General features: G+C 36.8%; 1 protein-coding gene across 1 annotated transcript; it reads left to right on the forward strand.

The window, feature by feature from the left end:
- Positions 1-12,684: 12,684 nt before the first annotated feature.
- On the forward strand, positions 12,685-49,703 carry LOC120414782 (lachesin). Its single transcript, XM_039576094.2, has 9 exons — positions 12,685-12,992; positions 16,637-16,755; positions 32,969-33,154; positions 33,259-33,463; positions 35,751-35,882; positions 36,263-36,382; positions 37,497-37,667; positions 41,713-41,931; positions 48,783-49,703. Exons 1-9 carry the CDS (start codon positions 12,923-12,925, stop codon positions 49,136-49,138), a joined length of 1,578 nt encoding a protein of 525 aa, XP_039432028.1. The 5' UTR covers positions 12,685-12,922; the 3' UTR covers positions 49,139-49,703.
- The last annotated feature ends 22,386 nt before the right edge of the window (positions 49,704-72,089 follow it).

Genomic DNA, 72,089 nt, shown 5'->3' on the forward strand with positions numbered 1-72,089 from the left:
CTTTCGTAGCAAAAAGTCACGAGCAGACAGTACAAATACCCAAACTGTTTAAAGCAGAAATTTGACCTGCATAATTTTTGAAGCGTCGTCAACCCAACCACGTTTCGTCTACAATCGCGCTCGACGTCAAGGTGACTAATGTACTCCCATTTACCACCCGTAACCGCACTAGCTCAGCCAACTAAACGTCAACAACAACAAGTGGATTCCTTCCACCCAGGTCGTGACTTTGCTCAACTCTTCAACTCTTTAAACATCACACCTCCCAAACCGCTCAGACAGGAAGAAAAACTTGTGGCACCTCCGCTAAAACCCCCTTAACCTGGTTGCCAGTTGCTGGTGACGAGCGTGTTAATTTATTAAAATTTTAATCCGTCACCCTTAGTCGGGTCCCGGGTCTTGAAGCCATAGTTCCTGCTCACTCTTCTCTTGAGGCTGATGGATGGGCACTAGCGTGGTTCACGTTTCTTTGAAAAAGACAAAAGTTGTTATTTTGTCTTGCATCAACCGGAATTTCGTTCTTTTATGTCCCCAGAAGCACTCCTGAAAATTTGAGCCCATTTGGTAAGGTCTAGGAGCTCCAGTTTTAATTTGAAATTTATATGGGATTTTGATTTATTTTCCATGGGAAACTATCTTTTTTTACATTGTATTAGGATTTTTTTTTATAAATCGATGAAATGACTTGATTCTTATAGTAGGAGATAGGTTTTGAACTGGGGAACAACTTTGTAGAACATACCAACATGCTAGGAAGTGACCCTTTAAAGATACAGATACTTTTAGATGTTGGCTGGCCCCTTCAAAAGCCACCATCTAAAAGTATCTGTATCTTTTAAGGGTCACTTCCTAGCATGTTGGTATGTTCTACAAAGTTGTTCCCCAGTTCAAAACCTATCTCCTACTATAAGAATCAAGTCATTTCATCGATTTATAAAAAAAAAATCCTAATACAATGTAAAAAAAGATAGTTTCCCATGGAAAATAAATCAAAATCCCATATAAATTTCAAATTAAAACTGGAGCTCCTAGACCTTACCAAATGGGCTCAAATTTTCAGGAGTGCTTCTGGGGACATAAAAGAACGAAATTCCGGTTGATGCAAGACAAAATAACAACTTTTGTCTTTTTCATAGAATCGTGAACCACGCTAATGGGCACGTGTACGGGATCTGAAGCTGAAAGTAGTTGATACTAGCGCTGGTTGGTGAAAGTGACGAACGACGACGACGAGTTGGTTGGCTGGCTGGCTGCTTGGTGAGATAAAGTATTTTAAGGGGTTTTTCAAGAGTTCTTGTGCCAAGTAGGGTAGGGCTGCTGGTGTTCCAACAAGTCCTGGAGTGACGTAGATATGCCAAGTGGTAGCTTTTCGAGAGGACTGGAGGAGAGAAAGTCGAGTACATATTGTTTTAGAGCGCTCAAGCCCAAGCTGCTTAGCTTTGCTAGTAGGAGTGTGACGCTGCGACGACGAGGGAGCGAAATTAAACGAATTTGCTAATTTATTTTTGTAACGAGACTTGCTTGAGAGGTGGTTGAGGGGGAAACGGTTGTTTAATTTTAGCAGTGTAACAAGTGGTTACACTTGGGCTGTTGCTTTTGACGTGCCTTAAGGAGTTTTGTTGATGTTGAATCCTCGAGGGGAATATCTGGGAAGAAGTTTACTTTTGGTGACAGTAACAAGTTCACTTCGCTATTGAAGCATTCTATCTTTATTTTTCATATTGGCTTTCAAAATACTCAACATAATTTTAGTTCCGGTATATTAAAAGTTTATTAGGCCGTTGCAAATATTTTTTGAAGTTTATGTCCCTCGACTCTGGTCGGGGTCGAGGGGGGGGGGGGGGGGGAAATAAAAAAATATAAAAATTGAAATTACAAGCCATGGTCTCAACATTTGAATGAAAAAGGTGTTTTAAAATGCATTTTACACCTGCCCAGTTGTTTTGCAATCATTAGTGTTCAAAATATGAAAGTATTGAAGAGATTTTTTTTTCGCCGAAAAAAAAACTTTTTGCGGTGCTGTACATTGGATTTTCACAAAAATTGAAAATATTTTTGATCGATCCCAGACATGCTAAATATGATTTTGAATGCAGGAAAATGCATTTCTAATTGTTTTCAGTTGGTTAGAGTTCTATTTCCTTGAAATTTTGAAGTTTTTTGAAAAAATATTTTTTCTGCCCCCTGATTTTTCGGACCGGGGGGGGGGGGACATAAACTTTGAAAAATATTTGCAACGGCCTTACTTCAGTAAAGTAATAAGCAATTTTCCTAAAAATAACATTTCTGTTAATGAATGTATTTTTTGCATTTTTTTATCATTCGTTAGATACTTTCTCTTTGAACAAAGAAAACATTTTACCACATCAGCACATCTGTGCAAGTCTCAACTAAATTTTATCAGCTGTCCAAACAAATATAAACAATCAGTATTTTGAGAATGGATTTTGTGATTGATTTGATATATTCGGCATAGTTTCAGGATAACTCAAGGCTTCTCGGAAAAAATAAATAAATTAAACTCTAAAAAAATACACATTCATAGTGCAAATGCACCATACTCATGAATAAATTCCTTCGTGGTTCTTACATTCGTGAACTTAATTCACGATTACGAGAATTGATTTTTTTCTGTGTATAGCTTAAAGTTTAAAGTTGACTTCAGTACAATAAATTTCTTTTAAATTGTTAATGCTTTGGTTCTTGATAAAATTCAGTTCAAAAGTGTCAATGAATTTAAGGCAAAATTCTAACTAATAATTAACTTTACCTAAAATTAAAAAAAAAAATCAAAAGCTTATAAAAATAGTAAACTAAATAACAAAAATTCTCATAATAAGAATTCAACGCAACTATTTTTTGAAAATCCATTCCAACGCAACTATTTTTTGAAACACAATTGAATTTTTTTTCAAGACAGTCTATGGACCGTGTGTGGCCAATCCCTCTACAGTCCAGACTCGAATATCCAAAGCCTCGATTAGCCAAAATTTAGATTATCCAAAGTTGGATTATCCAAAGGATTGTATGGAAATTCGAATAATCAAATAATGAACAAAAAAAAAGTTTTTTTTCTTACGGTTAACATCACATTTGAGCTCGACAACCCCATTTTAAACAAATTTGAATAGTTGAGTGCCTATTGAATTACAAAAAGCATTTTTCAATACTTTATCATCGCCATTTTGGCTGCCACCTTGGATTAAAAAAAATTAAATCACTTCCCGAAATTTAGGGGTCATACTTGAGCTCGACAGTCAAAAATAAGACAACGAAAACAATTTTTTTTCGTGATTCGATTATCCGAAGTGATTTTTTCCAAAGCCTTCGGATAATCGAGTTTGGACTGTACATGTTTTAAAAATAATAAGCTTGAGAAAACCCGTAGCAGTTGAAAAATAATTCAAGAATAAATGCCACCCCGGTTTACGGAATTGATGATTGTAAAACAAGTGTAAAGGTGATCTATGCAATTTTCAACAGTTTGTTTCAATAAAATGTAAAAAAGGGCTTGTAATTTAAAATTTGATTTTTTTATTATTTGTTTGGAAAAAAATATAAAAATTGAAATAACAACCCACAATTTCAACATTTCAATAAAAAAAAGTCCAGGAAAATGTATTATATGTACTGCTGTATAATCTTATGTATAATGCATTTTCCATGACTCCATGGCTCGGTTTGAAATCATTAGTTTAAAGAAAACTAGTTCTATCAAAAATATTTTTCCTGCGGAAAAAAACTTATTGCAGTACTGTGCAATGAAAAATAACATAAAAAAATGTTTTAAATTAATTCAAACATGTTAAAAATTATTATAAACTCAGGGGATTGCAGTTTAAATTGTTGCCAGCAGAATGCACTTAAAGTTTCATTGGAATTTTGAGGTTATCCGATTTGTTGCCTCTGATTTTCGGGTCGTTTTCGAAGCAAGGGGGCGGGGAGACATTGAAAAAAATTGCAACAGCCTAACGACAAAGCAGAGTTTTTGCAACTATTTTTGTATTTTTTGCGATAAGAAATTAGTTTTTTCGCAATTAGATCGGGCGTTCCTTAGAAACCCAAATTGACACCAAATAGGAGCCAAACTTGCCCATAACTTGAAAAAGTAGCCTTGATTTAACAAATTTATTGAAAAAGGTTATTTTGTCATAATTCAATTTAAAGAAAATTAGAATTGAGAAAATTTTAATGCATTATAAAAAAATGTTCACTTTTCATCTTAAAAATGTTACAGTCATTGATATTTTTAGTGAGATCATACATTTCTAGGCGGACCTATATTTTCATACATCACATTTCCTCAATCACTTCCTAACTCTTGTTAACTGATTGGCTTTCGAAAGGCTTCACTTAAAATCTGATGAGCAAATTGCTTCCCAAAAAGCGAGAAGAGCATCCTGCTGGTGTTCTCCAACGGAAACCGGTACTTAGTGTAATTTACTTCCTGGCCCAGGGGCAACTGAATCCTTTTCTCTTCTCCAAAACCTCCACCTGCACCACCAGCCTTGCCAGCCCGGGTATCCGGTTGCCCTAAGTCGACCTCCTCTGTGGTAAATGTTTTCTTAAGATTTGCTCACACAACACTTTCAGGTCCTCACTCTCTTTGTGCCACACAAACACAAATAAAATGCACACACACACAGAGAGAAGCAGCACCAGCAGCAATAAAATTTCTATTTGTAATTTAATTTGTACTCTCGGGGCGAGGAAATAAAACACAAGTTCGGGGTAATGTTTTCCGGTTTGCTGTTTTTAATGGGTCTTCCCCTCGGGGTTGCTGCTCCTCCCCCCGTGGCCCCACAGTGACCAGAGCGCACTCCCGGGTGGAGATTTCCTCTGAGCTTTCAGAGTATGGTCCAGTTCTCTACCGGGAGGAAGCTGCTGCTGCTGCAGGCTCCAACGCCGGACTTGGATTTCAAAGTGTTTGCTCACTAATTAATTACTGTTGTTGGGTTCCGGTGGATGGTCGTCGGTCGGTCCAAAATGGAACCACAAGAACGGAACTTGACTTGAGGTTGCTGTTGTTTGGCGAGCGTCAAGTAAAGTCAAGTTTTTGGTGTTTGTGCAGGAGTCTTGACCTACAAACATGGCACACAAGACGTCTGGTTCTGATGTTCACCTTTGTTCTTAGTGCTGGTGCTTTGGTCTGCAACTTATTGGCAAACGGTTGACTGATTTTCTTTGCAGCAGATGGTGATTTAGAACTAACAATTAAAACGACATTGCTGGTAAAATTGGTATTCTGCACAGAAAAAAATAATGTAAATTTGGAAGCTGTAATTTTGGAAGGTTGAATATTACCTCTTTTATGATGTAATTTTACCTCAATTTAGACTGAAAAAGTGACATTACACCAGAAAAGTGGTAAAATTACACATTTCCAGAGGTAAAATTACACCTTTTTTCTGACATAAAAGATGTACCCCTTCCCAGATGTAATATAACCATGATTTTTTTTTCTGTGTGGCGCATGGAATCAAAGTAAACTGTACCGTAAACCCTGGTGACATTGATAGCCGGGGTTACATTGATAGATTGAAGACAGCATAAAAAATACGAATTAATTACAATCAGAATGGTATGGAACCATATAGAGCTTGGTAGAAAAAAATGTAAAGTTCCTCAAGATGTTCAACAAATTTTGAGAAGCTTCAAAAGTTAATAAGCTATAGTTATGAAAACATTGATAAATACAATTATTGAATTATTTTGATACTTTTACACAAAAAACAGCTGAAATAAGTTTCAGGGTTAATTTTTTTAAGCGTTATTGAAACAGAAATCAAAAATCTCTTCAAATTTTTAGGTATTTTAAGTAATTGTAATTGTATTTATAATTGTAATTTGTTGTTGTTGCATTATTGGATACGATAACTTGTAGTGTGTACTTTTTGTCAAGTCAAGGAAGGTACTGTAGGATTTTACAATAGAGCCAAAATGAAGAAAACAAATTTTCTAAAATTAAAAAGTTTAAAACTTAAAGTTGAAGTTTCAGTCCCGAGCAGATGAATATAAATGGAAAAGTTAAAGTTCTGTTATAATAAATATTATAATTTTAATTAATAATAACAGAGATTCGTTCATAAAATAACTCATTATTTTATCAAAAACTATTTCAAGAAAAAGATGAAACCCAATAACTCAATTTGGCTTTGTTGAAATTGAATTTTTTTTCAAAGTTTTTTTTTTTCAAAGCATTTTAAAACACTTGTTTAATCCAAATGTCCAAATATTTTTTTGCCCCTCCCTTGACTTTGGTCAGAGCCGAGAAACATAAACTTCAAAAAATATTTGCAACGGCCTAACTGATTTTGATTGTTTTTCTCATTGTAGGCTTGTTATACAATTTTAGTATTATTGCTTGGTTCCAATTAAATATTACAAATGTTCAAATGCTGAATAAAATAAAAAACATTGGCTGACGGCATACACATTTTATTCAACCTTTGAAAAAATGTATACTGTAACAGAGACCAGGCAAAATATCCAAGTGAGCAAATAACCTACATTTTTAAAAGTTTTAGCAATACAAAACAACGATAAAATATTTCATTATGTACAACATTTTCGATAAAACTATTAATAATTGATAATAATTTTAAAAATCAACTATCGAACCTTTCATTTTTTTTAAATGTTTTGGTACTAAGAGCACATTTCGTGGCCAAAATAATGTCCTTGAAGTAATTGGTCAAAATTTATAAATTAATCACAATAAAAAAATAAAAAAAATATTATGCAATATTGGTCAAAAATATCCCGTGGTCGAAGTTAAATTTAAAAAAAACTTATGACTGCAGAGTAAATGTACAACGCATTCTTAAACCATCGTTCAGTAACTAGTATCATTTTAATGAAAAAACAGTGTTGTGAAATGCATTATTGTTTTAAGACAATTAGTTTTCAGAAAAAATAGTTTTGACTTTTGTTTCGGAATTTCACGATGTTTCAAAATGCAACAAATAATATAATATAAACAAAGATTCATGCAAATCGAAGAGAGGCAGGGTAACTGCTGTGTAAGTTGGCGGAGAATTACCCAAAAATCAAACATTTAGATAAATCAAAAATGATACAATTGTGTAACTTTTTAATTTAAACAATGGGTAATTCTCCGCCAACTCACACAGCAGTTGCCCCGACCCCTCTTCGATTTGCGTGAAACTTTGTCCTAAGGGGTAACTTTTGTCCCTGATCACGAATCTGAGGTCCGTTTTTTGATATCTCGTGACGGAGAGGCGGTACGACCCCTTTCATTTTTGAACATGCGAAAAAAGAGGTGTTTTTCAATAATTTGCAGCCTGAAACGGTGATGAGATAGAAATTTGGTGTCAAAGGGACTTTTATGTAAAATTAGACGCCCGATTTGATGGCGTACTCAAAATTCCGAAAAAACGTATTTTTCATCGAAAAAAACACCAAAAAAGTTTAAAAAATGCTCCCATTTTCCGTTACTCAACTGTAAAATTTTTTGGAACATGTCATTTTATGGAAAATTTAATGTACTTTTCGAATCTACATTGACCCAGAAGGGTCATTTTTTCATTTAGAACAAAATTTTTCATTTTAAAAATTCGTGTTTTTTCTAACTTTGCAGGGTTATTTTTTAGAGTGTAACAATGTTCTACAAAGTTGTAGAGCAGACAATTACAAAAATTTTGATATATAGACATAAGGGGTTTGCTTATAAACATCACGAGTTATCGCGATTTTACGAAAAAAAGTTTTGAAAAAGTTGGTCGTCATCGATCATGGCCGTTCATGGTCACCCGCGACAGACACGGACGACGAAACAAAGAGAAACGCAAAAAGTAACTTTTTCAAAACTTTTTTTCGTAAAATCGCGATAACTCGTGATGTTTATAAGCAAACCCCTTATGTCTATATATCAAAATTTTTGTAATTGTCTGCTCTACAACTTTGTAGAACATTGTTACACTCTAAAAAATAACCCTGCAAAGTTAAAAAAAACACGAAATTTTAAAATGAAAAATTTTGTTCTAAATGAAAAAATGACCCTTCTGGGTCAATGTAGATTAGAAAAGTACATTAAATTTCCCATAAAATGACATGTTCCAAAAAATTTTACAGTCGAGTAACGGAAAATGGGAGAATTTTTAAAACTTTTTTAGTGTTTTTTTTCGATGAAAAATACGTTTTTTCGGAATTCTGAGTACGCCATCAAATCGGGCGTCTAATTTTACATAAAAGTCCCTTTGACACCAAATTTCTATCTCATCACCGTTTCAGGCTGCAAATTATTGAAAAACACCTCTTTTTTCGCATGTTCAAAAATGGAAGGGGTCGTACCGCCCCTCCGTCACGAGATATCAAAAAACGGACCTCGGATTCGTGATCAGGGACAAAAGTTACCCCTTAGGACAAAGTTTCACGCAAATTGAAGAGGGGTCGGGGCAACTTTTCCCGATTTCGTGTGAGTTGGTAGAGAATTACCCCAATGAAAGAAGGCATTAATATTGATGTTTTTATTATCTTTTCGACAAATTTTAATTTTCAACACCGAATTTTCAAGCTAAAGAAAAAAATGTTCCTTTCTCTCTGTAATCTTCCTCAAACCACAACCGCTTAATCACTCCCAACCCGAAGGTGTCAAATCACAATCACGAAACTTTCACCTCTCAGATCATCTCTCCGACATTCATCCATCCAGCAGAACACCTCAGGGAAAGAATCCTTTCTCCAGACTACAAAGGCGGCTTCATTTCACCGCACGGCGGCCGTATCATCTGAAAAGAGGAAAATCCTTTTTCCCAGACATCTCAATGGCACACTGTTGTTGTAACCCCATCACACACTCACGCGGAGAAAGTAGCTCGAGTTCAGCCCCACCTTATGGTTCTGAGCTGCGGCAGAGGAGGAATGTTTTTCTTTGGGAAGGAGGTTCAACTTCTCGCTTTAACGACCAATCAATTTTGCGGTCGTGATTCTACCCATAGACCGCGGTGGGCTTAAAAAATCGGATTTGAATTCTGAAATTTAAAAAAATTTGATCTCTTTTTATGTTGTTGTTTAACTATCTAAGAGACACAAAAAAGAAACTAAAAAAAATCTAGTGCCATAGCCGGCCAAGAATTTGTTATGCCTTTCTTACTAAAGAAAGGTATAGGTTTTACTTTATGGCTGGACGTCATTTTTACTTCGTAAATATTACGATTCAGCATGAATTTTCATCGGAAAAATCGTCAAAAAATCACACTGCATCGATTTTCGACGCTTCGTCACCAAGTCGACAAGTTGTCAAGTTGAGCTTCGAATACTGGCGCGAGAATGCTGGCGCATATATTTTGTGGCTCGACTTATACTCGTTTTGTAGTAGCTTGTCTACCGATGTTTTCTACAACATGTAAGATATCGTAGCTTTTCGGTTTCTTTTGCCCTGTCCGTTTTTGCATAACTGTCCAATGTTTATGCAAAAACTTTTGTGACATAGGACATTCATCCGGCTACAATCAATTTGTTTACCGTGTGCTCCTTAAATCGCCTAAAAGTAGACTTAATTTTTTTCGCGATTTAAGTTTATTTAACAGGGTTTATTGGATTCCAATAGGAGCTTTCTAAGCTTTTCATCGTTTATATCGTTTTCAAAGTTTTCAATGCCGCGGTTTGCGTTGTCACTGACGCATGGGAAGCTTGCTATGCTCGCGTTTGTCAGTAACTCTTGTTTGATTAAGAATATGTACGATTTCAAATATTCTTTTGGTGAAAATTGCGTTTTTTATTTCTTTTGGAAAGCATATCATTTATAATACTTTGCTTTCATCATTAGACTTTCTTTTGTACTGACGTTATAAATAAACAAAGTCGTTGTAATGAATTTAAAGAAGAAGCTCTACTATTGTTATATTCTTTACTAAGAAAGGCTCTATCTCACCCCAGGTGGGATTAAATCGGGTTTTTTTTTTTCAAATATCAACTGTTGCAAACCCACCTAACCCACGTTTTTCCACCTCACTTCCTGAAAGTACCCTTCGACGCTTGTAATCACATCACGTTTTTCGTTTTATTATTTCCTCTCGGCTTTCTGCACCGGTTTTTCTTTCTCTCCTTCACCTTCCAGAATTGGCTTCGTCTTTGTTGCTTTTACTCTCAATTTTCTCTCCATTAAAAAGGCATTTCGATTTCAGAAAACAGCTCTATTGGCTCCTCTCACTACCAACCCACCTCCCACTCAATGACTACAGAGCAGAGCTTTCTTTGTGCTTTCTTTCTTGTGTTGAAGAGAAAAAAAGGACAAAAACAACTTGCTGCAGGCAGGTTTTGGTTTCGTTTACAGCTTTCGTTTGGACAGGCTGCCACAGAAGTCTGGCGATCGGTTTTGGGAATGGTTGTGTTATTGAATTCTTACAGTGTCCTCGGGGCGGATGTCCAAGTGAATATAGAGTTGGGATCAATTTTGGAATCGGTGGCTTTGGTTGGTTGGTTATTTTTGTTGATTCTTTCTTCTCAATAATAAAATATTTAAAAATGAACTTACAGTATGTAAAAAAAGTATTTACACCCCTTGGGCACTATGCACATTTTGTGATGAAACATGTAAAAAATTTAAAGTTTGACAGGAACCTAGCACTAAGTTTTATTCAGAAACTCATGCCAAACATTTTGCTACAAAAAGGTCATGAAAAGATGATTTCTATAAAAAGTTATATAACAAACACTATTACGAAAATAAAAAAGGTGCAAAAAAAGTTTGTACACCTTTCGAAAAATTAACATAAATAATGTTATTTGTTGACAAATCACCATAAATCCAGTCTTCCAACTCCAAATAGGCATCCTTGACTGATTGAAAAAATAATTTGGATTGAATATAAAGTTTACTAACTACATAGAAAGTTTACTAACTACAACTAAATGTCAATATATTACCATAGAATTGCTAAATAAACATTTTGGAGTGGGTATTACACCATTTTGGGGGTATTAGTATCGATAGAATAGATTTTTTGTTGGAATTTCGTACCAACCCGGAATTACGTCGTCGGAAAATCCGCCGGCATCTGAACCGGTCCACAATTCACAAGTCAACCTATGTGGCATCAGAAAGGGCATAAAATTTCCGATCTTTTGATTTCCATACATCCAGGTTTTCTATAAAACCCACGTTTTTAAATACCTAAGCAAAAACGTTGTTATGGTTTCGTTTGAGCAACCTGCCAAAAATGTATGGAATTTCGTAATTTTTGTTCTCGTGGATCAAACTTACTTTTTGCCCAGGTATTTAAAAACGTAGGTTTTAAAGAAAACCTAGATGTTTGGGTATCAAAAGATCGTAAATTTTATGCCCTTTTCGATTCCATATAGGTTGCTTTGTGAAACGTGGACCGGTTCGGATGCCGGCGGATTTTCCTACGACGTAATTCCGGGTTGGTACGAAATTCCAACGAAAAATCTATTCTATCGATACAAAGGCCCCCAAAACGGTGTAATACCCACTCCAAAATGTTTATTTAGCAATTCTATGGTAATATATTGACACTAAGTTGAATTAAAAGTTTTCAAAATTTAGCTTAGATAAGTTTTATATACAATTTCCAGAGTTTATATACAATTTCCAGAGTTATATAAACTTTTATACTAAGTAGTTAGTAAACTTTATATTCAATCCAAATTATTTTTTTAATCAGTCAAGGATGCCTATTTGGAGTTGGAAGACTGGATTTATGGTGATTTGTCAACAAATAACATTATTTATGTTAATTTTTCGAAAGGTGTACAAACTTTTTTTGCACCTTTTTTGATTTCTGTAATAGTATTTGTAATATAACTTTTTATAGAAATCATCTTTTCATGAGCTTTTTGTAGCAAAATGTTTGGCATGAGTTTCTGAACAAAACGTAGTGCTAGGTTCCTGCCAAACTTTGAATTTTTTACATGTTTCATCACAAAATGTGCATAGTGCCCAAGGGGTGTAAATACTTTTTTTACATACTGTAGAAGTTCTAGAGCAAGTATTTGCTCAATGGAATAATCATCATTGCCAAGATAAAACAAAATATAGTCCAAATTTTGTTATCTGAAGCATCGACTATCCAAATTTCAATTATTCATAGCAATTATGATAAATTAAATCACGGACATTATACAAAAAAAAAAAACAAAAAAAAACAAAAAACAAAAGACAAATCTAAATTTTCCGAAGCTAACATATAAATCTAACAACAAATTTCAGTCAAACTTCCACCCGGCTTTCAGCACCGCAAATTTATTCCAAACTTCTCAACCCTGTAACGCCCTGAGCTCATATCCCGGTGATTTTATCTCGCATGCTAAACTTTTTCATTCACAATTTTCCAGCACTTTCCGCCTCGTTATTAACCGCATCCGTATATCCATTTTCTCCCTTCTTTTCTTTTTCAGGAAAACCGAAACCCACTAAACAGTGCACACAATTAGAGAGACGCATCCCATCTCGAAGGAAAAAGCGCATTTTCCCTGCCCGAATGCATCCCATCCTTGACGGTGGTGGTGGCCAGCACTAGTGACTACAACAATCGTCATTATTATCATCGCAGCAGATGAAACTTCCCGGAAAGGGAAGCTGCAGCTGCTTTGTGGGTGTTGTCGGTTACGGTGGGGGTGGTGAAAAAAACCCTATTACTTGGTTTCCGGAATATCAGCATCTATAGAGGAGTGTTAGACACAAACACACACACACACACTTTTCCGATGCAAAAATGAACAAACTGTGGGCGGAAAATGGAAAAGTGCACCCAGTGAGGCAGAGAGTGAATAACAAAAAAATAGCATAAAAAAGTGGTTAAAAAGTGCATCTTTGCCCCCTCCTTCCTCAGGCTTAGTAGTGGCCGCCGGGAGCATAAATATCCAAAAAGTGGCACAGAAAAGGATTCAACAGAAGTAGTAGCAGCAGCGGCAGACGACGACCAAGTCGGGCATAGAAATGGGACACATTAATTTTGTGAAGCTGAAGCTTTTGTTGAATATATTGTTTGTAGCCATACTGGTGAACGGTAAGTTTTTTACTACTATTTTTTGGGTTGTTTGTTTGCTAACTCACTGCGAAGGGAGGATTCCATGCAAAGTTTCACAAAAAAATACGAAACATATTGCTGTGTTAAAAACTAGAAAAATGCCAAAATTTTTGACAAATAAATTAGACGAAAAAATCGCATGCAATGTATTATCTGAAATTTGAAACAAATTAGTTTATTTCGTTTTTTGATTTTCAGAAACACCTCTCACAAATTTTGAATAACATTAATGATTTGAATGATAAAGAAAATACATGGTGATGTTCTTAAAGTATTTACAAACATATTCTAAAAATTTTGGCGAACTAGTTAAATTAAATTCATGATTTACTAATCTCGCAATGTGATGTAAGCGCTTATATAATATTTCATTTCATTTTATTTCTTTTTTTCATCTAGTACCTTTCCCTGTTCTTGAGGGGAACACCCGTGAAGAGTATCGGGGCCGGCATTTTCAAAGCGGATTCAGTGACAGTTTATTAATCAACTTAATGTTAGGTTAATGTTAACATTCCATAGGTTGTCTTCTTAAGGTGTCTTGATAAGGTCCAGTTTGTGACGATACACTACCTTCCCTTTCCTAAGCAATCGAATCCAGAAGGGAAAAGATCACCAGTTGTGTTGGTCCTAACCGGGATTTGAACCCCGATCTACCGCTTACGAGGCGGAAGCGTTACCACTGGGCTCGGTCAGGTTTTTACAAATTTACAAATAAGCAATTTTGCAGCATTGGATTCTTAATAACAATAAATAACATTCAAAAACTCAATCAATCTTATTTAAAAACAAATTGCACCGTTGAAGGTTTCCGTTTTCAAACTAATAGAATTTTTGGGATTTTTTTAATTTTCAAACAGTTTTCATCGAAATATTTATCAATAGCTTGGAAAATTATTTACAATTCCATTCTCCACATTTTGGATCTGGAAAATGCTTTTCAAATAATAAAAATTAGGAATTGAATATTATTCCTAAAAAACAAGCTGCATAATTTTACACCTCAATACTGAAATTAAAAAAAGACTAAGCCATGGAAGTTGTTTAATAGGTATTATGTTAGAGTAGTTTGACAAGTTTTTTTTAGTATCGCGGGCCACACGAGAAAAATAAAAAAATATTATTTTTAACATCTAAATAGTTTGAAAAATTGAATTTTGAAAAACTTACTTTTTGTGAATCTTTATCATTTGATTTTCAATTTTAATTAAATGTTGTTCAATTTAAAAATATTCACAAAAAAATCTTGTATGATTCTTGAAATCACCTTTTACATTTCAAAAACCGTCTCTGCTAGTACAATTTCCTGTGAATCAGTGAAATTTTCATTGAATTCGATATTTTTACCATTTTGAATTTAACTTCTCCAAATTTTAAGAATTTTCAAAGGTAATTTTGCAAACATATTAGGATTGAACTTTCTGTTCTGCTTAAAACGTTTTGCTACTCTTTTCAATATTTACACCCAAAATTCAGAGTCGAGATAATCGTTCTCTCAAAATTTATTGAGGGCTCAGTGCCAAAATCGATAAAATAATGGTACCAACTCACACCATCATAACAAATGAGTTCATTCGTTAGTTGAATCAATAAATCTCCAACAAGCGTCATACATCGACTTCTGACTTCTCCTTGGTCACCAAGCTGTGGTGGCCGAGGCAGTTAAGTCATTGGATTGGTTTGTCAAAGGTCTCTGGTTCGATTCCCGTTGTCGACATTTTTGGTTTTTTGTTTGACGGATGAACTTTTTTTGCAAATGAACCTCGAGAGAATAGTTCTATCGCCCATCTCGAGCTGTGTTCTCTGCGTCCGTGAATGGTACCACTATTCTCTCGACTCGAGACCATCATTCTCTCGGACTAGCGCTGCTAGTTTTGGGTGTAAATATTTGTGTTATTTCAAGTAATTATGTTTGTAATATAACTTTATTTAAAAAAAACATTGTATTATTTTGTTTCCTAAATCATTAAGACCTGGCTGAGAGAAAAACCTTTTTTTAAATTTCATGAATATTGATCATGAAAATTAAATATATTTTATTTTTTAAACGATAAAATTTAAATATTTACGATATCTAAACTCAATATTTCGACAAACAAACGCTGAAAGTTTCATCAAAATCGGAGCACCTCGATACGACCTCTAGAACAAACCGAGTAATATTTACAAAAACTGCCTGTTAATCAAACTTGAGCAATTTCAAGTAATGAAAACACTGCAAAAAGAAAACTACTTTCAGGAAAATAATAAAAACCCTATAATTAATTATTGTAACTTCTTAGAATGATTTATATTTTAAATATTGATAAAAAATTATGTTTGGATCGGCCAATTTAATTAAATAATCTCGATTTTGAGAGGTTATATTTTATGATAAATATGATTTAATTCGATTTCTTCGTTTTTAGAATTTCGAGTATTTTTTTTCAAACGTTCTAAAAGCTATGGGGTTTCCTTTGTTTGTAAGACCTTTTCAAGAAACACTCCAGATTTGAATAAACTAAAATTGGAAATAGCACATTTAATTACCTGCCTAAAACGGTCTCCAAAATGATTGTTATGTGTAATAAATCAAAAACCGTATGAAACAAAAAAAAGAAGAAGTAGGTATTTACTTTGTTAAACAATGTTTGCGTATGGAACATTTATGGGTCATTCTCCACCAACTCACACGAAATCGGAAAAGTTACCCCAACCCCTCGTCGATTTCCGTGAAACTTTGCTTTTAAGGAAATTTTGGCTCCTGATCACGAATCCGAGTTCCATTTTTTTATATCTCGTAACGGTGGAGTGGTACGACCCATTTTATTTTTCAGGATTTTTAGCTCAAAATCTCTTTGTGTAAAATTTGACGCCCAATTTAAAGGAGTGTTAAAAATGTCGAAAACACGTATTTTTCATCAAAAAAGTTAAAAAAAATTGCATTTAAAACGCTGCCATTTCCCATTACTAATGTGTCAAAAATAGTGAGACATATTATTTTATGGGAAATTTAATGTACTTTTTGAATCTGTTCGAGCTACAAATAACTGAAAAAACATGGACCTCAGATTCGTGATTAGGGACCAAAATTACCCCTTAAAGCAAAATTTCACGGAATTCGAAGAGGGGGCAACCGGTGTGAGTTGGCGAAGAATGACCCTTATGTGAATTTGAAAGTTATCGTCTAGACTGTGATTTTCTTGAAGGTCAAATATGTGAGATTGTAAGTATTAGCATAGCAGAGAGAAATATTTTGTTTGCAATTTTGCCTGGAATCCTCAATCCTTTGTCGATCCTTGGGGTTTTCCTATTCAAATTAAACAAGAATAAGCGCGCGCGAGCAGCAAACTGAGGAAATTTTGGCCCGTCGCCGTGAATGATAAATTGTCATAATTGTTTCGCTCCAGTTTAATTTGTTGGATTTAATTATGCACGAGCTTTGTGTGCTCCAACAAATGCGCCCCTGCCAAAAAAAAACCCTCTGTGAGCGCTGAATGAAATAGTGAAAACCCCGTGGAAAATTACTCTCGAAGCGTTTTTCGAATGGAGTGATTATCGTCGTTTTGTTGCTTTTCGAGGAAAGAACCCCATTTTCATGGACGTTTATACCTTTTCTTTTTGGTTTCATTTTGGAATTACCACAGGCCATGGATCACAACAGGAAGCACAGCCGGAGTTTCTGGCACCCCTGGACAATCTCACGGTGACCCAGGGCCGGGACGTGTCCTTTACCTGCGTCGTCAACAACCTGGGCCAGTATCGGGTAAGTCGTTTTTTAAAGAAATAATTGATTGATATTTAAACACAAAAAATGACATGATACCTTAGATTAGACATTTTCCCTACCAAAATTGATCATAAATAGCTTCTCGTTATACTTTAATTAACGTGTTAGAACCGTGATATAAATTAAACTAAATTGCGTGCTGATTGCTAACTCACGCTACTCTGCCCAGTTGATGCATTGCGACTAATTTTCTGCAAACGCGAAAATTTATCGAAAGCCTCGATGTTCGAGCCCTTCAAAAACAAATCGTCACAGGACTGCCAGCGGCACACGAATTTGGAAAACTTTTGGCCACAATTGCTTTTTGTCCTAGTCACGTCAGATAGATTTTTCATCGGCCCCTTTCAACAAAAAAAAAAAAAGGAGAAGTGGGGTCAACTGCGTGACTGGCGATGATTTTAAAGGGGGAGGGGCAAATCGAAGGCTCGAAATTGATTTTGCTTCAAGTTTATTAAAAGCGTTTTCGATTTTTCATCACTTTCGGTGGCGGTTCGGCGTGTCCCACTAAACAGGGAACTTTGGCAGTTTAGCATATCTACCACTTGACGGATGGTTCAGTGCAAGAGAGAGAGAAGCATCAGCAAAGGGACTGCCACTTTGGATGGCCTGCCAGCAGTCAGTCACAGTCAGGCAATTTCCTTGATATGACTGTAGGGTGGGGTAGCTTTAAAATAAAGTTTAACCAGAGGCGACTCGTGCCCAAATGAAGTACCTGTTCAATGTTAAAAAATGTTTTTAAAGCTTTTTTTTACGCTTTATTATTTTTATACTATTATAATTTTCTGATTATGCAAATAATTAATTAAAATATTTTTTAATTAATTAAAGTATTTTTAAGACTTAATCATTAGCGTGGGGAATGTGGAAAAATAGAGCAATCGCTCTGCCATCCTTATCGAAATTCAAGGGAAGTTAGTGAATATTATACTGAATTTTAAAACTATTCATCAGGATGTTAGAAAAAAATACCACATCCGTAACAAAAGAAAACTGTTTGTTGGGCTTTTTTAAGCCCAACTAATATTGAGCTAACTTGGTTACTATTTAAAAATTAAATTGACATTTTACTCTATACTTTTTAGAACCAGGTCGTATCGCTTTTGATCCTTTGAAAAATGTTTAGAGAATTGAATTGAAGGGCTTTTGTTGTTAAAAACAAAACTATATTGACATGAATCCGAGATAATTAAAATATTTGTTTTTAGCATCAGTGAATAAAAGTTTTCAGAACAAATTCATGCTACAATATATGGATAATAAGGGTCTAGCTCATTTCCCCGAATGACATTTCCCCGAATGCCATTTCCCCGAAAATCATTTCCCCTAATTGGTCACATCCCCGAATACCACTTCCCCTAATCAGCCACATCCCCGAATGCCATTTCCCCGAATATCATTTCCCCTAATCGGCTATATCCCCGAATGCCATTTCCCCTAATCGGCCATTTCCCCGAATGCCATTTCCCCGAAGTGACACTTACGCCAATTGCCGTTTATTTAAATTTAAAATTACCCGAATTTGCATATCCCCTAATCATCATTTTCGCTAAACCTTTTTCCATGACTAACAGTTATTTTCTTTCTCAATTTTCCGAACAAACAGCTTTTTCGGGTATGCTGTTGATTAAATGTTGTAAATTGGGTAGTAAAGCCCTTTGTCAATTTTTATGAACAACGGTAAGAAACACGATTAAAAACCATTTCTGATAACTTTTTTTTCTTCATTTTTATGCAAAAAAAAAGTTATTGACAAGACAACATTTTTTCGATGGATCAACTATGGCCCCCCTGGATCGAGCTGTCAAGTAGGAGCTTTTCTGCCAAGAAGGGCCGTGAAGTGAATTTTTAGAAATTGAATTAAAAATCCATTTTAAATCCTTTGCGATCGTTCAAAGGGTCATTGTACTTAGTAAAGCTTATTTTTCTTGTGAACAAAAATATCACAAATTTAAGCTTAATTTTAGGACCCAATTACTAAATTTTTTGTTGTTCAATTAACATTTGTGTTCAACCGCATGATTAGATGTTGTTTTTGAGAAATTTGCAAGGATCTTTTTTTCGATTTTTGTTCAAAAATGCAAAAAATCGAACAAATAGTTACATAAGGCTGGTACAAATTTTTGTTGATTATACTTTTCGCCAAATCCCAAACCAGCAATGTGAATAAAATGATCAGTGTGAACTGGGTTCTACTGATACGGGGTACTACGAAAATCGCACGGTATGTTTTTGAATCATAAAAAATAACAAAACTTCTATTGCATTATTATTATCATGTCTATAAGAAAAAGGTATTTGTTTTGAGAATGTATCAAAAAAAAGTCTGTAACAATATTCATTGTATTTGAATGAATAGTACCAAACCTTCCAACACCACTTCCCCCCTAAAATGCAACGTCTGTTCTGAGTGAAGCCAAAAAGAAAGTTGATCATTCAAGGCCAATACGAACCTTTCAAGAAATATTATATGTAGTTTGATGTGATAAAAAGTGCCATCATTTTTTTTTTCTTATAGAGTCGACTCTCTGGCTGTCGATCTTCTAGATATCAATAATTCTCCATCTATCGATGAATTCTTCAGTCCCTGTTTGCTTTAAAAATCTCTTCCGGTTGTCAATAATTTCAGTTTTCATGGCTTGCACAGACATTTTGCTTGGCGAAACGAAGCTTTAAAGGGTGTTTGAAATTTGTGTGTTTTTGTTTGATGGACGTTGCCATGATTCTCTCCCATAGCTGGGTATCAAGAAAAAAATATTTTCAATCGAGTCTTCATTTTGCATCGTTCTGTAATCTGATGATTCTCTTCCTCGACGGTCCCTTGGATATTGACAAGCAGAGAGTCGACTGTAAAATGCGATTTCCCCGAACGCGGTCAAGCCGAAATGCCCGGTGCCCAGGAGCGCGCGCGCTCCGGGGCACCGGGCATTTCGGCTTGACCGCGTTCGGGGAAATGGCGTTCAGGGAAATGACTATTCAGGGATATGACTAATCGGGTAAATGGCATTCGGGATTGTGGCCCATTCGGGAAAATGGCATTCGGGAATGTGGACGATTAGGGGAAATGGGAAATTCGGGTAAATGGAATTCGGGGAAATGACTATTAGGGGAAGTGTCTTTTCGGGGAAGTGGCATTCGGGGAAATGTCCCTTCGGTAATATGGGTTTCGGGGAAATGTCATAGATTCGGATAATAATATATTCAACTAGAGTGAACCGGGACTACAGTCTGAATAAACACAGTCGTTTTTTGAGCATTTAATGGCACCAAATCTTAAACTTTTTTAGGACTGCATCCGCTTTAAATAGAACCATCCGAAAAATAAAATAACGATCATGGTTGAATCTACTGTCATAATTCTTCTCATGTGTCCCGATTCTGGAAAAAGCACAGTACTTTTTTGTTTCAATTGTTTCAATTCAATCTATCAATCACACTATCTTAACTTAACATTACATCACTTTCCAGTAGAGCAAGAATCCACTACACTGAAATAAAAAAAAAGTACCAAAGTAACCAAAAGATCGAAGAGGTTCAACGCGCGCAGTTGAACATTCCAGTTTTGAAACAAGCCATCACCAGTCTGCGCAAAATAGCCTGATGCCTAAAAGTGCGCCAAATATAGAGCAATATCTGTGGTGCTCTCGCGCTCTCTCATTTATTCATGCTCTCAACGTGCTGTCAACGCGCTGGCTTGTTTACCTTTTGCATGCAGCTCTCTGGAGAGCTGAGCGAGCTAAGTCGGCTGGGGCCTGGGGGTGGCATTTCGCTCCCTCCCAAAAATGCTGTCAGTTCACGCTCTCAGATTGAACCTGATTTACCAACACATCGATACTGCCGCTGCGTATGAATAGGAAGCTCTTTACATGTGTTGATTTTTTTCTGTATGGATATTTTTCCCCCGACGTTCAAAGGGTCGGTGTTGAACGCGACGAGCATTTGCGCGTGGCCCGCTAGGCTGGCTCGCTTTAGTATTGGTGGGTTGTAAAGAGAGGTAAAGAGTAAAGGGTGGCGGGCCAGTCGAGATGGATCACAAACGGCCTTAGACGTCAACTGACACCGCAAAGGAAAAAAAAGGGTGGCGGGCCAAAGCTTGTTTGGTGCATGCAGCGCTGCTGAACATATGGCGTTGATTTTGTCAACGTATATTCAAACAAAAATTGTAATAAACAATTATTGTATGTTGCTGGTTTAAAAAGTACCGTGGTACTTTTTTGGCCGCTTGAAATCGGCTACCTGTTCAATGAACAGGTTGAACAGGTGGACGAGTCGCCTCTGAGTTTAACATATTTTTTTTTCCAAAATTGATGCAGAAATGACATCAAACATAACTCACAGACCAAATCTACTTTTACTGAAAATTAAAAATAATATTGAAAAATTTGTACAATTCTCGAGTTTTTTTTGAAAAGGTCCTATAAACAAAATTTTCATTTTTTGCTTTTTGGGTGTTTTTAGAACCGCCTTGGGTCAGGGGTATTCAAAAACACCCAAAAAGCAAAAAGTGAAAATTTTGTTTATAGGACCTTTTCAAAAAAAACTCGAGAATTCTAGTAAAAGAATGTAATAGGGCCATAGTCAAAGGGTAAACATAGAGTCTATCCTGCTCGCTCCTTATGTATACATCAACTGACGTGAGTAGGATTTTCTCTTTGTTTACACCCAAAATTCAGAATCGAGATAATCGTTCTCTCAAAATTTATTGTGGGCTCAGTGCCAAAATCGATAGAATAATGGTACCAACTCACACCATCATAACAAATGAGTTCATTCGTTAGTTGAATCAATAAATCTCCAACAAGTATCATACATCGACTTCTGACTTCTCCTTGGTCACCAAGCTGTGGTGGCCGAGGCAGCTAAGTCATTGGATTGGTTTGTCAAAGGTCCCTGGTTCGATTCCCGTTGTCGACACTTTTGGTTTTTTGTTTGACGGATGAACTTTTTTTGCAAATGAACCTCGAGAGAATAGTTCTATCGCCCATCTCGAGCTGTGTTCTCTGCGTCCGTGAATGGTACCACTATTCTCTCGACTCGAGACCATCATTCTCTCGGACTAGCGCTGCCAGTTTTGGGTGTACATTTCGACTTTGGCTCATTTACATTCTTTTCTATTTATAATACATTGTATAACGTTTATTTTTTTGTATGCCTTCCTCACTGAGGTAAGGCTGTAATCATGCTCGAAAAATGAATTGAATCGAAAATTGAACAAATGTCTGTGTATATTAGGGTGACAAGAAAATTTTTAAATTTTGGAAAATCGGAATAGATATCCGCTGGCTCGATTCTTTAGGCAATACTAAGTATCTTTGCCAATTTTGAGCCAAATCGGTAAAGTTTTAAGGGTCGCTTTTTGTCGTTGAAGTTTATATGGGAAAAATCGCGAACATGTATGGGGAAAAACATCGCTTCAAGATTTTGGCAACAGGTGGCGCAGGTCTTGCCCAAAATTGTCCAAATGTTAGTTTCTTGTAGGAAATTTAATTTTCTACAACTTTGTCGAAGAGTGCAAGAAGATTGGAGTTGAACCTGATGAGTTATTAGCAATGCGATGAAAAGAAATCGGCTTATTTACTTGAAAGAATATAAAGGGAAGTATATAGAAAATACTTTTTCTAGAAAAATCACCAAAAATCAGGATCAACTCGGATTGTTTTGCACCCTTGGAAAAAGTTGTAGGAAATTAAATTTCCTACAAGAATCTCACACTTGGACAATTTTGGGCGAGACCCGCGCCACCTGGCAGAAAAATACTGAAACGATGTTTTTCTGCATACATTTTTGCGATTTTCCCCATATAAACTTCAACGATAAAAAGCGACCCCTTAATCTTAACCGATTTGGCTCAAAATTTGCACAGATACTTATTTTTGCCTAAGGAATCGAATCAGAGGGTATCCCTGATGTTGATTTTTTTTATTGTCACCCTTGTGTGTATGTATGTATGTGACCAACAAATAAGCTCATGTTTCTCGGCACTGGCTGATCCGATTTGACCCAAACCGGTTGCATTCGAGTTATGAGCGCTTAAGTGATATTTATGTACATACTTTTTGGAAGCCGGATCTCAACTTAATTATATGTAAACTTTGTCCGGATCCATCATCCGACTTATCGTTGGTTAGATAATTATTAATTATTCAAATTTTTAGACTCGTTTGAAAGGTCTTTCGATTATAATCGAAAGACCTTTCAAACGAGTCTAAAAATTTGAAGTTCGGCAACCCTGTCTCAGGTAATTACCACTAATGTAATATCTGTGTACTTTTCATTTCGGATCTAAAATAATTCAAATGAAATTTGTATCCAAACCCATCATATCGCCCATTGTTGGTAAAGGGTGAGGAAGGCAACAACCACATAGGTATATGGAGCGGCCGTGGCTGACTGGTTACGGCGTTCGCTTTGTAAGCGAATGGTCCTGGGTTCGATTCCCATCTGCTCCCAACGAGAAAGTTAAGGAAATATTAATCTTGAAACTCTGAACATGAACGAAAAATCAAAGTCGCTCGATTCGGGGTTCGATCCCCCGTCCTTTGGATTGGTAAGCAAAAATGCTAACCACTAGGCCATCACGGCTTGGTGAGCTGTGACTGGAATTAGGAATACTGTTACTATCAACTATATACGCGCTGGGTGCTTGTCCATTTGTTAAGGGTTCGGAAGTTCTAAATAACGTTTGAATCGGATTGGTGCAAACGTTCTTCAGGGCGGGGCTTGTCGATAAAGCTGAAGTACCTCGCGCTCGGCTAGCCAGCGTAGAAATGGGTCACCAAAGCTCGGCAGAGCTAACACCTTCCAAATGCCTATGCGAGTTATTTGCATGTATAGAATGTAGATCTAAAAATACATGGAAACAACTCAATTTGTAAGAAGTGGCCGCGTGGTCCCGTTTGGTTGGTTGCACACACACACACACACACAGGAAGGCAACAACCACATAGGTGATTAGGTTAGTTTTTTTTAATTAAATTAGGCACTATAAGACTTTTAGCAAATTCTGAGTATTAAGACCACAGTGTAGCAAAACAGTGTTAATAAATATAGCATTTTGGGTAATTCTCCGCCAACTCACACAGCAGTTGCCCCGAAACGGTGATGAGATGGAAATTTGGTGCAAAAGGACTTCAATGTAAAATTTGACGCCCGATTTGATAGCGTACTCAAAATTTCGAAAAAAAAACTATTTTTCATCGAAAAAAAAAAAAACACTTCAAAAGTTTAAAAAACTCTGCCATTTTCCGTTACTCAACTGTAAATTTTTTTGGAACATGTCATTTTATTGGAAATTTAATTTACTTTTCGAATCTATATTAACCCTCTACAACCATACATACCATACCAATCAGCTTAGAACACCATACGCGGTGCCCGTGCTGTATCAAGAAGGTTGTTCCATGATGCTCGGTTCTGGGCTGCAGCTCGCCAGTCTCCTAGGTTGCAGATCTTTCTTAGGTCCACCTCGATCTGATTTCCCCATCGTGCACGCTGTGCTCCTGCTCTTCGGCCTGTGCCGCCATCGGGTCGCGCGCGGTCAAAGAGCATCCTGACAGGATGGTCTTCGTCCATCCTCGCGACATGGCCGGCCCACCTGAGCCTCCCGATTCTCGCCAGGGTAACGATTGTCGGTTCTCCCAGCAGCGCGTGCAGTTCGTGGTTCATGCGCCTTCGCCACTCGTTCTGAGCTGTACGTACTCCACCGTAGATCGTTCGCAGCACCTTCCGTTCGAAAACTACAAGGGCTCGTTCGTCCTCTTGCCGCAGCGTCCAGGTCTCATGGCCATAGAGGGCAACCGGTCTAATCAGTGTCTTGTACAGGGTCAGCTTCGTGGCGCGTTGCACTCGATCAGATGTCAAGGTTTTCCGTAATCCAAAGTAGGCGCGATTCGCGGAGTGGATACGAGTCCGGATCTCTAAGCTGGTGTCGTTGTCGGCCGTTACCAGCGATCCCAAGTACACGAATTCACTCACCTCCTCCAGCACATCGCCATCCACAGCTAAAGGGGTGAGTCTTGGGGGGTCAACGTCCTTTGAGCCCCTCCCTTTCATGTACTTTGTTTTCGTCGTATTCATGGCCAATCCAATTCGTCTTGCTTGCGTCTTTAAGGCGGTGTAAACCCTTTTCACCGTCTCTAGGTCTCTTGCTATGATGTCAATGTCGTCCGCATAAGCAAGAAGTTGGACTGTCCTGTTGCAAATCGTGCCTCTCGTGTCTATACCCGCTCTTCGCACAACTCCCTCAAGTCCGATGTTAAACAGCGCATTGGATAAGCCGTCACCTTGTCGTAACCCTTGGTGCGATTGGAAGGGGTCCGCTAGCTCCCCTGCCACTCGCACGTGACACATCACACGATCCAAGGTAGCCTTGATCAGCCGAGTCAGTTTGTCCGGAAATCCGTTCTCGTGCATGATCTGCCATAGCTGTTCGCGGTCGACTGTATCGTACGCTGCCTTGAAATCGATGAAGATATGATGTGTGGGCACGTTGTACTCACGGCATTTCTCGAGGATCTGCCGGAGCGAGAAAATTTGGTCCGTGGTGGCCCGAGCGCCAGTAAACCCCGCTTGATAGGGGCCCACGAACCTCCGTGCGTACGGTGTCAGCAGACGGCAGAGGATCTGGGAGAGGATTTTATAGGCCGCGTTGATAAGCGTGATGCCGCGGTAGTTGCCGCAGTCCAGCTTATCGCCCTTTTTGTAGATGGGACACACGACACCATCCATCCATTCTTCTGGTAGTTTCTCCTCCCTCCAGATCTTAGAAATCACCAAGTGGATCGCCCTCGCCAACTGCTCTCCTCCATATTTGAAGAGCTCACCGGGTAACCGATCTTTACCGGCGGCCCTGTTGTTCTTCAGCTGCCTGATCTCCTTCTTCACCGTCTCCAGATCAGGTGCCGGGAACTGTTGGTCAGCAGCGGGCGGTCCAAGTTGGGCTTCAAAGCCGTCTCCATGCGCTACATCGCCGTTGAGGTGCTCGTTGAAGAACTGCTGCCACCTGTTCAACACCTCGCCTTTGTCCATAAGAAGGTTTCCCTCGGCGTCCCGACAAGTGTTGGCTTGCGGCGCATAGCCTTTGCGGGACCGGTTAACCTTCTCGTAGAACTTTCGCGTCTCGTTCTGCCGGAATAGCTGCTCCATTTCGGCGCGATCGCGATCTTCCAGCTGGCGCTTCTTGAGCTTGAAGACCGTTCTCTGCTGTTTGAGCGCTTGTTTGTATCTGGCCACATTCTCATCAGTTGCGGCTCTCAGCTTCACCGCATAAGCTGCTTTCTTCTCGTCAAGTAGCCGCTGGCACTCCTCGTCGAACCAGCGCTGCTTTCCAACTCGGACCGTACTACCTAGCGCGGCTTCAGCGGCACTGCCGATGGCCGAGCAAATTCTGCTCCATCCATCGTTGAGCGAGGCAGCGCCGAGTTCCTCCTCCGTTGGCAGGCTCGCTTCCAGCTGCTGCACGTAGTGCTGAGCCGCAGCCGTGTCCTGCAGCCGCTCGGTGTTGAACGGCGGTGGGAGCCGGCTCCGTCGTCGGTGGTACGTCGTCGACAGTTTTGAGTGCATGCTTGCACCCACCAGGTAGTGGTCCGAGTGGATGTCCGCACCGCGGTACGTGCGGATGTTCCGTATGTCCGAGAAGAATCGGCCGTCGGTGAGGACGTGGTCGATTTGTGTTTTTGTTCGTTGGTTAGGCGATGTCCAGGTGACTTTGTGGATGTCTTTCCGGGGGAAGAATGTGCTCCGTACCACCATACCGCGGGAGGCTGCGAAGTTGATGCACCGCTGGCCGTTGTCGTTGGTGACGGTGTGCAGGCTGTTCGGCCCGATCACCGGCTTGTACATCTCCTCCCTTCCTATGCGGGCGTTCATATCTCCGATGACGATCTTGACGTCCCTCTGCGGGCAGCTGTCGAACTTCTGCTCCAGCTTCGCGTAGAACGCTTCCTTCTCGGCATCGGATGATTCCTCGTGTGGGCAATGTACGTTGAAGATGTGATAGTTGAAGAAACGGCCTTTAATCCTCAACCTACACATCCGGTCGTCGATCGGCTCCCAATCTATCACACGACTCCGCATCTTGCCCAACACTATGAAGCCGGTTCCCAGCTTGTTTTCGGCTCCGCCGCTCTGGTACATGGTGAGCTCCAAAGCATCATCCTCCCACATCTTCGCTCCCTTCCAGCACATCTCCTGCAGTGCTACAACATCGAAGTTGCGGGGTTTGAGCTCGTTCAACAGAGCGTACTCATACCCATCGAAACGTAGCGATCTGCAGTTCCATGTTCCGAGTTTCCAATCGGTGTCCTTTTCGTGCCTAGGTCTATGCCGTTTGTTCCGGATCCTTATTCCTTCTTGATTGTTCGTAATGATTTTGATTTCGGTATGCAGCCGGATTGGGGCTGCGATACCTAGTCTCGGGGTGGGGCTGCCACCTTGAAGCTACCGAGACCCAGCTCCGGTTTTCTCTCGACACCGTAACGGGGGCCTTTCTCACGAGGCCTAACGGCATAGCTACACCCTCCGAAGAGGATGGAGCCCCCCTTCCCTGTCAGCATACTACCAGAGTTCCCACCGGGGTTGTAACCATGGTTACCCGATCTCTCCAAAGGTTACTAGTATCCCGGCTAGCGCCGCGGGGAGGCCAGGGTATCGGAGTTACTGGACAAGAGGCTAAAGGACCGCTTGGTGGGTCTATTTTATTCCTGCGGTACTCGAAGTACCTATGGTACGCCATGTCCAGTCGTTCGCTAACTCTACAACCTAACCCCGCCTTTAGACGGGCTTCTATCTAAAAAAACGCCAAAAAACAATTTTCCAGCCGATTTTTGATCTTTAAAAAGGCATTGGAAAGAAGAACTCTTAAAATTTTAGAAAATTTCAGGGTTGGAAGTTTAACTTGTTTTATGTGACTTTGCCAATGTTTTTAACAATGTGATTTTTTTAGGGGTCAACTTTGGCTGTGTTTTTTACTAACATTTCCTATATTTTCAGTAAAAAGAAGTATGCAGTAATTTTAGTAGTGTCCCATACTATGCCTCTACGCATTTTTTTTTGCAATTTAAATGATGATGGTGCCATTCTATAGCAGAAAATGTGAAAAACATGCAAAAAATTGAAAAAGTGACTATTAGGTGGCAGATTAGGCCAAATACTACCAAAAACAAACATAAACCGTCAACTGGGGTGAATTGGGACACATGGGGCGAATTGGGACAGCAGTTTCAACCATGTTAGAGCACAATATTTTGATTTTTCTGGTTGGTTTCGGATAGAACAGACTCAGACCAACAAAATGTGTACATCCATTTTCAAATTTAAAACCTTTAAGTACTCTAAACACTGCTGTCCCTATTCAGACTGTAGTCCCGATTCACCCCAGATGACGGAACTAAACAAGATAAATGCAAATTAGGCCGTTGCAAATATTTTTTGAAGTTTATGTCCCTCGACTCTTGTCGGGGTCGAGGGGGGGCAAATAAATAAAAAATATAAAAATTTAAATAACAAGCCATGGTTTCAACATTTGAATGAAAAATGTGTTTTAAAGTGCATTTTACACTTGTTTTGCAATTATTAGTTTTCAAAATATCCAAGTATTGAAGAGATTTTTTTTTTCGCCGAAAAAAAACTTTTTGCGGTGCTGTACATTCGAATTCCACAAAAATTGAAAATATTTTTTGATCGATCCCAGACATGCTAAATATGATTTTAAACGCAGGAAATGCATTTTTAATTGTTTTCAGTTGGTTAGACTGCTAATTCCTTTCAAATTTTGATGTATTTTGAAAAAATATTTTTTTGCCCCCTGATTTTTCGAACCGATTTTGAAGGGTTGGCGACATAAACTTTGAAAAATATTTGCAACGGCCTTAAAATACTAAAAATAAAACAAGAAAAACATAAAACAAGAGAAGTAAAGTTTTTCGTAGAACAAAAGTTGCTCAAAATTACCTTCTGAACACGGGAAAAATAAATATCTTCGAAAAAAAAATTTGGGCAGTAGACGGTTAACCCAGAAGGGTCATTTTTTCATAAGAACAAATGTTTTCATTCTAAAATTTCATTTTTTCTAATTTTTCAGAGTTATTTTTGGGAGTGTAACAATGTTGTACAAATTTGTAGAGAAGACAATTACAAATATTTTGATATACAAACATAATGGGTTTGCTTTTAACCATCACGAGTTATCGCGAATTTACAAAAAAAATTTTTGAAAAAGTTACTTTTTGCGTTTCTTTTTGTTTCGTCGTCCGTGTCTGTCACGGGTGACCATGAACAGCCATGATCGACGCCGATCAACTTTTTCAAAACCTTTTTTTTCGTCAAATTTTTGTAATTGTCTGTTCTACAACTTTGTATAACATTGTTAGAAAAAAAACGAAATTTTAAAAAGAAATTTTTTGTTCTAAATGAAAAAATTATCCTTCGGGGTCAATGCAGATTCGAAATAAACATTAAATTTCCCTTAAAATGTTATGTTCCAAAAAATTTTAACAGTTGAGTAACGGAAAATGACAGAGTTTTAAAAGAAATTGTGTTTTTTTCGATAAAAAATACTTTTTTTTTGAATTTTAAGGGGTCGTACCGCCCTCCGTCACTAGATAGCAAAAAACAGACCTCGAATTCGTGATCAGGGACAAAAGTTACCCCTTAGGACAAAATTCCACGCAAATCGAAGAGGGGTGGGGCAACCTTTCCCGATTTCGTGTGAGTTGGTAGAGAATTACCCTTTTGTGATACTTTTTGCTTTTAAACCAAATGTTCGGTTCGGTTTAAAGATCGGCTTGAAATTTTTTTATTTGTATTTTTCAATTCAGGTTTCTGCATTTTTATTAAAACATTGAGAGTTCTCAAAATATATTGCCCCTAACAGACCACTTAGAGCAAATCTGAACTAAATATATTTAATTTGTACTTTCCCTCAAAGGCTTATGCAATGATCTCAGTTGAAATGTTCTCGAAATCTCTAAATTGCAAATGTAACATCTTGGAACAGAACTGTTAAATTCTAATAAAAACACTATGTTAATTGAATAAAACATTCAAAAATTTAATTTAGAAATTAAAACATTTTTACAAAAAACTATCTCAAATAAATACGGTTGACGGTGCTCCCAAAATCGAATGGAATCATTAATAACGATCGAATAAAAGTTTTTGGCGCGAACGCCATGAAGCCGGTTCGTGGTTGATAGCACCAGCATTTTGACATTTCGCTCAAGAGGAAGAGAGAGGAAAAAACAACCCCTCCGAAAAATAATGAATTCTTCAACGTTTAAAATTTTGCGTGTCAGCGTGCCATCACACGAAAGAGGGGGGGTTGGTGAAATATTTTTAGCGATTTCAGGCCCACTTAATGGAGTTTTCATGGTCACCACCAAAAAATGGCGATTGCAAATGCAAAAAATAAAATGGGAGGGAACGGACCTAGGGCAAAGTTTAGCCGCGTTGCCTTTTTTCTGCCCAGTAACACGAAATCGAAATTGTTGAAATGAAAATTTCATCATTTCGATTCTGGTCAGGGAGAGGGGAGGAAAAGTTTTTCCTTCGCTTTCGCAAAACGGCAGCAACGGCTGCGGAAACACGATTTTCCGCTGCACATGCTGCTTGCTAACAGTGTTTCCGTGTCTTGGTCCGGGCTTGGATGGCTCAAGTGCGATAAGTTCGGCACTCGTTTTTTGGCAACTGAGCAGTTCTCTAGGATTTCGGTCATTCAATTTTTTTGTGTTTTTAAATCCGACTGAAACTTTTTTGATGCCTTCGGTATGCCCAAAGAAGCCATTTTGCATCATTAGTTTGTCCATATAATTTTCCATACAAATTTGGCAGGTGTCCATTAGGGTGCCCAGAAAAAATGACCCCCTGCTCCACAAGCGAAAAACGGGTTTTTGGGTTATTTTAAGCATCTGTGTAAATTTTGAGCAAAATTGGATGAGATTAACCCATTGATACCCGAGCCTAAAGTTGGCGAAAAATTTTTTTTTCATACAAAAATGACTTTTTTAAATCGCTAATAACTTTTCAGGATCGAGTTTTACAGCTTTGGTGTGTTCTACAAAGTTGTAGAGCATTAAATTTTCAATAAGAATCTCACTTTTGGGAATATTTGGATGGAAGTAGCGCACCGTGCAGACCAAACCGTAAGAATCTTGGGTTTTCCATACATTTTTTCGATTTTTCCCATACAAACTTCACCTCCGAGTATCAATGGGTAAATGATGACCGATTTTGCTCATATTTGGCCCAGAGTCCTAAAATAGGTCAAGGAACAATATTCAGCTTGTGGAGCGAGGTTTTGAAAAAAAGTCCCATATTCTGGGCACCCTACTGTCCATACAAAAATGATGTATGAAAATTAAAATATCAGTATCTTTTGAAGGATTTTTTTGATCGGTTTGGTGTCTTCGGCAAAGTTGTAGGTATGGATACGGACTACACTGGAAAAAAATGATACACGGTAAAAAAATTTTGCTGATTTTTTATTTAACTTTTTATCACTAAAACTTGATTTGCAAAAAAACACTATTTTTATTTTTTTTTATTTTTTGATATGTTTTAGAGGACATAAAATGCCAACTTTTCAGAAATTTCCAGGTTGTGCAAAAAATCATTGACCGAGTTATGAATTTTTTAATCAATACTGATTTTTTCAAAAAATCGAAATATTGGTCGCAAAATTTTTTCAACTTCATTTTTCGATGTAAAATCAAATTTGCAATCAAAAAGTACCATAGTGAATTTTTGATAAAGTGCACCGTTTTCAAGTTATAGCCATTTTTAGGTGACTTTTTTGAAAATAGTCGCAGTTTTTCATTGTTTAAAAATAGTGCACATGTTTGCACACTTTTGGAAAAAATATTTTTGAAAAGCTGAGAAAATTCTCTATATTTTGCTTCTTCGGACTTTGTTGATACGACCTTTAGTTGCTGAGATATTGCCATGCAAAGGTTTAAAAACAGGAAAATTGATGTTTTCTAAGTCTCACCCAAACAACCCACCATTTTTTAATGTCGATATCTCAGCAACTAATGATCCAATTTTCAATGTTAATATATGAAACATTTGTGAAATTTTCCGACCTTTTTGAAAAAAAATATTTTCAAAAATGTAAAATCAAGAATAACATTTTAAAAGGACGTAATATTGAATGTTTGGCCCTTTTGAAATGTTAGTCTAGATTTGAAAATTTTGAAAATATTGTTTTCGAAAAGATCGGAAAATTTCACAAATGTTTCATATATTAACATTGAAAATCGGATCATTAGTTGCTGAGATATCGACATTAAAAAATGGTGGGTTGTTTGGGTGAGACTTAGAAAACATCAATTTTCCTGTTTTTAAACCTTTGCATTGCAATATCTCAGCAACTAAAGGTCGTATCAACAAAGTCCGAAGAAGCAAAATATAGAGAATTTTCTCAGCTTTTCAAAAATATTTTTTCCAAAAGTGTGCAAACATGTGCACTATTTTTAAACAATGAAAAACTGCGACTATTTTCAAAAAAGTCACCTAAATATGGCTATAACTTGAAAACGGCTATAACTTGAAAACGGTGGAAATTTCTGAAAAGTTGGCATTTTATGTCCTCTAAAACATATCAAAAAAAAAAAATTAAAAATGTTTTTTTGTGTTTTTTTGCAAATCAAGTTTTAGTGATAAAAAGTTAAATAAAAAATCACCAATTTTTTTTTACCGTGTATCATTTTTTTCCAGTGTAGTCCGTATCCATACCTACAACTTTGCCGAAGACACCAAATCGATTAAAAAATTCCTTCAAAAGATACAGATTTTTGAATTTTCACATATCATATTTGTATGGACAGCTGGCAAATTTGTATGGAAAATTATATGGACAAACTAATGATGCAAAATGGCTTCTTTGGGCATACCGAAGGCACAAAAAAAGTTTCAGTCGGATTAAAAAATACAAAAATTAAAATTGAAAAAAAAGACCGATTTCGTAGAGAATTACTCAACTAGGGGATTGAGGAAAGCCAAATACATATTTTTTTATTAAAAGAAATATTATTGGTTGGAGAAAGTTCCACTTATCCTCAGGTTTGATTTTGATTGAAATAATTTTGAATTGCTCCTTCAGAAATACCATTTTTTCTAAAGATCTCCTATTAAAATGACGATTCCATTCATGTCCTCTAAATGCATTCAAACTTTTTTTCTTCTCCTCTCCTCCCAGGTCGCCTGGATCAAGTCCGACTCGAAGGCCATCCTGGCCATCCACACCCACATGGTGGCCGTGAATCCGCGGCTCTCGGTCACGCACAACGGGCACAACACCTGGAAGCTGCACATCTCGCACGTCCAGCTCAACGACTCCGGAAGTTACATGTGCCAGGTGAACACGGATCCGATGCGGCACCAGGTGGGTCATCCGGTCACACCGCGGAGAAAATGATAATTTCATGGTGTATTACATAAATTTCATCTGTTTTTTTACTTTGCATTTTTCGCTCACTCTCTACCCAGTCTGGTAACCTGGACGTGGTGGTCTCACCGGACATCCTGAACTCCAACGACCCGAACAGTGCCTCGCTGGAGGAGGGCGTTGCCAACGAGGGCGGAAACGTGCAGCTGTTGTGCCAAGCGGTGGGAGTGCCCCTGCCGACGGTGCAGTGGCGTCGCGAAGGGAGCAAGGACATTATTGTGCGGTCCGAGGGGCGGGAGAAGCAGGGTGAGTACATGTTTGGTGATTTGGTGGATTCTTCTTTTTCGAGACAACAATATTTGATAAATATGGTTTTTGTTCCAAAGTTTTATTTCATTTTTATCTTCAAATAAACTTTCAATCTTTGTTTAAATTATGATTTATGATGAATCTACAAAGACAACCAGGGGCATTTATTTGTAAAAAAAATCAAAGTTTTGTTTACGAACGCTTGATTAAGTGCACCATATTCAGTAAGAGCTATTTTCAGTTAATATTTCCTATATTATGTCTTAACAAATTATTCAAAGAACTATTCTAAAGTTTTTTTTTAATAGGTCCTATAAACATATGAAAGACTAGTTTATAGGTCCTTTTAAAAAAAAAACTCTGGTATTGTTTACTGCGGTTCATATATTTACTTCTCAAATTATAATATGTTCTTTGTTTATAATAAAGCTTAAACTAACCAATATCAATAAAAAAAATAACAATTAAAATACTGGGCTCATATTTTGAAGATGTTGAAAATGTAATTAATTCAACCTACACATTACTTATTTTGATAATAATAGATAATAGATAATTATGGCGATTTTATGAAATTGAAAATGGTTATGAGGAATATGGAAACACATTAATTTTAGTGATATTTGAGGCAAAACATTGTTCCGCATTTTATTTTCGAGATTCATAGGAAGGTTTTTTTAGAAATCAATCGAAGATAATTCTCACCACGTGGGTTTCCCTATGGTTAATTTAGAATTTTTGACTCACAGAAGTCATGCCCTTGTCAGTGGGGACCAACTTTATAAATGACGTGCCATTAGCTAAACTTTTAACAAGTGAATTTTATCATTACTTAACTGAAATTTTTTAAGCTTTCTCTATTTCTATCCCCTTTTATTAGATATTGCGTAAGTTCATTGAAAACTTTTTCTAACTCTTTTGTTTATGCATTATTTAAACATATGCATTATTAAATATGTCTCTAAAACGAATTATGACGTAAAACACAGCTGAAATGAACATATAAACTCTGTTAGGTACATAAAACGAACAAATTGTAATTTGATTTTAAATTACAGCAGAATTGGTCAAACATAATAGCAGCTAAATAATTTTTTATTCAGAGAAGTCGATTTAAATGTGATTGATTTATATTTGATTGGATTAATACCATTTGCAGTCAACATTTGAAAATTTCAATGTTCCCGGATATCAAGTGGCCAAAAAATTTAAGATTTTTCGGCAATTATAACTAATCACCTTTTAACCATAGTTGCATAAACGCATAAAATTATTAAACTTTTTTTAAACTACTATTTTTCAAAAGCAAGTTAGTCTATTTATTAAATGTAATCAGGCCAATGTAATTTTTTATTATTATTTTTCTTTTGATTTATTTCATTTTAAAAATATTTATTTTCTTACCTCTGATTTTTTTTGAGATTAGAAAATTTCCTACAATGTTGTCTCTCGAACTTCAAAAATTGGGCAATAAGTCTCTAAAATACATCCTCACAAAGAATTCGAATCCATGAAAATGTTTTTTAAGTTTCACCTAATTAGCCTGTAACTTCAACTGACGATATCTCAGAGAGTATTGGTCATTTCTTCTAAACCAGCACTAAAGCTCACAAGACGTCTTTTTGGTCCCCTAAATCATATAAAAAAAAATTAGAAAATTATAAAAAAAATTAATTAAGTACTGAACAGATGAACCTTTGAGCACTAAAATGAGTGCTACACAGATATGAAAACATTTATACAAATCCGATAACACAATGTTTCTATGTCTATGTCAACAACCTCGTCATCTTTTTTTCGATTTCGGTGTAAAAGTTTTCAAAATCGACAACATTGTTTTCAAAATCGTTTAAAAAAAGAAGTTTTGTAGAAAAATACATAATTCAGAAAAGGGTTACATCAACTATTTAAAATTGAGCCATTTTTTAAATGAAACGTACACAAAATTCCAAATCTAATGAAAGTTCTCTAAGAATCGATTGCTAATTCATTCTAAAAATCTTAATAAGGGTTAGGAGGAAAACTGGATAGACAGTTTTTTTAAATTAAGTATTTATTTATTGAATTGAATAATTGATTTTGACATGACAATTGAATTTGATTGATTTTGACATGTCAAGGGTATTTCTTAAGTCACACTGTTGTACTTAATGTTTTATTATGTATCTTATTTATTTTGATTTCATATACTTCGTATCTTTTTTTTACAATTTTTTTCTTTATCCTAATTCAACATTTCAATTGAAAAAATAAAATGTAGCATTAAAATATTTGCTCCTTACAGCGGTGAAAGTCGTCGAAGGTGAACGACTCGTCCTGAACCAGGTGCAGCGAACCGACATGGGCGGATATCTCTGCATAGCTTCCAACGGTGTGCCTCCATCCGTGAGCAAGCGATACGATGTGCAAATCAACTGTGAGTATTCAAGCAAATTAAGCTTAAAATTCAATCCGTCAACCGTAAACAGAAAAAAATGCCAAACCCATTAAGCCACCCTCCCAAATTCATTACGAACATTGTGAAGAAGTCATGCGCGAGTAAATATTTTCGAAAAACTGCCCAAACAAATTGCTTGAATGACCTGGTCATTACCCTGCTTTCCCATAATGCACACACACCCCCCCTCGCCCAAAGTTAATTAAAAGCCCATCGAATCACGTTCTGGGTCAATTTTCATCAATCTCTGAGTGGGGCGCACACACACACACACATGCAAACACTTTGATCATCATTTGCGTTCTTCTTTTTTCACTCAATTTTCCATTTTTTTTAAATTTTCCATTTTCTCCACCCAGTTTCACCTAGCGTCAAGGCCGGCAACCAGCTGGTCGGAGCCCCGGTCGAGAGTCACGTCATGCTCCAGTGCATCGTCGAAGCTTTTCCCACGCCCCTCAACGGATGGTACAAACACGACGGTGAGTTGAGTTTATTTCTGGGGGTGGAATGTTTGGTGGGTACTCTTTGAGGTTTGGGTTGGAATTACCAAAGTCTGATGAACTTTGGTGTGTGCGTTTAAACTAGGTCCAGTACAGATGATTCTGAAATTATTTATATTTAAAAATGATGTTGTTGTTAATTTTAGATAACTGTCTGAACAAGGTAAAAGACCATATTCTAAGCCTTTAAGATCATTGCTTGATTTGTTACAGCTCAAACTTGAAAAATCTAAATTCGTGGAATTCAGGAGTCAATATTTACCTGCAAAAGCTGTGGTGTAAATGTTTTGGAATGAAGAATAAAGCCAATCATCATATACATTTTTATACTTTCTTAGATTTTTTATATTGGATCATCCAAAACTTAATAGAAATAGATTTTTTTTCTAGAAATCTTTTTTTAGAACATTAAAAAAAAGCCACATAGTAAAAAAAATCGTTCTTGAAAAATGGCTTAGGCTTTGCAGTGACGATGATTCAAGCAACAAGCAAAACATAATCAAATTTTGTTTGCTTCGTACTCAAACCCACCAGAAAAAAAGCTCCAAACCGCCCCTAACGTGAAAGCTGTGAGCCGAGTCGGGTCTTGTTATTGATGATGATGACGATATGTGTGTGTGTGCATACACACCACATGGTTTGTGTTTCCGATTTTTCCAATTTTACAAGTCATTTGGTACGACTCCCTACAATGTAATTTTGATTTATTTCCCTGCGGGCGCGTGTTGCTTTCGGTTGAACAACCACACCCTAAAAAAAGAAAGGTTCCTGCCTGCACTGAAATGCCCGTTGTTTTACGGTCCCAAAATAACGGCCACATTTCTGCTTCTTCTGGTCAAAGCACAAAAGTTGTCACATTCGCTCACTGCAGGACCGTTATAATCGAAACAAACGTCTGCTGTTGAGGGTTGTGTTGTTTTTCCTCCACCCCAGAAGTGGTCCCAGCGCTCCACCACAGACCGAGATTAATTTGTTACGAGCGATTTGAGTCGCACAAACCATGACCATGCACATTTCGGAGTTGCTGGAAGTTGTACTAAAAAAAGGTATTTTACGTTGTATTTTTTTTTTCTCTTTCTCTCCCACTCTCCAGGAATCAAACTATACGAAGGAGAAAAGTACGTTATCACGGAGGAAAAGCTGAACGTGTTTACCTGGCAGCTCAACCTGACGGTAAAGAACCTCCAGAAGTCGGACTTTGGGGCGTACCTCTGTTCCAGCATCAACGCACTCGGCAAGGCGGACGCACGGATACGGTTGAATGGTAGGTTGAGAATGTTTTCTCAAATTATTTGTACAGCTTGCATATGATTTAATAATAGTTTCAGTATTCCAAAAACACAAAATATTCAAAATTTTGCATGAATCTTCAATAAGAACAAGCATAAGACACATTCTCCGGACTGGTATACCAGTTGATCATTTCTCCAGCAAAACCGGAAATTTATTATATTTGTATTATATTTTCAGGAAAATTTGATTTTACATCAAAAACGAAGTCAAAAAATTAATTTGACCTCAATTTCTGATTTTTTTTCCAAAAATCATTTTTTTTTCCAAAAATATATACAGCAACAACACGATTCGAAAAAAAAGTTTTCCGATCGGGCTCAATTCCTGGGGGTTCCTTGGCCGAAATAATTAGACCAGTATTTTTTTTTTGTTTGGCCATTAGGGTGACCTACGCCGTGTTAGGGTGGTCCAAAAAATTGCAATTTTCGTCGATTTTCGCAAAAACCACTTTTTTGTTAAATCATATCTCCGCGCCATTTCATCCGATTTTAGCTGTTTTAGACGCAAAAGAAAGGTGATTAGTTTGGCTATTTGGGAAAAATAGTAAGAAGTTTCAAAAATCTAGCTAAACATTTGAAAAGGTCGTATGAAAACTCAAAATGCTGTTTTGAAGGTCTCGAGACCAAATAGCCTATGTCTGAAAATATTTTTACCTGATTCCTCGGAAAATTTTATAATTTATATAACTTAGTTCTTTTTCAAAAGATAGTAGTTTTTTTCAGCAATCATTTTCTTCTGCATAGTCTTCATCAATACCTTCAACTTTGCCCAAGACACCAAATCGATCAGGAAAGTCCTTCAAATGCACCATATTTTCTTTGGTCAAATGGAACGGAAAAATAATCCGATTTTTCAATAAACTAAAATCAAAATCAGTTTCTCAAAATCCATGATGAGCATGAGCATGAGCATGAGCATGGTAAAATCAGTTTCTCAAAATCCATGATCTGTATTTATTAAACATAATTTCTATGTTTCAGGAGACTAAAAACTTCAGCCATTTAGAAGTATGCATGGAGAAAATGCTAATGATTTTTTTTTTAATTTTTAGATCTTTTCAAAACATTTTTTTTATTTTGGAATCACGACTTACATTTCAAAAGAGAACTGAATATGAACTGAATTATGTTTTATGTTTTATGTTTTATGTTTTATGTTTTATGTTTTATGTTTTATGTTTTATGTTTTATGTTTTATGTTTTATGTTTTATGTTTTATGTTTTATGTTTTATGTTTTATGTTTTATGTTTTATGTTTTATGTTTTATGTTTTATGTTTTATGTTTTATGTTTTATGTTTTATGTTTTATGTTTTATGTTTTATGTTTTATGTTTTATGTTTTATGTTTTATGTTTTATGTTTTATGTTTTATGTTTTATGTTTTATGTTTTATGTTTTATGTTTTATGTTTTATGTTTTATGTTTTATGTTTTATGTTTTATGTTTTATGTTTATGTTTTATGTTTTATGTTTTATGTTTTATGTTTTATGTTTTATGTTTTATGTTTTATGTTTTATGTTTTATGTTTTATGTTTTATGTTTTATGTTTTATGTTTTATGTTTTATGTTTTATGTTTTATGTTTTATGTTTTATGTTTTATGTTTTATGTTTTATGTTTTATGTTTTATGTTTTATGTTTTATGTTTTATGTTTTATGTTTTATGTTTTATGTTTTATGTTTTATGTTTTATGTTTTATGTTTTATGTTTTATGTTTTATGTTTTATGTTTTATTTTTTATGTTTTATGTTTTATGTTTTATGTTTTATGTTTTATGTTTTATGTTTTATGTTTTATGTTTTATGTTTTATGTTTTATGTTTTATGTTTTATGTTTTATGTTTTATGTTTTATGTTTTATGTTTTATGTTTTATGTTTTATGTTTTATGTTTTATGTTTTATGTTTTATGTTTTATGTTTTATGTTTTATGTTTTATGTTTTATGTTTTATGTTTCAGACCGATGCAAATAATTTTCAATGTTTTTGTCCCTCGGCTCATTGCGTGGTCGAGAGAAATTAAAGATTTGACGGAAACAAAAATTTTAGCAAAAAAACTTAAACATCAAAAATTGATTTCAGCTGATTCTACTTAAATTTCCATTGAAATTTTGAAGTTTTTTGAAAAAAATATTTTTGTACCCCATGATTTTTTGGTCTTTTGAAGGAGGGAGGGGGGAATACAAAAACTTTAAATTAAATTTGTACCAGCCATATGTCTGAATAAAAAAATAATTGCGAGCCTAAACAATTGAGTGAAAAAAGTGCTTTAAAATGCATTAACAACTGTCCAGTTGTTTTGTAATCATCATTGATTTTTTCAAAATTTCATAATATTTTTAAACGAGCCCTTACATGCTTAGTATGATCATTAATGCAGAAAAATGCATTTTAGATTGTTTTCTGTTGATAATACTCTGATTTTCAATAAAATGTTGATTTTTGCCTTCCTCACTGAGGTAAGGCTATAATCCTGCTCTTAAATTGAACTTTTTATTTAAAGCTCGAAAACCCACCTTGATGTATACATATCGACTCAGAATCGCAAACTGAACAAATGTCTGTGTGTATGTGTGTGTGTATGTGTGTGGGTATGTGTGTGTGTATGTGTGTGTGTATGTGACTAATAATGTCACTCAGTTTTCTCAGCACTGGCTAAACCAATTTTGACCAAACCAGTCGCATTCGACTTGGTTTAGGGTCCCATACGGTGCTATTGAATTGTTTGAAGTTTCGATAAGTAGTTCAAAAGTTATGTATAAAAATGTGTTTTCGCATATTTTGGGAAGTTGAATAAAAGGCAGTAAACTGAACCAAACATCATCATGCTATACATTATTAGTTAGGTAATTGAAAGACCTTTCCAACGAGTCTTAAACATTAAAGATCTGGCAACCCTGTTTCGAGTTATAACCACTTAAGTGATATTTATGTACTTTTTTGTAGCCGGATCTCACTTAAATGTATGTAAACAATGTCCGGATCCACCATCCAACCCATCGTTGGTTAGGTAATCGAAAAACCTTTCCAACGTGTCCCTGTCTCAGGCTATGATCACTTAAGATTCCTCTTATGAGCCCTTGAGTGATATGTGTGTTTTTTTGTATTCCGGAACTTAACGAAATTAGACGAAATTTGTGTGCAAACCCATCATATCACATATCACCCATTGTTTAAGTTATTATTAAGTTAGTTTTTTAAATTAATATTTTTGCCTCCTGCTTTTTCGGGCGTCAGAAACAGGCAGAAAATTTACTGAAATTCAATTCTGTCAATTGTAGCATGTTCTGGAAGCCCAAATCTATCATTCCTCGATGAAACTGAAGCGTTTACTGACATCAACTTCAAACATGTTGAGTTTTGTAATCTTTTTAAACTTCAAATCTAAAGCCAAGGCCACACTACCCATCAAATTCGTATCAATCATGACGACGCATGGGTGGGTGGCCCCTTAAAAGCCCAACTCTCCAAACTCCATCAACTGGTGGTGGTCAAAAAAGCAAAAACAAAAATGGGAAAATCACCCCACGACTCAATGAGTTCCGGAAGGAAGGGAGCCTAAAGCTAAAAAGAGGGAAACCCATTGGTCCGTGGTAATTTTCCATCAATTTTACTGTCAGTCACATTTCACGGGGGACGTGCGACCGATGGTGCTTTGACTTTGACCTTTTTTTTCGTGGTCTAAGGGTATGACCATAAGAAAATCTCAGCAAATGCTGAAAGCTTTCTGATTTGAAAGTTTCTTAGAAGCGGTTTATAAAATTTTTCAAGGAAATCAAACACTACTAATAAGTTATTTAAGCTTTGATCCTGATTTCAAAACTTTGTACTATAATTTTGCTTTGTACTATAATTGATTCAATTCGATTCCAACCAGGTGAATGAACACCCGATCAAAATCAATGAACGCAACACCGCCGGCGGTCAATTTCCGTGAATCAATTACCAGCGAATTATGCACGTGTGTGCTCTGTAATAATTTCCGTCTCTTCTCTCTCGCTCTCTCCGCAACCGCAGAACTCCGGTTACCGCCGAAGCCGACCACGACGGTCGCGCCGTACATTCCGCCAACGGCCAAACAGCCCCGCCGGAAGCAGCACCACCAGAACCACGGCAAGGGCGCCCACGACAGCACCGGCAAAAACGGAGCCAACGGTGGCAATGGCTTCAGCCGGGACAGCTACATCATCAATCACATCCAGGAGAACGACCTGCTCGGCGGGTTTGCCTCGGACGGTAAGTTCTGGAGGGAGGAGCGGCGCTTCGGAAGCTGATTAGCTGCTAAAAATAGGAGGTTTTCATGTGTTGTAGGGAGGGCTTGGTGTTGGAGGTCAGTGACTGGCACTATGGTTTACTTTGGGTTTGAAAAATATATTTGAGGTATTTTTTTATCTCGTTACACAAGGTTCAACAAGTTTAAACATTTTTCTGATGAAACTTTTTTTTTATAATTGATTCTCCCAAATACTTCCGTACTATCCACATTTTCTTGTATTTCCCGCATATGTATGTCATATATCAGTGCATCGTTCTTGTTCGGAACTCCAAAATCCCCCACGACATGACACCAATCCGAAAATTCATTATCACAAACGCTTATTTTGGGGCAACACGGTCCTCAACGACCGTATATGTATGTGTGGTGGTCACTGAAAAATCGTGGCTTTGCATTATTAATTTTAAATGGCGCGCGCCCCGAAAATTGAAGGCTCAATTAATTTTTATTGCATCGGGATAAAACACTTTGGCCGCGCCAACGGGATGGTCGTCGTGTGTCGTGTTGGCCAGACATTCCACGTGGGAAGCTGAGTGGACAGAGAGGTCAGAGGCTTGAACACAATAAATTAATTAATGCGATTATCAGCTCTTCGCCGCGACCAAACATCGGATTTTCTCACTCCATTGAACAGGGAGAAAGGTGGGCAGGGTGAGGTGTTTTATTTTATTTTCAATTTTTTACCACTTTCAAACGATTATTCACTTTGATTGAACCGATTTTTTATTTGTCAGTGTGATTTTTCAACGGTTTATTTTCATTTTAGTTAAGAACTACATTCTCGGGTTAGTTTTCAAAAGGTCGTATGCGCCAGTTGTCCAAAATTGAGTTTTTGGCATGGTTGCACTTTTCTAACGCACTACTAATAATCTACTCGAGCAGAATTTCCAAAAAAAATAAATTTAAACAAAAATATCACCCGCATATAAAAGGTCGAATGTGCTTTTCATACGGAGAAGTCACATACGTCCTTGGTGATGCAAGGTCGTATGTACTGATAATTTCAAAAACGCCCAAAGAAAAAGGACTTAAGTTCAGTTTTAATTCCTTTATGATTATGCGCACATGAGTTTTTACGAAAAAAGATGAATAATTGTTATCCCGTTAAATACATTGCGCTGATTATATGACCTAAATGATGCGCGAAGAATATTTTCCAAATTGCCAGCCAGCAAAACGAAGTTTCAGTCGTTTATTACGGCAGAGGCGGCTAGCTTCCCCCAAAATTGTGTGGCAGCCTGAATCATCACAAAATCAAGATGCAGAATCTGTGCAGGAACGAGCGATAATGACCGCATCCATCTTATCAGGCATAAACGCCCTCTGAAAACTCCAGGAGCCCGAGTTCTCCAAGGTCCCATGGACCACTGAAGAAAAGATAAACAAATCAGTGGTAATTCGCCGTTTTGTTCGTGCTCTCAGCTGGCGTATGAACCAACGCGAGAGAGAGAGAGAATAAAATCTGTCAGTTGGACTTTTCTTCTCTGCGATGTTTTCTCCCAATCAACACAAAACATCGACTGCTCTTTTGCGGGGGGTGTTGAAACGATGTTTAAAATAAGAATGTTTGATTTAAATATGTTTTATTCACAAAACAAATAAATTTTGCCAATGGTCGTATTGTCATTCTTACTCAAAAAAGTCCCAAGTACAGGGACGTATGAAACAATTTGCTCATGTAAAAAGTCGAATCAACCTGGTGTTATAAAACAAGGCTAAAACACACATAAATTGCTCAAAATTTTCATTCACTTGATATGGCTACCATAGCTTATGGTCAAAGCAATCATTTTGACTAAAAATATGCCTTTGAAACTCTCTTACATATTTATAAGAATTAAAATAATGGTCAAAAACTTGTTCATCGTTTTCCTCCACTTGATGGATTTGGCTCTAAGGACGTTTTGAAAACTAACCCGAGACATGTTTTAATGCATTGTATCATGCTCTCACCTAGTGTCATCGACCATTAGATTTGGTAAGATAGCCTAACAAATCTTCGTAACTAGAGCGTCCATTTCAGGAATTCCCGGGATTTTCCAAAACCGGGATTTCCAGAAACCCGGGATTTTTTTATGATTTGTCCCGAGAATTCTCGAAATTGAAAAAAATTAAACTTTGATTTGGAAAATCAGATTTGGCTGTAAAAATAGATAACCAGATGAATTTAAAAGCATTAAAATTGGTATTCCTTAGGGTAGAGTAGTCAACAATGAGACCAGGAAACAATGACAAATTGGCTCTCACAAGTTGTAGTTTAAACCAATCAGGCTCAAATTTTGACTATTTCGTAAAATATATGGATTTTACAAAATTTAAATACTTTTTAGAATAACTTTTGTTAATTGAGGTTTCATGTTGACATAATTGCTTGAAAATGTTCAAAGTAAGTCACCTGCAATGGAACAATATAAAAACATGATGTTTTACTAGAAAAGTATTGATTTTTGTAGAGTGTCTCATTGTTCCCAAGCTGTCTCATTGCACAGTGGTCCATATCGCAAAATTAAGTGGAAAGCGGATTTTCCGAAAAATGGTGATGTTTTGGAGCTTTAATGTCTTGAAAAGAGTTGTTGCAAATGGAAAGGGGCAACTTTAAGTTTGGTTGAAAATTAGAGTGGTTTACTATTGGGTGATTTTGAAAATCTAACTTTTTAGGAATATTTTTGGATTTTTTTTTGTCTTCTAGAAAATTGTTAATCTTGCCAATCCAAGCAACTTTGTCCAAAACACCAAAATTTTATCTCGTAATCTACGCCTTCTACGACCAAATTTATAGAAAGCATCGAAGCAAACCTTCAAAAATCAGTTTTTTGAACGTGGTAATTCAGGGTTAAGTTATAGAGAGAAGTGATATTCCGGGCACTTTTAGAGCTCTAAAAACAAACATTTTTATTTTTTGACAGGTGAATTTGGACATAAAAGTCAAAAGTTACAGACATTTTAAAGTAAAAAAGATGGAAATTTGAAACTTAAATATCTCGAAAAGGCGCAAGCCAAATTTTCAGCACTATGTTGCATTTGAAAGGAGAGATCCAGCTCTACAAACGCTGGAAAAATCTCAGGGGTGTTTTTCTTTAAACTCAAAATATCTTCATTTGAAAAAGTCTAATTTTCAAGGGAAACCATACGGGACCACCCTAACGAAATTCGACATTTTTCCAAATATATGTTTTTCCATGTTATTTTGCCCACTGAATTTGAATCGGTCCTCAATATTGACCCAAATTGTCAAAAAAACGATTTTTGATCATTTTTTGGGTTTCCATGTAAAATTTTCGTTTAGTGAATAATAATAATAGTGAACCACCCTTATTTTCAACCAATCCAAAAGTTGCCCCCTTTCAATTGCAACAACTCTTCTGAAGACACCAAAGCTCCAAAACATCACTATTTTTCGGAAAAGCAGTTTTCCACTTAATTTTGCGATCTGGACCACTGTTCGTTGTTCCTGCCAAGTGCGTCTACAATGAGACAGTGGCATAACTTTGGCTGTAGAGGTCGGATCGATCTCATATTTTGGTCAATGTTAGAAAACATTAAAAGAAAGAAAATGCATCAAAAAGCTCATTGAATTATGCTGATGAAAAAAAATACAAAAATCGTTTTAAGTTAAAAAAAAATCCCGTTTGCCGGGAAATTCAAAATCCAAAATTTGGAGTCAAGATTAACTTAGCGAAAAGGCGTTATATTTTCTGCAAAGTACTTTTTAACTGTAAATTAGATTTGACAATGAAAAATAAAGTAAAAAGATAGATGCCTAAAATTTATATTTTCCAAAAAAAAAATCCAAGCAGTAGGCATTACAGTAGGTTGTTATGTTACACATAATTTTTTTTGTTTTGTAAAACTTTAATGATCGGCCATTACTTTTGAAAGTCAATTTTCATATCCTGAATTCAATCTACCTACAGGCTCCCTAGAGCCCTATAGGGGTTTCCAGCATCATGTCTGACTGTTTTTAATCCAGAATTATTCGGAGTTTTCGGTATAATCCCATAATTCTTGATAATTCTACTAATTACTGGTAATTTCCCGATTATTTGCTGTGAAAACATACGATAGAAAATCATAAAACAATAAAAATAACTGTTGAAAATGTAATGAATCAATGTAATGCCTACTAAATTTTATGTAAGGAATTTCCAGCTCCGTACCAAAATGTTAGGTAATACGGAGCCATTCAAATTCTGTGCAAGTAATTCAGTAATTCTAGAATTCTAGATTGAATTTTCACAAAGTCCTATCTGCATAGGAAACCTAAGATTGATAAGTAGTTTTCTATAATTAGCTCCAGAATTACTTAGTAGTTCCGTAGTAATTTGTGTTATTCCGGCCATATTGTTTCATCCTAATGGGTACTGTTGCGAGCACACCGTGCGGACTGCGCTGACTGTAGCTAGGGATTCGACGTCGTCGTGCTATCTTGTCGCACCCGCCATTTTGACGTTCCGAGAAAAACGCGTTTTAATGTTTGACCTTGAATATTCAAAAACGAGAGCACGCAATGTAAACAATAACAAACACGTTTTGTTTGGCTCACCATTCTGTGCATTGTCCCAAAGTTTGGTTGAAGTTGGTTGCTGGAGTCCCGAGTTATAATTACAAATGTTTACGGTAGTCTAGCTTGTACGTGCGACAAACGCATCCTAACTTTCCTGGCCTGAAATCCCTTTGGCCTTTTGTCGCACTTACATCAATTTTCATGGAGTGACAAGATAGCACGACAAGATTGAAACTACTTTCATTTGTAAAGTGACAAAAATGCACGGAGTTTCTTCGGTTTTTGTTGAATATCTCAGGATTGAAATCGAATTTTGGGGATCTGTGAAGGTCAAAAGGTGAGGCATTGTGAGTTGCACAAAATGGCGTTCTTAACTCAATTTGGCCCAAAATGCACGTACGACAAGTTAGCACGATGGCGACGGATTGAAATACATTTGACATCAATGATTTAGCAGTTTGAAGGTATCAGTTATCAACTAGAAATAACAGCAGTACCACTAGTTGAAATTTGGTAATTTACATATCTTTCATTTATTTGTATATTTCTGACCCGATCCGTAAATTTTAGCAGTTCGTTATCTGTGTGCTATCTTGTGACAACGACCATTTAGTACTTTTCGAGAAAATCGATTTTTAATGTTTGATGATAAATATTTTCAAAACTATGAATGGTAGAGCCAAACTTTTTGAAGCAATCGGTTCGTATACTATCGCTTAACAAACGCTCCAAGTTTCAACTAATTTGGTTACACCAGTTAAAAGATACAGTAAATTATGTAATCAAAAATCTGAAATGCACGTGTCACAAGTGTGTTTCGAAAGTAAAATTGTACTACGTGTCACAAGTGTGCACAGAATTCCCATAAAAACTAAAATAGGCTCAAATCAATAGTTTAACCGACTTAATCAGCATATTTTTATAAACAAAAGGTTGCATTGCCTTTAGAAAGTATGTGTGTACATAAATTTGTGAAAAACAAGAAAAAATTTCCACATCTTCCAACAACATGTATGACGTTTCACAAGTGTGCACAATCATTTTGATGATAAATTGGTCTATGTCACAAGTGTGTATTGCAATATCCGGGAAACGGAAGCGAGTTTCCAAAATCGGGTCAAAGCATCTTGTAGAGTTTGTTAAGTATAGCAAAACGTCATCATTAACTCATTTTCGACCAAAATGGTCTATGTCACAAGATAGCACACAGCTGACGAGTTATTGATTTACCGAGCATTCTGGCTCGTATTTAGAGTTCCTCTGTTTGAGACTAGAGTGAAATTAGGAGACTAAATGTAAGTTGGGTTCTAAACATGCAATGAACTTAAACTTTGAGCTGTAACTCTACCACAAACACCAGAGTTTACTAAAAGAAGTCCCAAACAATATCGTCGCCAACAGGTTCTCTACACTGAAATAAAAAAAAAAGTACCAAATTCCTAAATTCTAGGAATTTTGTCTCCATTTCTTATTAAGTAATTCAAAAAACCCAATTAGTAAATAAGGAAAGGAGCCAAAATTCCTAGAATTTAGGAACTTGGTACTTTTTTTATTTCAGTGTATAGATTCCAGATTTCTATTTTTTAAGCGGTCAAAACTTAAGACACGGTTACCAGATCTTTAAACTCTTGGAATCGTTTGGAACAGATTTGAGATGTAGGTTAGTTGAGGTTTAAAAGTTAAAAATTGAGGTTTTTTTCATTTAAATTGCGGCATGTTAGACATATTGCGTCCATTAAGTTGTTTTTTTAATTTTTAATTTTTATTAGTTAAAATTAAAACCAATTTTCTGAGGTTGCCTAAATATAATAAATAAATTATTCAAAAATGGTTTTTTGGAAGATTATTTGAGTATAAATAAGAGTGTAAACTCTTTCCCGCAAAAATAGCATCAATCAATCACACATACATAAATGTGTGTCACATGCGTTTAAAATTTGATTTGCAATGCCATCATCACCGTTAAAAAATTGTTCATTCCACACACTGCGCTGCTGTACTGTTCATCCCCAGCCATTACTATCTCCTAAAAACATAAAATAAAACCGCCATTTTGCATCACCCACAAAACATTCCGAGGTTCCGTTCCATGATGTTTGCAAATTTAATGGGCACACACACACTCCCACACACACATTCGACGGCGTATGCGTCATTCCACAAAATTCCTTTTTTTGCGTTGGTTTGTCCATAAAATTGATGAAATTTATGAAAAAAAGAGCAATAAAAACATTCTTTATCATCATTTGCAAAAATAAAACTAACTCTTGTCGTCGTTTCTCTCTCTCTCTCCCTCTTTTTTTCTAGTGCCCCCGCGGGGAGCCCTCGGCGGGGGTGGTCCGGGTGGGTACGGATCGGGCTCCGGCGGTAACGGCGGTCTGTACGGGTCCGGCGGTGGCAACGGCGGAACGGGCCCCGGCGGAAGCAGCCTGGAGAAGGCACGCAATACCCAGATGCCGGCGCCGAATCCCTCGCGGCAGCCGCCCCTTTGGATGCGCAACAGTGGCTCCAGGAGTGGCCACCGGTGGTGCTGGTGGACCGGAGTGGGGGCCCTGGCGTGGCTCGGAAGTGGCCTGACCCAGCAGCACCGGGGGATGACGGCATTCGTGAGCAGTTGTTGGGCGATGATTTATAGTCTGTTGATGTTGCTGACATTTACATGAAATTATGTCTATGGGTGTTATCATTGCTGTTAAGGGGAGAAATGCGGGTGGAGGTGTGTGTGAGAAGGATGTGCGTGTGCGGTGCATATTATCATTATTATAAATACATCTGTATCTATCTCTATAAACAGAAAAACACACTCACTCGTACTCAAAACATGTTTATATTTATAAATACATTTACGAATAGTCAATATAGGTCAAGTTAAGCATAGTTGGATCAATGGTTAAAGGTAGGTTGGGGGAAGGATGAATATAATTTTCCATTATTTGGAACTGCACAATATTTGGATATTTTTTATAATGGTCCGATAAAACAGACACAGAACATCACAAATTATGCATCTTTTTTCCAAATTTCTAGCTTTTAAATGCTCTAAAAACTGTTTTCTCTATTCAAACTGTAGTCCGGATTCACCTCTGTTTACGGTATCATACCAATAACTGTAGTTATGGTAAAGATTGTTCCTAAATTTGTTTCAACAGTAAATGATTGTGCATGCCTTTTTGATAAATTTGGTTTCTTCCTAAGATTATGTTTAATTTAAATTTTAAATTTACGCTTTCTACTACTTTAAATACGAAAGACTTTAAAGTGGGTGGTTTTTTGAAAGAAACCTGTAATGATTATATTATTGAAAAAGTATTTGTAGGACTCTTTTAATCAGTAATCAATAAATTTAATAATTCAGACGGCCTCGTGGCGCGGTGGTTAGCGGCTTCGGCTGCCGATACCTAAGTTGCTATGGGGCGCGGGTTCGATTCCCGCCTTATTCTCCTGGCCTTCTATCGGATGGGGTAGTAAAACGTCGGTCCATTTGCGTAAAAGAGGTTTTGGGTGACTCCCCAGCCCCACACATAACCTTCGGACGTCTAGAAATGCGCAGAAACTTGCAACAGAGCCCACAAAATACCCGGGGTCGTAAAAGTGGATTGCTTTGCTTTTTTTACATAATTCACTGTCTCAATTTATCTATTGGGGGTGCGCATGGTCACTTTTAAGAGGGCATGGTTGTTTAAGATCAATCTTTAGCATTACACCCAAGTTTGAAATTTTATTGATTTACCTTGAAATCATTACAATTCAATTCTGTCGATTGGAGCGTGTTCAGGGAGCCCAAATCTATCATACCTTGAGGAAACTGAAACGTTTACTGAATCAACTTCAAAGTTGTGAGTTGTTCTGTAACTTTCATTTATACTGTTGAGCAGTTCTCCACCAAACCCCATACAAGTCTCCATACAATTTTGGCAGCTGTTCATACAAAATTGGTGTGTAATTATTCGAAAATCTGTAACTTTTCAAGAAATTTTTTGATTGATTTGGTGTCTTCGGAAAAGCATCACCGTTTTCAAAATAAATCCAATCAAAGCTAAATTTTGTCGGACAAATTTCTGTTTTTTTTTAACTTTTCAAATAGTGCCCATTAATGTCCATTCGATTTTTCGGAATGTTCAGAAAATTTCCTAAAATATCGTCCAAAAAACATTGAAAATTTGACCTCTGGGTGCTGAGCTACAGCCAACCGGACCCTAAGATGACAGTTTTCGCGAGTTGCGCGCATTCACCGACAGATGGCAAGTGGGACTCGTTGGAGTTCGCCCATCAAAAACGCAACTCAAAATTTGCATAGGAAACTTTTTTTTCGTGACGGCTTTTGCGGCACGCTCACTTCAACTGTTCTAGACTAATATTTGAGCGTGGCGTATCTCTTAACAAGTTTTTAAAGAAAATTGTTCCAGAATGCTTATTTTTTCGTTTTTAACCAAAATAAGGCAAAACTATATTTATTTAAACTATTCGCCAATCTCAAAAGTTTGGCTAGATAATATCGAAAGCCGCCATCTTAGGCCCAATGGACCCTCAAAACGGGGTACGCTCCGTTTTATGGGAGCTGTCAACATGCTCCCGGGCTGGATACAGCGGCTTAAAAAAAAAGAAACAGGAAATTGAAGTTTTCTAAGTCTTACCCAAAAAAATATCTTCATTTTTTTGAATCAAGACAAACATTTCAAAAGGGTGGAATAATGAATATTTGGCCTTTTGAAATGTTAGTCTTGGTTAAAAGTATGCAAAATATTGTTTTCAAAGAGATCGGAAAATTTTACGAATGTTTTATATTTTAACATTGAAAATCGAACCATAAGTTGCTGAGATATCGATATTAGAAAATGGAGGGTTTTTTGGGTAAGACTACGAAAACTAAAATTTTACTGTTTTCTTTTCGTTTAAAAAAAATATTCCAATTTTCCTGTTTCTTTATCTTTCAACCTGCTGTATATCAGCAACTAGACGTCCAATCTTACATATTTGTTAGGCAAAATTGTAGGAATTTTTCTGAACTTTATGATAAAAATATGTTTCAGAAATGGACAATCTTGAGCACAATTTTCAAAAGTTCAAAAACCGGAATTTTTCAAACAAAATTTAACTTCGAATGGCTATATTCTCTTTATTCTGCTGAGCACTTGATATCAAACATTTCATCAAGAATGATCTGGAATCCTGGCAACACTGTATATCAGTTTAAAACACAGTCAAAGATGACCCAATTTTTTTTCGAAACATGAGCAAAGTCACTCTAAACAAATTTGATCATTATTTCCAAAATGTTATTCAAATTGAAAAGTTAGCTTTTTCTATGCTTTATGACGATTCAAAAAAGTTTTAGCGAATTTTTAGATCAAGAGGTGAATTTGTGTTTAAGAAGATTAATTTATTTGATGAAGTTTATTTTTCGCCGAAATGTTTACTAGCAAAGCTGGACCTTTTTTAAAAAAAAATATTGATTCAGGATTGGTTCCGTATTAACACCAGGTTTGGAAGAAAACGAAAATTTCCCTAATTGCTCTCATTTCAATAATGTCACACGTCTTATCTCAACCCAACCTACCCCAATGACCCAAACAATGCAAACGAGTCTCGCGCTCTCTAGTCAAAACCAGAACCCTATCAAAATATTTAATCAGAAGTGTGGAAAAAAACAAACAAACAAATCCCTAATCCATCAAATCACTGGCAATTACCACCAGCGCGATTGATTGTGTTCGATTGACAAATGACCGTGACCGGCTGACAGAAAAAACATTTCAAATTATCATCACGTTGGAAACGCTAGTGAAAGCCCTCTGAGCAAAAACCAACAAACCGAAAAAACAGAAAATGTGAAACTGATCTATCAAATAATTAGGACCGGCGGTGTGGGGATAGCCAGCGTTGGACCACAGGTGGTCCCAGTTCCGAAAAAAAAAGTCACGTGAAATGACAAACATGACCTGGCCGCGGCTACGCGGTGGTCATTGGCTAATGCAAAACTAATGGTTTTTGCCACACCACCGGAACATGGTGGCCACCGGTGGGACCACGGCTGGACATCAGGTTTGAAAAAAGGTGGATAATTTATGAGGTGTGTGTGTGTGTCTGAGTGGGGAAAGGTGTGCGAGGGAAATTGTTGTTTTTATGTATAAGTGCACTTTATGAGTATTTGTATCGATGACAGTTGAATATCACGTGGAATTACGGATAACATTTATATGAGTGCAAAAAAGAAACACTTGAACACACATTTCAAATTGATACTCGATGATGCGATAATGAAAGGATGACAAGCTGCTTTGCGATAGATAATGCAATTGCCATAAATAATTGCTACATTTTTTTGTTTTTGAACAAAATCCTCATGACGTGTAAATAATGCCAGTTGAGCAGATTTAATGAGTGTCCAACCCCTGGTACCTCCCCCTAAAACCGGGACGGGTCTCCCAACTCAGAGTGACGACAATGAGTCATGAAAACCTCCCAAAGGATCGCAAGATTTAATTGCCGAAAATGTTCATTGAAGGGAAAGGGAGAAGGAGTAAAAACCTTAATTAAAACTAAACCATGAAATTGCAAACAGGAAAATTAAGCGACCTCGTAAAAAGGTGCCACTGAGGGTCGGCCTGAGGGCGATGACGAAGGCGGAAAATTATGGGCCCAAGCACCGTCCGGTAGGGAAATTCTTCTGGTTCATCGGATATGAAGCTGTTGGGTTGATTCGCGTGGTAACACGGTGGGTTTTGGTATTTTAAAATTAAATTAAATTCAACCTTCAAGCATCTCTTGAAATAATGCTAACATTTTAATTGTGGCTCTTAAATTCACACAAAATGAACAAAGCAACCAATTCGCGACGAAAGAAATAAAACTTTGCTACCACATTTTAACCTCTTCCAACTGGGTCGAATGTTGTCCTGTGCGGTTCCACCCATCATCGTAACCTTCTTGGTGCGGTTACTGTTAATTACTCCACCCCACCCCACCCCTCATCACCATCATCGTCGTCATCATTCTAGCAGGCCATGAAACCCGTGACTTACTAACTATTGTGCAAGTATCGCAGCATCACAACATCAGAGAGCGACGTAACGCGATGGTGGAGCGATCTCATTTCCTTACCGCGTACGTTGGGTATGGTGGAAGTCATGTGGGGGCCGCCTGGAGGCCATCCGCCCGCAGAGTTCACTTCCTGACCCTTGCGTCAAGCTTGTTGAGGGGTGGATTTCATTCATGCAACACTGTTGGACTGAATCACACATTCTTGAAGGACTTTGATTTTATGAATGTTTTAAAGGCAATTTTGAAAATTTGTGACCACTTAATTATTTTGAAGTCATTTTTTAACCTCTAAAACGCACAGTCAACATTTTATGATGGGTCAACTAAGTAGGGGAAAGTAGGGCAAGTGTAACAAGCTAAGTAAATGCTCGTTATAACTCATTAAAAACGTTGAAAAATCTGTCGGATTTTTTTATAATCTTCTTATTTCAGGTCTTGCTAAGACTTTGATTGAACAAGTTTTTGAAAAATCTTGTTTTTTTATGTAAAAAATTGATTTTAATTTTTTTGATTTTCCGTACGTTCTACTTAACTAGTGGGGCAAGACGAACAACCCGTTGGAGCAAGAAGAACAATGCATGAAACAACATGTTATTTTGCTAACAATTGAACTGTTATCACTTAGATACATCAGATCCAATTCAATTCATTTCGGTTTTATTGGTTAATAATCAAGATACAATTAGTTCTTTTGAGGTACATAACAGAGTTTTGGAGTTCCTTACAGCTGTGTGTTACATCATAACCCATGTTGGAACAGTTATTGCTTGTAAATAAAGGTGTCACCAAGAGTAAGAAAAAATATAAAAAAAGCTTACTACTGGAGAATTATTCTTTTTTGGCGTCGGCACTTTTTCCATGCACGACCAGCGTCGTCGTCGTCGTCGGTAGTGCTGCTACCGTCGGTGTAGTTGTTTTCTTCGTCGTCGCTCAGCATCTGGAACTCGTTCCTGATGGGAATGTTGGTCGTGGCACCGGAGGTACCCGAACGGGTTAGCACTGGTGATCTTGGAACATATCCGGGGTGTAGTAACTTTTTGTCGATGTCTTCTGCGCTCACGCTCCCCTGCGCGATGGCGGCCGACACGGCGTTGGTTTGTTTACCTTTTTGCACACGGCCAGTAGACGAACTTCGCGGGTTTTTCGAGGCCGCACTCGAACTGCCACGGCCACGGCCGGCCTTTGGCATGCTGGAGAAGCAAACTCGCGGGTAATCACAATCAACTACGGCGAAAAATTTCGAAACAAAAAAACGGTAGAGCACAGAGCACTTGACTGCTGCTTGCTCTCGTGCGTACTCGAAGGTCCTGAGATACATCAGATAAGCATGTATTTGAAACGTTTCTTTTATTTTTAGATAAAAATAATAATATTTTACTTAAAACTTTATCGTTTTTACGAAAGAAAATTATTACTTGGATGATAAATAGTAAATTTTCGCCGGCAGCAACACAAACAATATCGAGCCGAACCGAACGAGCGCCTTGCCAACCACACTCAAAAAAAATGAATCAATTGATGAGATCTATATGTTTCTTTTAGTAAAAGTTATGTTTCTTTTTGAGGTTTAGGAGCATATTTTATTCTTTTTTTATATAAATAAGAAGAAATTGAGTTCAGTTTTTTAATAAATTATTTTATTTATCGAGGCTTGAGCCAAAATTCTTAGTGGGAATAATTGCCCCGATGATGTGCTTGACCGAGGATCGAGTCCTTTGCCTTGCCCACTGACCACGTTTAGCTACTACTCCCGTCATGACCGGCATGAGGGTGACCGCAGAGCACCCGTTGTAGACGATTGGATCAAAGTTGGACACCAGCCCCATGGCCTGGAACGAGTACTAGCACTTCTCCAGAACACACTCGGCGATTACCACATCCGTGACATTTCTGGTGGCGTCACCACAGTTGCACCGGTCCGACCGAAGAAACCGGGATCGCCTTCTAGCGGTCCTTCAGGATATCACTAATGTTGGCAGTGGCCACCATTCCAGAGGCCACAGGGAAAAGAAATGCGTCTGCCAGAGACCAGTCTCTGAAAAAAAACATCAAATAAACAAGAAGAAACAATTTATACTTCATATTACTAACTAAATTTTACATTTTTAAAGAAATTTATTGAGCACAGTCCGGCAGCAAGTCTTCACTATGCGCCGTTAATTTTCTTACTAAAAGAGTCACGTAGAAATTTGGCGAACTCGAGAAAAAGAGGTGCGTTGAAGTTACATTTCAAAACACATAAAAGCTATATGGGGACCATCCACAAACCACGTGGACACTTTTTTGGAAATCTCAACCCCCCCCCCCCCCTCGTGGACAATTGTCCATACTAAAAAAATCTTTTTTGTATGGATCGTGGACAATCGCCATACCCCCCCCCCTAAAGTGTCCACGTGGTTTATGGATGGTCCCATGAAAAAACCTAGTGGAAAAATACCATAAGGTTTTTCACGTAACTTCAACGTGAAAACCTTTTTTCCGAAACACTTTCACATTATTTTGAACGTGTGTCACGTAAAACGAGCCTACGAAGGGAAAATTTAAGTTACGTGATTTTTCAGGTAGCATCAACGTGTGGATTATTTTGAGTGGCATCAATATGAAATGAAAAAATGTTTTGAAAAAGTCGAATTTATTGGAATCAAACGCAATTTCCTGAAAAGCACGACCGGAAAACCAATCCTCGATCAATCTCGGACCGATCCATCCAAACACGGAACACCAAACTCGTAAAAACAAACACCACTCTAAAAAATAACCCTGCCAAGTTAAAAAAACACGAAATTTAAAAACGAAAATTTATGTTCTAAATGACTCTTCTGGGTCAATGTTGTTTCGAAAAGTACATTAAATTTCCCATATATTTTCCAAAAAAAAATACAGTTAAATAACGGAAAATGGTCGAGTTTTTAAAACTTTTTTTGACATTTTTATTACACCAAATTTCTATCTCATCACGGTTTCAGGCTGCAAATGGAAAACACCTCTTTTTTCGCATGTTCAAAAATTGAAGGGGTCGTACCGCCCCTCCAAAACGAGATATAAAAAACGGACTTTGGATTCGTGATCAGGGACAAAAGTTCGGGGCAACTTTTCCCGAAATCGTGTGAGTTGTCAGAGAACTACCCAAATACATTAAATTTCCCATAAAACGACATTAAATTTTCCATAAGAAGACTCCTTATTTTTGTCAGTTGAAAATGGGAGCGATTTTAAATTATTTTTTTACTTTTATGATGGGAAATGTGATTTTTTGGTGTTTTGAGTACGCCATCAAATCTGGCGTCTAATATTACACAAAAGTACCTTTCACAGCAAATTTGTACCTCTTCAGTCTTAAAATCTGGGTGCAGAATAGTGGTTCGCAAAGCGGCCTCAATTTAGAACTGTCAAAGCGGAACCAATTTACTGTTCGCAAAATGATACCAAGAAGTGGCAAGTATTGTAATCGATCTATATTTTTTTTTGTCAGGAATAAAAAAGTCGATGGCGTCGAGCTTTTGAGGTAATCGAAGTCAACAAATCTTTAGAAGAGGGTTGAAATCGAGATTGGCATAATTCATCCTTAACATTTCAATAAGCGCTGTGTCTCACGGAAAACCTATGTTTATGACGCTTTTTTGAAATATTTGCGACGAATTATCAATAACTATAAATGACACCTGCTAAATACTCCGGTATTGTCACTGCGCTACATAATCGATACTTAATCTTGGAACTAGCATTCGGTTGCTCTTCTGATTCATAAAATTCCACTTACTTCTGACGCAATTTTTTGTCACGTGGAATACAAAAAGGCCACTTCTGGCCGCCTATCGTTTAGTCTACGAACAAAAAAAAAACCACGAAGCACTTAATTTTTGTTAGTTCTTAACTCGGAGGTCAACGCCTCCAGACAAATCCACCTCTCCCTGGTCTAATAGCCACGGGGATCGGTGGTGGGCTCTCCACTGGCCTCTTTTACCAAACGCGGCGAGCTTTCGGAGAGGACTCCTCAGCTCTGGGTCGAGATGCAACAGGGGGAAGCTGATCAGCATTTTTCACTTGCTTTTTAATTACTTACGAAGTGTTCGTGTGTGTAAGTGTGTGTTCGGGGCCGGCCGGCGGTACTGCGTGCTGCTGCTGGTGTTCTGCTCTCCAGTTTGCTGCGAGCTGCTGACGATGATCTCGGCGAAGCCTCGTCAGGCTCACCGAGTCGCGCACAGGTGTGCTTCTGGACGGGTGCGGATGGACCGACGGAGCCTAGCCAGGCTACCGAACGTCGGCGGATGAACGACCACAACGGGCGTGGTGCTAACCAAAGGGGGTGCTTTACCTCGCAAACCGAGGACGGCGGTCTGCGGGTGCCACGTCAGGACACGTGGTCAACGGGACCTTCTTGGTGAGCTTTTTGGGCGTGCTCTTCTGGCTGAGACGTTAGGCGTGTCTACAGCCTGGACTGGCCGGGGAGAACTCCGTTCCCCGACGATAGCGGTTCTACAGCTTAAAACTGTTGGGTCCTACACGTGGGTTTCGCACAATGGGGGAGGGTTAGGTTGGGTTTGCTAGTGGGGTTTGGGTTTGAGGTTATCGGGACTGGGCATACCTGATTCCAATCTAATCACTGCTCGGGTTCTTGTCTTTTCCACTCACGGGGGGATACTGCGTATCCTTTGTCGGTTAAATAGTGTGGCACAACCGGATCTTATATGAACTAACTAGTGACGAATGTTAGTCAACTCGCGTGTAATTGGCTTCGCGGTCACGGTGGAAAAGACCGATGGAATCGACCCGACCCAGTAGCTAACCTCCCCCAAAGATCATCAAGGTTCATCATGACCCTTTTTATTCATCCCATTCGTTAGTCGCACGGCAGTACACATAATTGGTGAGGAGTGTTTAACAAATTGTGTTAGGTGTATTCAAAATGACCGTTGCTAATCCTACTGAGGAGTTTATTCAAACTAGTGCTCCTAAACAATTTCCTTCTATTAGCCATTGATTAAAGGACGAACGAATAACATACAATGACTAACCTATCATATATTACGCAAAACATATAGAAAATACTATTGAAAAACATCGAAACTATGGAAACGAATATTATGGCACGGGTCATCATAGTGAGTTCACTCCGAAGAGTACTATGACCGTTTGCTCTCACTCTCTATCTCTTGTTGCTCTTAGTGAGTAGTAGGGTAAAATGCCACAACGGTAACATTTTTCAGCGAAAACTTAAACATTAACAGATTTAAAATGTTTCAAAAAATTCTGCAGCAAAAAACATGCCTCGCTTGAGCTTGAACAAAGCCTGTGTTGTGCAGCTGTTGTGCAGTTGTAGTAGTGAGGAGTAAAGGGGAGCATTCGAAAATTACGTTACGCATTCTGTCTTTTCAGCTCCCAGCTTAAAATGTAAAAAAAATGAGAGGGGTCGTATCGCCCCACCGTCATGAGATATCGGAAAATGGATTCAGATAAGGGACCTTAGAGCAATGTTTCACTGAAATCGAAGAGGGGTCGGGGCAACTTTTTCCGATTTAGTGTGAGTTAGCGGAGAATGGTCCATGGTCTATCATAATTTAAAAATAGTCAATCGAAATTTGACCAAATCACCTTCCTTTTTTCACTTGAACTTTATAGATTTGAAACCTTTTTTTCTTAAAAAAAGGAGAAGAGTGATTGAAAAATATGTACCATTTACGTGTAAACGTGTGATTTTTCTTTCTAGTGGATTTTTTAAGCGATCAAATCATCACACCACCCACTTACACACTAACGTTTACGATTTAACGATTTTCTTTACTATTTGAATTGCACTTTCTCTCTCTTTCTTTTCTTCTGGAATATGGCCCAAATTTTACTATGCACACATACACCTCATCACCCAACCCCCAAAAGTGTATTCCAAAGTCAAATACTTTAATTTCCTTTATTTAACGAGCATAATGTGCCCGCCACTCCCACAGGGAACCGCAACATCACACAAGTCTCCATGCCCTGACCTGAGTAACAGACAGTTGTTGAGTCCATTTAATTTTTCTAATATAGAAATTGATCAATTTTGATTTTTATCAGATATGTAAAATAATGCAAATTTGAGAATTTTTCAATGTTGTAAACGCTCTAAACTTATGAATTCTAAAAAAAAACATTGGGGAAATTTGTCTTTTCCATTACTCAGGACATGAGCAAACTTCACTGCACTCCCACGAAAATAAAAGGATCCACTTCATTGTTTCCTTCAAGAGAGAAGGGACATGTTCCAGTTTTAGGAGAGCCCAGCAAAAAACTTTTCCCGTTTATTATTATGACCCCTCTTCGGTGGAGGGCACTGTCCTTGATGTCCTCCCGCAATCTGGACCTAAAACACTAACTTTTCCGGAAAATTCGACACATTCCCCTTCGCATCCCCCCGCGTAAAATATCGATTTTCCGTCGAACAAATTTTCCTACACGAAATCTGCTGACGCGTGTGCACCACACACACACACACACACGTGAGTTTGTGTTTGAGTTTGAGTGGGTCGCCAATTTTTCCACCCTATTAACGCGCGGTGTCGGAAAATTTATGACCCGCGACGGAGCGCTGGAAAACCGTTTCAAAACGCCCTGTCAAGTCGGAAACGTCCACGTTGGGCGCTCGACTAATCGACGTCACACATGTGTCAAGCAATTAATTGAGTTATAATGAGTTTCAAAATAACTTCTAAATTGCTTTTCAAAAGTGACATCCAGCAGCTTACCCGGGAGGGGATTCGGTTAGGGTAGGCGGTGCAGGTTGGGAAGTTTTGACTTGAGAGTAGGACTGCGTTTACACAAGGTACTGTGCGGAAGTAGCAGATTGAGTAAATTTGCTGAGGAAAGCAAAAAGTGACTTTTAGTTACTTCCGGTTTTGTGACGTAACTAAGAGGTCAGAAGCGTTTGAAACCGAAAGCTGCTTTGAAGGTAGTAACAGTAACGCTTTATTCATCTGTATTTTGTTCAATGATCAGAAATGCATTCAAGGCAACTTGAGTTCTACCAAACAATCATGTTCTTTTCTTTTAAGGACCACGCTTGGACACATTTTTAAACTAAAGAATCTTTTTAAATTCCATGGCACTATCGAAACTATTAAGAAAAAATAGGTAGATGGAAGTTTTTAGCGGTGATTTAATTTTTTTTTTTACATTTTTTTTCAATTGGAAGTATGGGCTTAAAGTATAAGCTAATTGCATTGCTCATATCTGAAAACAGAACATTTTTTCAGTGTATTTCAGTGCATGGTAGTAACCTGGATATTAAATTAGCTTAAATCATCAAAAAACGAGTTATTTTGAAAAGTGGTCAAAGACATTCTTATGGGAAATAAGACGAGCATTCCGGTAAAAATATTTACGAGACTAAATAATCAAGTCTGTCATATCGAAATTGTCAAAAACCATCAAAAATCCATTTTTATTTTTAAAACCGCTTCTCAGTGGTCAAGATCGCAAAATGAAATGTATTTTCCAAGAATTGGTGAGGTTTTGGAGCTTAGGTGTCTTCAGAAGAGTTGTTGCAATTTGGTTGAAAATTAGGGTGGCTCACTATGAGGGTGGTTTTAAAAACCTAACTTTTCAGGAATATTTTTGGAAATCTTTGTCCAAGACACCAAAATTTTATTTTGTAATCTACACCTTCTACGACCAAATTTATTGAAAGCATCTGAGCAAACCTTCAAAAGTCAGTTTTTTGAACGTGGCAATTCAGGGTTAAGTTTTAGAGAAAAGTGATATTGAGGGCACTTTTAGAACTCTAAAAACAAACACTTTTATTTTAAGACAGGTCATTTTGACTTTAATCTAATCTAATCTAGTGCAGCCAGTCCGAAGAAAGCATCCTGGAAGACCTTTGGGTTAGATTACGCCCCAAGTCCTTTCTTGTCAATATGAATGATTGCATTACATTCGAGTAACCCCGAACATGTATTTCAAAAATTAAAGCGGCCAGGCCTACTGCGTTGCATTAACCGCAGAGACAGATTCTGAAAACGGATCACATTTCACAGAATCAACAGGGGAGGAAGGATGCGTGGACATACCGTACCAAACGCTCGAATGAGTTGTGGTTGGGTGTGTAAGTGTAAATTTCGCAAGTAATTATTATTATTTTAGGAGGGGGAAGAGGGTGGAGAGGGGGGGGTGGAATTTGGATGAGGGACATGGAGGATGGGGTGGGGTAGAAGGATATTTCATTTGATAAATAGAATATAATATGAATTATCTAGCAAAAAAACGTATGGAAAATTCTCACCAAGGGTCTCCAATGCATTCGACAAACCGAATATACATCGAATACGATGCTGTTGCTTCACTTGAGATGCTGTTGCTTCACTAGAAATCATCGAATCCAGGCATCCACGGGTTGTGGACAACTTCTGGCCTTGCCGGAACGGCTGGAACTAAACGGAAATCCTTTCTGTAACGCCACACAAAAAAAAAATCTCGCGGAGCTTCTCTTTTGTCTTCAGCATGTAGATTCACTTACACCACAAACAAATCCGAGAAAAAAAAAAATCAGAGACTTTCTTGGAATTTGCCAATGAAAAAAAAACAATAAACCGAAGAAAAACGTCAAATTTTCGGCACCGAACAAATTTCACGTCCGATCTCGCGCATGGCTACTTCGATCCTTCTTTAAGACAGGTCATTTTGACTTTAAGGTAAAAAGTTTCAGCCATTTTAAGGTAAAAAAAGATGCAAATTTTAAACTTAAATATTTCGAAAAGGCGCTAGCCAAATTTTAAGCGCCAAGTTGCATCTGAAAGAGGAGATCTAGCACTACAAACGCTGAAAAAATCTCAGGGGTGTTTTTTCTTTAAACTCGAGATACCTTCATTTGAAAAGTCTTACTTTCAAGGTAAAAGTGTATGGGACCACCCAAAGGAAATTCCAAAATTGTCCAACTATATTTTTTTCCACGTAATTATGCCCGCTGAATCTGAATCTGCCTTCAGAAATCAGCCAAAGTGTAAAAAACGGGTTTGGGCCATATTTTAGGTTTTCTATGTAAAACTATAATTTAAACCCAACATATGACCAAAAACCCTTCAAGTCCAAATTGACCTTCCTTAAAATAAAAATGTTTGTTTTTAGAGTGCCTAGAATATCACTTATCTCTAAAACTTAACCCTGAACTGCCACGTTCAAAAAACTGATTTTTGAAGGTTTGCTCAAATGCTTTCTATAAATTTGGTCGTAGATGGCGTAGATTACGAGGTACAATTTTGGTGTCTTGGACAAAGTTACTTGGATTAGCTAGCCAAACAACTTTTAAGAAGACAAAACAATTCTTAAAAATATTCCTGAAAATTTAGATTTTCAAAATCACCCTAATAGTGAACCACCCTAATTTTTCAACCAAACCAAAAGATGCCCCTTTTTCATTTGCAACAACTCTTCTGAAGACACCAAAGCTCCAAAATTTCACAATTTCTTGGAAAAATCATTTTCCACTTATTTTTGCGATCTGGACCACTATGCGCCATAACTTCACAAGGATTGGACATAGGACAGTGGTCAATACGAAGACTTTTATGTAAAACTGTCTGGAGAATCGATTCCGATTGCTTTTATAAACAGGAACGTGAGCTGAGGATCCCCACGTTTCTTCCTCCCCTGTAGATTCAGAAATGTTTTGCTGTTTGAGCATTCGTGTTCAAACTCAATCCACTTCAACGAATCATCTTTGCGGTTAACTTTATGCAGTTGGCCTGGCCGCTTCGACGTTTGTGATGTTTCAATGCAATCTAATGCAGTGGGGCACTGCAAATGTTGATAATGACAAGAGGATGCTAGGCGTTGATCAATCTGAGACATTTTCCAGGATGCCCTCGAAAGACTGGCTGCGCTAGGGTTAATTTAGATAAGATTAGATTAGATTAGGTGAGTTGCTCCATCCTGCATTTCTGTGAATCTTTTTGTAACATCTTAGGCTTTTTTCACGAAAAATTCGAATGAAAAAAAATCGTGAGCTTGGAGGTGAGCTCACTTGACTTTTAAACATAAAATTCAAAAATCTCATGAAAGTTGTTTGTTTTTTGTTTCAGTGTATTTTTTCGGAAAGCCCATTTCCTACAAGTTTGTCTTTGACCACTATTTGATACGATGCAACGGCTTCGAGATACAGCGACTTTTAAATTACGAATCAGAAAAATTTTGAAAACACTTACGCCCTTCTCAAATATACACAAAAATGGTTTACCTAATCAAAGTTGTCTACAAAGTTTCGTTGAAAACGGAGAGGATCGAGAAAAAAGTACCTACACATTTTCTATTTTCGGCTGTCTCATCCAAAGATATCCGCATGTTAAATGTTAAAAAAATGAAACAATTGCAAAATTGCATGATATTTTTAAAATTTTGGATTCAATATTACAGTCATCCCACATATTCGGAACACCCACAAATTCGGAACACTTTTATGATAATTTGTCAATAGCATGCCAAAAGTAGCTTTTCTGTCGACCTTACTATTATTAGAACCTTCATTTGGACATTATCTTGCTATTTCACTAGTAAAAGTAGTACTTTTTGAACAAAAAAACTTCATTCCAAGACTATTTTGTCCAGAGCAGCAAAACACTGCCTCAAAATGGCCTGTTTCAAAATTGTGGGATGTTATTGTGCCTCCCACTATTGTGGAACACCTGAATTTAACTGGTATTTTCACAAACAAAGTTATCAAACCATGTATAAAACATCACTAAGCTTGAGTTTCATTGGTTTCAGTGTGAGAAGTCATTATTTGGTAATAAATATGTACTCCTGGAGAGATCCAAAGTTTGTTTATATTCGTAAGAAAAAAGTGTTCCGAATTTGTGGATTTCAAGGGTCAAAGTAATTCTTAAAAAACTTCATATAAAAGTTCAAATTTGCAGATGTTCGATACAGCATTCAAAAGATCGCAAGAAAAGCTTTCAAATGAAGGTAAAAGCGAATCATTAAGTTCAATTGTCGATTTGCTATGATTTTTTGAACATCTGGAAACCGTTCCGAATATGTGGGATGACTGTAACACTTAAAATGGGCGAAATATTTTATGTTTGGTCCTTTTGAAATGTCAAAAATATTCATATTATTTTTGTGATATTGAAAATCAAACTGATAGTTTACGAAATATCGAGAGTTGAAATGAGGGCTATTTAGATGGCACTGAGAAACACTTATTTTCATTTAATTTAACATAAGGCCGATGCAAATATTTTTCAAAATTTCTTTCGACTTTGGTAGTGCCGGAGGCGGGGGGGGGGGCTGATAAAAAAATTGATGTATCAAGCTATAATTTCAAAATTTCAATTAAAAATAATTTGGAAAATGCACCCTTAAATAGTTAAATGCAGTCATTAATTTTCAGAAATGTAAGATTTGACAAAACAAATGTCATAAAAAATCTTTTTTCGGTTTTGTACATCAAAAATATATTGCAATTCAACTATGCTTATAATGCTAAATATAATTCTAAATGCAGAGAAGTGCATTTAAATTGATTTCACTTCTATGCATTTCAATTTCCACTTTTTTGAAAAAGTCTCTTTGGCAGACTTTGTACCAGACTAAATAGACTGTATTACAGCAAGCAGATGTCCGATTGACAAAAGAAAATTTTCTCAGCAATTGCTGGGTGATTAAGAAAATTTTAAATCCAAGATGGTGGTTAATTCATACGCAAATATAAACTTTTCAATTCAATTGGTTGTTACTTAAATGTTGATCAAATTTGGCTAGCATCAACAAACTTCGTTCACGCTTTCCGCTACCAAAAAGTGATTTCGAATGTGTTGCAAAATATCCGAATTTACACATCCCTTCAGCACAAAATTGACATGTTCGAATAAATGTGACATTACACATCACACTCACACACGCACCTGGCAGCCAGTGCATAATTATGTTCGATCATTTTGATTGGCATTTCCCGCCCATCTGTCGACTGTGTGTGAGAATCACCCAGAGGCAGAAATAACACACAATAAAACCACGTGTCACTGTTGCTGCTGTCGTGAGAGGGACAAATTTCGATGTCGATTGCGCGCTTTCAAGTGACATGTCACGTCGAGAGAGTGTGCGTGTATGTCGGGCCAGATGTCACCCAAATTGGCACAGATTACATACGGGATGTGAAGGGGGGAGGGGGTTGCATTCGTCAAGTTCAATGAGCGGGGAGCGGGGGTTCCTGTAGATTACATGTTCATTGGACCAAACAAATTTGGTTGCATTTTTCACGTGCCGCAATAATTTAATTTGAAGTTTCAAACTTCTCTGATTTTAACAACAAATGAAATTTGTACGAATTAACTATGTACGTGAAATGTTTTAATTTGATTCATGACAAATTCATGATACTTCTCTAATAATTTTCTAAAGAATTTACTAGAAGAATCTTGCGTAGGTTCACCATTTTAGGTAATTTGTTTTAAAAAACAATCCAATCAATAAAATTAAAGTAATTTAAAAAAAACAAATCGCTTTCAAAAAAACCTTTTAACTGAACGTAAAGCAGTTTGTCATCCTCCAGTTGCAATAAAAAAAACTCATCAAATGAAACAAAATATGTACACATTTAAAGAAAACAAAAAAAGCATGACATAAACGCAAATTAGCTAGCCCATAAACAATAATTACGCCAAGCCCAAGCAGAACAGTATTAAAAAAATACCAGGCGGGAAATGAGAGCCTCAGTTTTTATGACACACCCGCGAGGGCACATTAAAAAAAGGAGCAGTTCCCGTGGAAGGACAGAACCCAATATGGTCACTGGTGCAGAGGACAAAAAACAAACAGAAAACAAAAACCTATATCAAAAGCGAAACAGGCAGTACACAAAAATAATCATTATAATAATAATAGATGTCTTCCGCAAATTTATGCATATAAAAAAGAGAGAATTAAAATAAAATATACCAACATCAGCAAACATCACCGTGTATAGGAAGCGAAACTGTTTTGGGCTTGGAGGGAGGGAAAACAAAATGGTTGGGAGAGTTGATACAAATGAAGCAAAAAAAAGTTGTGTAAATATAATCGTAAGTAAACAAACAACACTCACTGGTATAAATAAACATGAGCGTCTATGGGGGTAACATATATTGAGCTAGGTGATAATAAAAACCAATTGTAATTTGCTATCGATATTAGACTAGCAGAGCCAGACATGATATTTCAACGGACGGGCAAATCGCTCAAATGATTTCAGATGAAGTTTAAAAAAACATGCTGTGGTTACGAGGTGGTCGATGATTTTTCATTATTTTAAGAGATAATTAGGTTTAATCACAAATTTTGTCAAGTAATTTATGCATAAAAAACCATTTTCATGAAAAGGATGAGTTTTTTAATTGTTCTATTTATTCATAGCAAAATTATAAATCATTTCACACCATGTTTTCCATGATTTTTCTCTGCTTTTAATTTTTGTTTAAACTTTAAAACATGTGTTTTAAACGGTGATTGTCAAAACGTCAGAAAAAAAACTGAAAATGGGATTCCAGCTTTTCAGAAATTGCTGATTCCGACTCGGGGTTTTCAAAAAGTTCCAGCTTCAGTTTATTCGACTTAACAGCTAACAAAAACAAAATCAAAATATTGAAATTGTGAACCTTCAATTTGGTTTGATACTAACTTGATATTTTCATTTTTAAACGGAACGAAATAATATTTTTTAAACAAAATTAATAATAATTCCAAATTCTTCTAATTGTCTTTTTAAAACTGCAAAAAAAAAAATAACTTTACAAAAAGTTGCAAAAAAAAAATTGTGCGATTCCATCGTTAAACAACATACTTTTCCTGTCATTCTCATAGGACGAAATAGCCTTCTTTTCTGTACACGGAAAAAAAAACAATTCTCTAAATCGTGAATTAAATTCACGAATGCGAGAACCACGAAGGACGTTCGACGTATTAACGTTAATAGTGCAAATGCACCATACTCATGAATAAATTCCTTCGTCGTTCTCACTTTCGTGAACTTAAATCACGATTTCGAGAATTGATTTTTTTTCTTTGTACCTGAAATTACAGAATCGAAATGGTACACTTTTCGATACCGAAAAAAATAGTAGTTTATGCAACAAGTTCAACGAATTCCAAGCAACTTTTTTTTACAATTCCGGAAAACACCATATAAATGGAATTGTAGAAAGAATGTGGAAAAGTATAGTTATTCAAAACTAGTGCGTAAAATTTCTACTCTCAGCATCCATTTCAGTACTGAAAAGAAGAACATTTCAGCATTTGTTTGGAAAAGTGGATCTATTCTATTCTGTTCTGGTAGAGCAAAGTAGGCTGTTTCGTCGTTTGAGAATGACATGAAAAGTAAGTAGACTCAACCCAATGGTTGACACTTCTTTAGATTGTACCCCGTTGGTCAAAGACAAACTAAAAAGTGACGAACTGTCACTACTTACACAGCGCCCACGCACGCTGTCAAAACACTCGTTGGTAGTATGTGTGAACTCCGTGTAAAAGCCGTGTAAAATGAGTGACTCCGTTCGTTTGACAACGAAAACGTTTGGTGTCAAACCATCGGGTTTTCAGTGTAGCTTAAATGCTTTTCAGCACTGAAATGGGTGCTGAAAATTGAACTTTCCAGCACTTGTATTGAAATATTAATTTATTGTTGCATATTTTGTTGCTATCAAAAGATTTTTTCAGCACAAGTTGTACGAAATTCAACGATTTGGACAAATACGACGAGTGCTGAAAGAAATCAAGTTTTGTAACGAGTTGAATTTTTTTTTACAGTTAAATTGGATTTCCCAGTGATACGTTTGTTTCACCACTTGAATGTTATTTTTCGTCAAGATACGTGTCAAACTCCAAAACAGTATTGAAAAGTTTAACTTTTCGATACAACTGTATAAAAGTTGTTTGTTTTGTGGCGATTGACAATAGGCCGTTTCGTCATTCATGATGACAGAAAAAGAAAGATGTTTCACAAAAGAGGTGCAAAAATATATTTTAATTAATTTCAATTGATAAAACATGCTTTTTAAGTAATTTTTCAATAGATTTTTGAAACAAACACGATAGAACCGATATATTTTGAGTTATGAAGCTAAATAAAAATTAGATTTATCCAAATAACAAAAGCCATAGTAAAATTTAAAAAATCAATTCAATAGAAACGCTAAATAGTTCATATTTAAAATAATTCGATAGGTCCTCAAAATTCAAGTTAGCTTATTCATCAACTAAAGCCGCCTTCCCATTTCCATATAATGTTCCAAAAAAAGATTTTCGGTCACAGAAATTCTGGTATCACTGATCTGAAATGAATAAACTTGAATGCAATGTCATCGTGAAAAATCATAGAAGACTAATTCCAGCTCAAATCGAAAAATTTTCTGATACTTTTGTACCCGACCCTCTCCGATTTCAATGACACTTAGTAGACATGTTATCCTAGGCCTATATAAGCTATTTTCATGTACATGGAGCCAATTGTACTCAAAAATTACATTTGAGAAGGGCGTAAGTTATTGAAATATTTTTGTATTATGAAATTTAAAAACTACTGTACTTCGAAGCCGTTGCATCGTATCAAAAAGTGGTCAAAGACAAACTTGTAGGAAATTGGACGGGCTTTCTGAAAAAAAAAAATGCACTGACATAAAAATACACGCCATATCTATTAGATATTTTGATTTTTAAGTTTAAAAGTTATATTTTAAGGCGTTGTCACGATTTTTTATCGTTTAATTTTTTTAGGAAATAGCCTAAGATGACAGCAGTTCAATTGGATGTATGTATTGCTCATAACTGAAAATAGTATATTTTTCAGTGTGGTAGAAACCTAGGTAGTAAATTGTCTTAAATCATAAAAAACGAGTTATTTTGAAAAGTGGTCACAGACAAACTTGTGGGAAATTGGACAAGTTTTCCGGCAAAAATATTTTCGAGACTGTGAAATCAAGTTTGTTTTATAGCAATTGCCAAAAAGTCACAAAAAAAACCTATTTTTTCAACATTTTTTATTTTTAAAACCGCTGTTTCTTTACAATGATTGGACATAGGACAATGGTCAATATGGAGACTTTTATGTAAAATTGTCTGGAGAATCAATTTCCTCTATCGTTTTTTTAATTTTTACGTTTAGACCGCTTTAAAAAAACAGTTTTAGTAAATGATTTTTGTATTTTTTGAAGGAGATACTTAGTATGCTGCATTTTTGTGAGTCTTTTTGTAACATCTTATGTTATTTCCTCAACAAATTTGAACGGAAAGAAATCGTGACATCACCTTAAAATTTAACTTTTAAACTTAAAAACCGTAAAATATCATAGAAGTGTTGTGTATTAATATTTCAGTGTATTTTTTTTTTTTTTTCAGAAAGCCCGTCTACAAGTTTGTCTTTAACTACTTTTTGATACGATGCAACGGTCTGAGATACATTATTTTTTAAATTACAAATTACAAACATATTTAAATAACTTACACCCTTCTCAAATGTTATTTTCGAGTACAATTAGCTCCATGTACACAAACATTGCTTACATAAGCGTATGATTACATGTCTATAAAGTTTCATTGAAATCGGAGAGGGTCGGGTACAAAAGTATCAGAAAAAATCCCGATTTTAGCTGGAGCTGCTCAGAAATTTTTTCCAGTTGTTAGCTTTTTGGTCACTAGACCTTCAAATTCCTCTCTAGAATTTGTTTGTAAAGATCCACATTTTTTATAGCTTTTTGTGTTTTTGAGTGCAAAAAAATGTGTTTATTGGACTTTAAAAAAAAAACTTCAGATATGATATGTAAGCGTATTCAGCTGAGCAACTCTCTACAAAATCGGCCGATTTCAACCATTTTTATTTTTTGTGTATTTGATTTGACTCAAACTTTGTGGGGGCCTTCCCTATGACCAAATAAGCTATTTTGCGTCCTTGGTTCACGCATACAAGTCTCCATACAACTTTGACAGCTGTCCATACAAAAATGGTATGTAAATATTCAAACAGCTGTAACTTTTGAGTGAATTTTCTGATCAATTTGGTGTCTTCGGCAAAGTTGTAGTTGTAGTTGTTGAGGACTTTTGAGAAAAAATAGGTACACAGAAAAAAAATTTGAGGATTTGTTTATCAACTTTTTTTTTCACTAAAACTCAATTTCACAAAATACGTATTTTTTGATTTTCGAGACTTCAATTATCGTGTTTCTTTTTCTTTAAGCCGCTGTATCTCAGCAACCAGACGTCTAATCTTCAATGTCTCTTAGACAATTCTATAGCAAATTTTCTGAAATGGTAATATTTTTAGAAATGGTCACTCATGGTCACTGTTTTCAAAAATTGAAAAACTGCAAATATTTCGATAAAATCAAACTTTCGGTGGCTATATCTAGAAAACGGAGCCCTTTATCAAAAAATATGTAAAGTACTTTTCGATTGCAAATTCAATTTTGCATTAAAAAATAGTGTCAAACTTGTTTTTGCATGAAACTTCGATTTTTTCCAAAAATCACTATTTTTCAAAAATTCATAACTCGGCGGCAGATTTTTTTGACCATGTTTCTCTATGGCTCAAAAGTTGCGGATTTTTGTCCCCTAAAACATATCAAAAAATCTCGAAAATCAAAAAATACGTATTTTTTGAAATTGAGTTTTAGTGAAAAAAAGTTTATAAAAAATCTGCAATTTTTTTGTCCGTGTACCTATTTTTTTTTCTCAAAAGTCCTCAAAAATACCTACAACTTTGCTGAAGACACCAAATCGATCAGACAATTCACTCAAAAGTTACAGCTGTTTGAACATTTACGTACCATTTTTGTATGGACAGCTGCCAAAATTGTATGGAGACTTGTATGGGTGAACCAATGACACAAAATAGCATATTTGGTCATAGAGAAGGCCCCCACAAAGTTTGAGCCAAATCAAAAATACAAATAAAATCCATTTCCGGTTTTGGTAGAGAATTGCTCAGCTATATTTTATTTTGTCTCAATTTCAGATCAAACCACCTTAATCGCCAAACAAAACTTTGTAACCGTATTGTTTAAACTGATAATATTGGAGTATTTTTCACATTTCAGCGTACAAATATTTCATCAGACAACTTTTGCAAACCACGTTGAACAATTGTTTGACACGATTTGACTTTGTGCTGATAGTTATGCTGCAACGCGTATAGTTTAGGTAAGGTAAAGTTAGGGGTTTCAGTTCGACGTCGTCGTGCTATCTTGTCGCACCCGCCATTTTGACGTTCCGAGAAAAACGCGTTTTAATGTTTGACCTTGAATATACAAAAACGAGCGCACGCAATGTAAACAATAACAAACACGTTTTGTTTGGCAGACCATTCTGTGCATTGTCCCGAAGTTTGGTTGAAGTTGGTTGCTGGAGTCCCGAGTTATAATTACAAATGTTTACGGTAGTCTAGCTTGTACGTGCGACAAACGCATCCTGACTTTCCTGGCCTGAAATCCCTTTGGCCTTTTGTCGCACTTACATCAACTTTCATGGAGTGACAAGATAGCACGACAAGATTGAAACTACTTTCATATGTAAAGTGACAAAAATGCACGGAGTTTTTTCGGTTATTGTTGAATATCTCAGGATTGAAATCGAATTTTGGGGATC

The sequence above is a fragment of the Culex pipiens genome, chromosome 2 (assembly GCF_016801865.2).
Source record: "Culex pipiens pallens isolate TS chromosome 2, TS_CPP_V2, whole genome shotgun sequence".
Taxonomy (NCBI): domain Eukaryota; kingdom Metazoa; phylum Arthropoda; class Insecta; order Diptera; family Culicidae; genus Culex; species Culex pipiens.

Bases quoted from the DNA above. Each gene is read 5' to 3' on its own strand.
- LOC120414782 (XM_039576094.2), top strand. From the start codon at position 12,923: ATGGGACACATTAATTTTGTGAAGCTGAAGCTTTTGTTGAATATATTG. The intron at 16,756-32,968 runs GTAAGTCGTTTT...CTCTCCTCCCAG, and splicing joins ACAACCTGGGCCAGTATCGG to GTCGCCTGGATCAAGTCCGA. The intron at 35,883-36,262 runs GTGAGTATTCAA...TTCTCCACCCAG, and splicing joins ATACGATGTGCAAATCAACT to TTTCACCTAGCGTCAAGGCC.